Source organism: Dipodomys spectabilis, unplaced genomic scaffold (assembly GCF_019054845.1).
Source record: "Dipodomys spectabilis isolate Male_0828 unplaced genomic scaffold, ASM1905484v1 ptg000018l, whole genome shotgun sequence".
Taxonomy (NCBI): domain Eukaryota; kingdom Metazoa; phylum Chordata; class Mammalia; order Rodentia; family Heteromyidae; genus Dipodomys; species Dipodomys spectabilis.
The window spans coordinates 12,428,514-12,496,552 of NW_024870695.1; the positions used below are offsets into that span (position 1 = coordinate 12,428,514).

Consider the following 68,039-nt stretch of genomic DNA (forward strand, 5'->3'; position numbering starts at 1 on the left):
GACCCAATGGGAAATGTTTTTGGCTTGGCTTAGAAAACTAAGGAGTAGCCAAGCTGAAGTGACATTTGTAGGCCCCTTTCCTGCTTCTTCTCCCAGGACAGGGGTCTTTCTGTCTCCTGGCATTTACAACACCTCCTGCTTTCTGCAAATTCAGACTTTTGTGGAGATGGGAGGAAGAATCCAGCTGGATGCCAACTTGTAGGACAGACCAAAAAGTTACAAACTGATGACACCTACTGGCAATCACTAAGACTGCAGAGATGCAGACCAAGGAGGCTCATGCCTGAAAGAATCCTAGCTATTTGAGAGGCTGAGATTTTTAGGATGAGGAGGCCAACCTAGGCCTCCTCAAGGAAGAACTGGATGCAATGGCACACACCTGTTATCCTAGCTACTGGGGAAGCCTAACATAGGTGGAGCACGGGGACACCTTTGTAGAAAGCCAAACACTATCTCAAAAAATAACTAAGCAAAAATCAAGGTTGGAGGCATAGCACAGAACTGAGTGCCTGCTTAGCAAGTACAAGACTCTGAGTTCAAAATCTCAGTACACCAAAAGGAAAAAGATTGCAGAACAGTAGGGACTTAGGGCCAGGAACAAAGTTCTAGGACTGTCTCCATCCCGTCTTTCAGATGAAGAAGGGATCCTTCTATCCCCATCTACCTTAGAGAAGAGCAAACACAACTAAGTCCCTCCAGTCCCTGGGGAAAAATCCTGCCTATTCCTGATTCAAAGACCCCACCTCATACTCCCTCCTTTTCCTCCCTCCTCACAACCTAGTTCTGCCACCAGCTTGCTAAGTGAATCTGTAGTTTGTCCCTAACTATAAAAGGAAGAGAGATAGATCATCTTTACCCACCTCATTTCTTGAAACTCTTGCAGGAATGAGAATAGTTCTGATGCCAGTGTAAAGATAATGGGACTCAGAGATCAGAGAGCAGGTGAGGCTAGAGAGAGCCCAAGATGAATACTGAAGTTCCAGTGAGGTGAGAAACCCAATCCATCTTCTAATATCCCTCCCACACTTCATTTAAAAATAATGTCTGGGATCATTCCAAGGAGGTAAAAGAATGAACTAGAGGAGGCCTTCCAAGCACCTTCCCCCACCATTCATGCGACACCAACATGTTGCCTAAGTTTACTGAACACCTCTTGCTCCCAAGTGTTGTGTTCCATCTTGGGGATGTAGAGGTGGCCAAGACCACTCCAGGAGTTCACTTTCTAGTGAGAGAAGGCGGAAATGAAAATAAGGATATGGAAAGCCCTTTATGAAAAAATCTGGGGCCAAGTCTTTCACGTAAGAGGGAAAAAAACAGATGTCAGCATCATCAAGCTAGACCAATCCCAGCTTTGTCTCTAGGAACTCACTAGGGACCTGAAGCAAGATACTTAAGCTCTCAGCTTCAAGCTTTGTCTGATAAATGGGACTTTTCAGTGAAAGAGAGGGACCTGTAAAAAGCAGATAGTAAGTGTTTGTTTCTCTACTATTCCTACTCTGTAACTTCCTCAAGTGTGGCAGGATGCTCTTGAAGACTGGATTTCTTGAGAATGGAAACATATGAAGAACATGAGCTCTGGAGAAAGAGCACCTGGGTTCAAGTGGTAGCATAGGCACTGATGGAGGAGACAAATTATACATAATAACAGTCACCCCAGGAATGGACTAAGTAGTTGCATCTTGGTGCAGCTACCTTCCTGTCCGTTTGGGATTCCATACTTTCAGGAGACTCAGGATCTCCACAGGGAACCCACAGTGCAAATGGAAGGCTGGTCTAGCCCAGCTCTAGAACATAGAGCCCAGTCTAGATGTATGACTCCAAAAGTAAATACCAGGAATGAGTAGGGATAGGGAGAATGGAGCCCATCTGCAGTTGAACTGGTCAGGATCTGGTTTCATATCTTTAGACCAGCTAGTTCTCCTACTTGCCCACTTTCTGACCACTTCCCCTTCCTTAGATTCAGTTTTACCGTCTGGGAAGGGAGGTGGAACAGAGGAGAACACACAGAATTGTGAAGCCCTTCCAGCTCTGAGAGTCTAGGAATCTAGGAGTTCTGTGGTCCTTTTGAGTCACCATAGCCGCCCCTCCTCTCCTGCTGGCATAGGTCCCAATCCTTCAGTCTATACTGGCACAGGCCATCAATCTCATTGACTAAAGTCTGCACAGACTTTGTTAGGCCCTGGGAGAGCTTTTTTACCACTCAGAGAAGTGATCAGGTTCATTCAAAAGCACACAGCTAGAGAGTAATAGAGGGGGGCCTTGTGACAAGTGTATGTAATATTTGCTACACAAATAGCCTCTGCACCTTATTGCCTCTGTTGCCTCAAAGTCATCATCAGTGAGCTACAGGTTCAGGGCTCAAGCGAAAAAGGTAGCATGGAGGGAAAAGAAGAAAGGGCAACCCAGGAGAATCTTGCAGAACTTCTGCAAAAGTAGAGACACAGAGAACCTGAGCTGATGGAACAAGATGTTTTAGAATTCCCCGACCTGCCCCTTCTCCACTACATACCTGCTGCTGTTGTGTCCAAGAGGAGGGCACCTATTTGCCAGAGTACCCTATGACCTCACAGAGATTCAGAGCAAATTCCCTATTCTTTTCCCCATGCTCCCTAGAGGAGGTTTAGGCCCTGCCTCCTACTCTCCCAGCTCTGGGGAACATGGTTCCACTCACCCCTTAAGGAGACCCCAAACAGAGTCTACCAAGGGACCTCTAAACCCAGAAAGACCCTCAAAAGGAATCAAGGCTTAAGAGAAATACCATAAAGGGCCTTTCAGACTCAGTAAATTCCAGAGAGGGTTTGACATCCAGATAGATAACCAATACCCATACACCTGTAGCCCTGAGCAGCAGGCCTCCCCTTTCCCTATCAGCCCCAGGAGTTCATGCAAGGCACCAGTCATCATACCAGTCATAACCACTTTCTGCTTATTCTCAGACCTTCATTCAGCCATGTGTCAGTGGCTCATGCCATAAACCTAGCTTCGGGAGGCTGAGATGTAAGGATTATAGTTCAAGGCCAGGTGGGGAAGAAAAGCCTGTGAGACACTTTTTTCCAATAAACTACCCCCAAAAAGTCAAAAGTGGAGCTGTGGCTTAAGTGGTAGAACATTAGCCTTGAGCAGAAGCAGCTCAAGGATAGCACCTAGGCCCTGAGTTCAACCCCAGGACCCGCATGTGTGTGCACACGCGAGCGAGCGTGTGTGCGTGTGCGCGCGCGCGCGCGCACACACACACACACACACACACACACACACACAAAACAATCAAGACCTTCATTCATTTTTCAGACCCTTTCATTCCATACCCAAAACCTTATACCAACCATACTGGCAATTTTTTTTTTTTTTTTTTGGTAGGTTGTGGAACTTGAACACTGGGCTTGGGTATTGTCCTTCAGCTCTTCAGCTTAAGGTGAGCACTCTACCACTTGGGCCACAGCACCACTTCCAGTTTTCTGGTGGTTAATTGGAAATAATAGTCTCATGGACTTTCCTGCCTGGGCTGGCTTTGAACTGCGATCCTCAGATCTCAGCCTCTTGAGTAGCTAGGATTACAGGCATGAGCCACCAGCACCCAGCTAACTTTTTTTTCTTTCTTTTCTTTATTTTGTCAGTCACTAAGGGCTTAAACGCTGAGCCTAGGCACTGTCCCTGAGCTCCCCAACTGCTCTACCACTTGAGCCACAGCCCTACTTCCAAAACTTTTTAAATATTGACAATACCAAGATATGACATATTAGTGGGTGAAAGTAACTGATAATTCTACTCACCCATATATATATATATATGGGGAGGGGGGGAATGGGAAAAGAATAGGGAATTTGCTCCAAATCTGTGAGGTCATAGGGTACTCTGACAAATAGGTGTCCTCTTCTTGGACACAACAGCAGCAGGTGTGTAGTGAAGAAAGGCATTCAGGGAGTTTCCCTTCTAAAACATCTCGTTCCATCTGCTCAGGTTCTCTGTGTCTCTACGTGTGTGTGTGTGTGTATGTGTGTGTGTGTGTGCATTTCAAAGTATATGTTCAAGAGTGTTCATGGGAAGCACTGTATATGTAGAATTTCCAAAAGGGCAATCAATACACTATCACATTTGTACTTTTCTTTCCATACTGGGCAATGAACCCAGTGTTCGATCACTTGAACTACGATGTCAGCCTTCTTGTTTTCATTTGTTTTGAGATAGAACGTTGCTAACTTTGACTGGGCTGGCCTTGAACTTAAGATCTTCTTTCCTCTGCCGCCCAAGTAATTAGGATTACAGGCATGTCCAAAAATGTCCAGCCATAAATCTATATTTGGATAAACTATTGCTATACCCAATACTGTTAATCATAAGGTTACTACTGTATTATTCTCTATAAAATTCAAAAGCAGGCAAATCTATGGCTTGAAAAATCAGGATAGAGATTACCTTGGGAAGAAGGATGAAGAGAGTCGAGTGATGTAAGAGTGACATTTATTACTTAGTTATATGGTATATTCACCATACTTCAATTTTTTTCAGTACTGGGAATTGAACTCATGGCCTTGTGCTTGAGCTACACCACTTTCATATTTATCTATTCTTTGGTGCCAGTACTGGAGCTTGAACTCATGGTCTTGTACTCTTGCTCAGCTTCCCTCCCCACCATCCTATCCCTGTATTTCTGCTATTTGAGTCATGCCTCCAGTTGCTTTGGTTCTCAATTTAATTTTTGTGTCCATCCTGGATTGTGTCCCTGGATTTTCATGCTCAAAACTAGTATTTTATCACTTGAGCCACAGCTCCACTTCCAGGTTCTTACTAATTAATTGGAGGTGAGAATTTCACAGGTTTTCCTGCCTGGACTCACTTCAGAATGTGATCCTTCGATCTTAGCCTCCTAAGTAGCTAGGATTATAGGCATGAGCCACCACCAAACTGAGTCCTCAGTTGTTGTTTTTCCAAATTTTTTTTGGGGGGGGGTCCAGTTGTGGAGCCTGAACTCTGGGCCTGGGCGCTGTCCCTCAGTTCTTCAGCTCAAGGCTAGTGCTCTACCTCTTGAGCCACAGCACCACTTCCGGCTTTTTTCTTTTTGCTTATGTGGTGCTGAGGAATCGAACCCAGGGCCTCAGGCATGTAAGGCAAGTGCTCTACCACTGAGCCATCTTCCCAGCCCCTCCAAATATTTCTTTACTGAGATGAAGTGACTATATATGTCTCACAATACTGTGCCATAGTTATACTTAACTACAGTCACACATTTTAACCTTCACAATGGTAATACTCATCGTCTTAATCTACAAAGTTTATGAATGCTACGAAATTTAACAATAAGACTATTTCTTTCAAATCAGGTGCTATGTGCATTTCTTTCCCTTTACTTAGGATCAACTGTTCGCTCTTTCTCTCTCCTTCCCTCCCTCCCCTTACTGCCCTTGAGTTGCTTAGTTCACTTTCATCAATGTCCAGTGCAGCTGATGGGCCCCTCTGCTGTATTTTTTCACCTGCTTTCCACTGATTCTGTGCCCTCCTCCCAGATTCCCTCAGATGTGCAAGTGTACATACCATGTATGAGTCCTCAATTTTTTTGGGGGGGGGTCTGGTCGTGGGCCCTGAACTCTGGGCCTGGGCGCTGTCCCTCAGCTCTTCACCTCAAGGCTAGCGCTCTACCACTTGAGCCACAGCACCACTTCCGGCTTTTTTCTTTTTGCTTATGTGGTTCTGAGGAATGGAACCCAGAGCCTCAGGCATGCAAGGCAAGCGCTCTACCACTGAGCCACCTTCCCAGCCTGAGTCCTCAATTTTTTAAGAAAAAAATATTTATTTTGTAAATGCATTTATTATTTATTTATTTATCAGCTAGGGATGGAACCCAGGACCTTGTGCATGCTTGGCAAATTGTCAAGTACTCTTCCCCTGAGTTAATCTCTGGCCCTTGAGTGCTGACTTTGAAGTCAGCCTAGGCTAGATTCCTGGCAATAGATTCTAGATGTTAACCTGGGCCCTCATCCTCATCCTTCACAGTAAGAGAATATCATATAGAACCCCTATGATAATTAAATCAAATTGTCTGCATAAAACTCTTAAAGTGGGGGGCTGGGAAGGTGGCTCAGTGGTAGAGGGCTTGCCTTGCATGCCCGAGGCCCTGGGTTCAATTCCTCAACACCACATAAGCAAAAAGAAAAAAAAGCCAGAAGCGGCGCTATGGCTCAAGTGGTAGAGCGCTAGCCTTGAGCTGAAGAGCTGAGGGACAGTGCCCACGCCCAGAGTTCAGGCCCCACAACCGGACCCAAAAAAAAACAAAAAACAAAAACAAAAAACTCTTAAAGTGGTGTCTGCCAAATAGCAAGTGCCCAATGAGTGTCAGTTATTAACCATGACCAATCAAGTGAGCGAAATTAAAAGTCTGGAACCAAAATGCCTGCACCAAATCCTGTATTTGCTATTAACTAGCTCTGTGACTTTGGCAACGTGGCTTCTTTTCTCTATCCTCAAATGCCCTCAGTTGTAATAGAGGGATAATGTCAGCCCAGTCAGACAGCCCAGCCTAACGGGGCTGTGCAAAATCCTGCTGAGACAATGTGCTTAAAGCATTTAATATCATGCCTGGTACAGAATCTTTCTCAATCTATTAGTCATTATGATCACTGATCACCATGGTAACCCAATAAATCTTTGTTATAAATGGAGCTCCAGGTAGTAAAAAGACCAACGTAAGGTCACATGCAACTAAGCACGATTTAACACCATTTGTGAGACAACAGTGTGTGTTCCATTTATACTCAGCCTTTAGCGCACGCGCACGCACATACACACACACACACACACACACGCGCGCGCGCGCCTCTATAGGCACTAGTTTTCTCCAGAGTCTCTGTTTTTGTTTGTTTGTTTTTGCTGGTCGTGGGGCCTGAACTCTGGGCCTGGGTGCTGTCCCTGAGCTCTTCAGCTCAAGGCTAGCACCCTACTACTTGAACCACAGCGCCACTTCCAGCATTTTCTGCTTATGTGGTGCTGAGGAATCGAACCCAGGGCCTCATGCATGCAAGGCAAGCACTCTACCACTGAGCCACTGTCCCAACCCCTCTCCAGAGTCTCTTGAGCTGGGTGCTGGTAGTCACAGCACCTATAATCCTAGCTACTCAAGAAGCTGAGATCTGAGGACCAGTTTGATACCAGCCTGGACAGGAAAATTCCTGAGACTCTTAACTCCAATAAACTGCCAAAAAAGCTGGAAGTAAAGCTGTGGCTCAAGTGGTACAGCACTATTCTTGAGCAAAAGAAGCTCAAGGACAGTGCCCAGGCCCTGAATTCAAACCCACGCGCGCATGCGTGGGCACACACGTGCATGCGTGGGCACACGCGCGTGCACACACACACACACGCACACACACAGGCACTCACACGAAACAAACAAAACTTAAAATAATCCTGTACATCTATCTAATATACCTTTGCCCATCTTTGGGATTGTGTTCATTACTCCTAGAAGTTAAATTGCTAAGTTAAAAAGTGTGCATATTTTTTAAATTATGAAAGATACAGGATTTTGAGACTGCTAAAGGAAACATAAGATTTAAGGACTGATCTCTAGTACTGAGTTCTCCCCTGCAGAGTCTCCACAGCCCTTCTATCATCCTTTGCCACAAGCACACCAGAGAGTGAGCTCAATGGAAGATTTTGAGTTTTTCTGACCTTCTCCAACCCAGGGCTGGTATCCTCAGCTTAAAAAAAAAAAAAAAAAAGACCAGATGCTGCCAGTGGTCAACCACAAAGTCAACAGAGCCTCTCCATCCTGCCTTAACCTCCTAAGCATCCTGGCGCTGGCCCAGTCTCACCCAGAAATTTCCAGTGGGCTCCAGCCTAACCATCTCCAAACACAAATCCAGAGTCACACTTTTAGCTTGCAAGAGGGAAAAGAGACACTGCCCAGCCTAGGGAGACTGATGACATCAGGACCTCCTGTCTCCTGGCTCCTGAGCAGGGAGATGAGAAACAATATCCAGAAGCTCAGGAGCTGGACCTGGGGGTTCATTCCTGCTGTTCCAACATTTAGTTCAAGGTCATTCCTTGAGATTTAGTCTCAAAAGAAGAAGAGAAAAAGGAAGGGAAGGGAGAGAAAAGAAAATGAGGAGGAAGAAGAGGGGGAAGAGAGGGGAAGGAAGAAAGAGAAGGAGGAGAAAGAGGAAAAAGGAGAGAGGGAAGAAAAGCTGCTTTGCTGCTGCTGCTCAGTCACACATGGCAATACACTCCAAAAGACCTGAGTGACCTTCAGTTAAACAAGGGAAAACTGGAGTTGGCATTGGTGCCTCATGTGTGTAATCCTAGGTACTCAGGAGGCTGAGATCCAAGGATAGAAGTTCAAAGCAGGACAGTCTTTGAGACACTCCCCTCCCTCCCATCCCCCCACCCCCCCCCCCCTCCGTTAGTCATGGGACTTGAACTGTGGGCCTGGGCGCTGTCCCTCCATTCTTCACCTCAAGGCTAGCTCTCTACCACTTGAGCCATAACACCACTTCTGATTTTCTGGTGGTTTATTAGAGATAAGAGTCTCACAGACTTTCCTGCCTGGGCTGGCTTTGAACCGTGATCCTCAGATCTCAGCCTCCTGAGTAGCTAGGATTACAGGCGTGAGCCACTGGCGCCCAGCCTCTTTGAGACTCTTATCTTCAAAAATGTACCCAAAGCTGGAAGTAGAGCCGTGGCTCACATGGTAGAGCACTAGCCTTGAACAACAACACAAAAAAAGCTCAAGGACAGTGCCTAGGCCCTGAGTTCAAGCCCCAGTACTGGTACGCACACGCGCGCACGCGCACATGTGCACACACACACATGCCCGTACACATACACACACACAAACACACACCTCTTTAGAAATGGTTTTGGAAGGGCTGGGAAGGTGGCTCAGTGGTACAGTGCTTGCCTTGCATGCATGAGGACCTGGGTTTGATTCCTCAGCACCACATAAACAGAAAAAGCCAGAAGTGGCGCTGTGGCTCAAGTGGTGGAACGCTAGCCTTGAGCTGAAGAGCTAAAAGACAGCGCCCAGGCACAGAGTTCAAGCCCCAAAACTGACAGAAAGCAAGCAAGCAAGCAAGAAATGGTTTTGGAGGAAGGGACTGATGGACTGGTGGGAAACAAAGTCATGGAGAGAAGTTATCGTTGCAAACCTGTCCTGAGCACTTTAACTGTGATTTCCTACCCTATCAGGAAAACATGAAGAAATGAAGTTCGGGACAACAGTGAAAGATTTGCCCAAGTACATAATGCCCAGAAAGTACACAACCAAATTCCTACACCTAAAAGATTAGGAAGCTAGTCCCCTAGTTTGGGCCCCTGCAGAGTGGGAGAAGAGAGACAATGAGAGCTTCTCTCTGCACCTGCACAGCCTCCTCCAGGGGGCTCATTTCCAAATGAGTTCCAATCCTTTCTTGCCTCCCAGGATTGGCATCTGACAGGCACCTGGAATTCCTTCTTTGTGTGCAATGCCTCCCAGGCCCCACCCGGCTCAGAGCCCCACCTCTTCCGGGGGAGGGGGGGGGACCACAGCAACAACAACTTGAGGCGCCAGGAGAATTCTCAGATTAGAATGACTCCAAAGTCACCTTGTCTCCACAGTTTGATTCCTCTCAGCAGGGCAGGAGGCCTGTAGCACTCTCAGCTCCTCGGGAGGCTGAGATCTGAGGATCCCAGATGGAAGCCAGGCCAGGCAGACAAATTCGGGACATTTTAAATATCCATTTAGCCAGCAAAGAACAACAAGCAGAGGCATGGCTCAAGTGGTAGAACATCTACCTGGAGGGGAAAAGCTTAGGGACAGCGCCCAGGCTGAGTTCAAGGCCCAGGACCGGCACACACGCGCGCGCGCACACACACACACGCTCGCGCGCGCATACACACACACGCACGCACACGCTCGCCCGCGCATGCACACACACACGCTCGCGCGCGCGCACACACACTCGCGCGCGCACACACGCACACACACACTCGCGCGCGCGCGCACACACACACGCTCGCGCGCGCATACACACACACACGCACGCACACACACGCTCGCCCGCGCATACACACACACGCACGCACACACGCTCGCGCGCGCACACACGCACGCGCGCGCGTACACACACACGCACGCACACACACACGCTCGCCCGCGCATACACACACGCACGCCCGCGCATACACACACGCACGCCCACACACGCTCGCGCGCGCACACACACACGCTCGCGCGCGCATACACACACGCACGCGCGCGCATACACACACACACGCACGCGCGCGCATACACACACACACGCCACGCGCACACACCCCTCCATTTGCCACAACCTCTCCACCCCCGCCCATCCATTATATGGAAACGAAAAGCCGCCGAGGAAGCACTTTGCAGGGAGACTCAGCCGCCGGGGGCGGGGAGGATGCTCGGGCCGGACGGCGCGTACGGAAAGCCCGGGCGCTCAGTTTCCTCAGAGGAACCAGGGAGTTCCCATTCCTCTCCCTAACAACTACGGGAGACGCGGGGGACATGGGAGGGCGGTGAGGGTTTCGTTTTTCATTTTAGGGAATCTGGAAAAAGGCAGCCGTTCCTGAGGAATAAACACCCTTTCCTTCTTTTCACTACGTTAGCCACCCCAGACCAGCCCTGAGACCCTTTCTAGAAGCTTCCGGTCTCTCCACGAGTTTTTCTCCGCCCCAACAGAGGCCAGGACAAGTTGGGCCCTTCTTATTGGCTAAATTCCCTGTCAGTCATTCCGCGATGCCTCAATGTAGTGCGTTTCTGAACTCCTCGAGTCCGGCCTCCCTGACCCACACGGTTCATTCCAACCGGCGAGCTTCCTCAAGCTTTTCATTGGTGCATGTAAAAGTCCCATTGCGATTGGTTCTTCTAGACTAAGCCCGGTGAGAGCGAGCCAGTGATTGGCTTATCTGATTTGGGCGGGCAGAAGAGATTTCAAATGAAACGAGAGGCGCTCTTTTTAACCGACGCGCGGCGGCTGTGGAGAAGAGCGGTCCGGAGTCGCGTCATCCCTTGGTGGAGCAGTGGGTTTCGTAGTTTGTGTGCTTTTTTTCGGGGTTCTCGAGACTCTTTACGACCGTCACTATGGAGGTGTCGCCGCTGCAGGTACAGCTCGCGGCAGGGGTCGGGCGGTGGCGCCTCGGTGGGTCTCTCCGTGGGTGAGGGGAGAGGCTCGCGGGGACCGCGACGGGCCTCGCGTGTCCCGGGCCGGGCCGTGTGGGAGTCGCCGAGTGGGTGAAGCCCCTTCCGGTACTAGCAGTGAAGTACAATTGCTGAGTGGGGATATTGAGTGCGGTTTTGCTGTGTCTTGTTCCTCCGGGGTGGGGTTCAGTTGGTCCCCTAGCAGGCTGTGAACCTGGGGGTTGACTGTCGCCCATCTTGGAAGTTCGCGAGGCTGTGGCGCAGTGCCCCCGCTGAGCACCCGGCGAACCCCAGGGGTCCGGGAGACGGCCCTCCTGCAAGTTAGTAGCACCACCCCCCCCAACTCCCCCTGCACTCACGTCGGCTACCCAGCAGAGATATTTTTTTTTTCTAATGCCTTTATTTCGCCGGTCGCTGGTGGTTTGCGCCTCTAGTTTTAGCTACTCAGGAGGCCGAGGTCCAGGGGATCATGGTTCGAACCCAGCCTGGACAGGAAGGCCTGTGAGATGCATTTCTATAGCCACCAAAATCCGAAAGTCAATGATAAGAGTACCAGCCTTGAGTGAAAAAGCTCAGGGATAGTACCCAGGCAGGCCCTGTTCAAGTCCCAGTAAGAGCCTGCGCTCACACACACACAGTCTTTATTTCAAACAGACACCTGGGAGCCTGGCTCCAGTGAACCTCAAATTCCTGATTTTTCAAAACTATATGAACTTCACCAATACTGCCAGGTTGCAAATCCTGAGGTAGTGTGTTGAAGGGCATCAGCATAGTAAGAGTCTTGACTATCACTTCTGATTAACTTATGGTTTTTTTTAAAAAAATCTTTCTTTTTAATGGCTAGCCTTTAAGTGAAAATATGCAAATGAACAAAAAGAAAAATGAAGATGCTAAGAAAAGACTGTCTATTGAAAGGATCTATCAAAAGAAAACACAATTGGAACACATTTTGCTCCGCCCAGACACCTACATTGGATCTGTGGAATTAGTGACCCAGGTAAAAAAATCAAGCCAGTTAAATGCAATTTAACTTAATAGCTGAAATACTCTGCCAGGTTAGTTTTCTTTACTTTGTGCATTGATGTCACTGGAACTGGCCTATCCTCACACACACACACACATTGTAGTATTTAGGAAATTTTACAGTAATGACAAAATAATAAATATAGCATAAAAATAATCATTTCTTTGCCTCATTCTAGCATTTGTGGGTTTATGATGAAGAAATTGGCATTAACTATAGAGAAGTCACTTTTGTTCCTGGTTTGTACAAAATCTTTGATGAGATTCTAGGTAAGTTCATGCATATAAAAATCCTTAAGAATATCATTTATACCAAAACTTCTAACAAGAGCTCCTGACTGGGAATATCTAGCATACATGCTAGATGCATGAAGCCCTGGGTACAATTCCTCAGTACCACAGAAACAAAAAGCCAGAAGTGGCACTATGGCTAGCCTTGAGCAAAAAGTTCAGGGACAGTGCCCAGGTGGAGTTCAAGCCCCAGGACTGGCAAAAAAAAAAAAAAATCTGTCATTTTACACAATTAGTTGTTGAATAAAGAAGTCAGCCAGGCATAGATGGCTCATACTTATAACCTTAGCTACTCAGGAGGCTGAGATTTAAGAATCCTGGCTCATAGCCAACCCAGGTAGACAAATCTATCAGACTCTTAACCTCCAATTAACTAGCAAAATCCTGGAACTGGTGATGTGTCTCCAGTGATAGCTGTGACCAAAAAAAACTAAGCCTAAGTTCAAGTCCTAGTACCAGCACTACCACTACTATCCCCTCTACCCCCTGCCCAAAGTGAGCCAGTCTACTGCAGTCCAAGAAGTTAAATTTTTCCATATAAATCATTCTATAAACAAAATTGGTAATTTTTAACATCTTGTTAATGCTACTTTATTATTAGGGAATATTTTCCTTATGCTGTAGAGTTTGTGTGTTTTAAAACATTTTCATTTTTCTTTCAGTTAATGCTGCCGATAATAAGCAAAGGGACCCCAAAATGTCTTGTATTAGAGTCACAATTGACCCGTATGTATTAGTATTTTGTTTATTATAGTTCATTGTTATTGTTGTATTTACTTCGATTTGAGGAAAAATGGCTATTTTTGTAAGATACAAGAATACAGAAAAGGAGAATGCTAAAATGAGTAGTCTGTGGGCACTTGCCACCAAGTTCTAACAGTGGTTAATATTCTCATATTTAATCTCATTTGTTTTCCCGAATTATTTCAAAATAATGTGCAGATATGATGACAAGGCCTAAATAATATGGGCAGCATCTCTAGAAATTGAGCTTGAATAAAAAGCATTCAGGAATCTAGAGTTTAAGCTTTTTTTCATGTTATTCAAATAGTAAGCCAGCAGGTGGTGGTAAAGAATAACGTGATCTAGCATTTCTGGTTTTAAATGCTAGTGTTTATTGGTGAGTGGTCAGATGACTTGTTTCACCTTTTTCACTAGCCTAGTCAGTTAGAATAAACTATGATCAAGACTGAATGTGTCAGTGATGGTTAATATACTGGAATGCTCCTCCTCAGGAGCATATCATCTTTCAAGAAATATTTTGCTGGCTGGGCACTGGTGGCTCAATCCTAGCTACTCAGGAGGCTGAGATCTGAGGATCACCATTCAAAGCCAGCCCAGGCAGGAAAGTCCATGAGACTCTTATCTCCAGTTAACCAACAGAAAAGGGCAAGTGGCACTGTGGCTCAAGTAGTAGAGTACTCACCTTGAGCTAAAGAGCTGAGGGACAGTGCCCAGTCCAGAGTTCAAGCTCCATGAATGACCAAAAGAAAAAAATATTGAGCTAATTTTAATTGTTCTTTTCATAGATAATATTAATCCAACATTGCTATTTGAAATAAGAACTATAGCGTGTGCCCTATCAAAACTAAAATGTATTGTTGTCTAAGACTCTAAAATATCCTAGAGACAAGTCCAAGTAAGATTTCAACATTTTATTAGCAAGTCAGGCAGCTCATAATGGATAATGTTCTTCCGTTTATCTATTTTTGCAAAATGCATATTTGGATAGGAAAGGTAAAGGAACTAGGGATATTGGCAGATGGTACTATTAGACATGTTCTAGTATTTTTCCAACTTTTGTCCTTTCCGCTGAGCATAATTTCCTTTGTTTATCCCAACATTTAAAATTTTGTATTTTTTCAACATTATCAGTGTCTACCCAGGTGTTGGAAAAGGTTTCTCCCCACACCCTCTCCTGGTTCCTATTTCAGTAGTGTCAGGAACTAAACATGGTGGAAAAGACTGTAAGCAAAAATACATATGAAAAGAGTCATAATAAAATTGAGGCTTGTGAATTTAGGTATGCTAGAAATAATAGCATTTAAATATTTTAAAATATTAAACAGTTTAGCAGTTTCTATATAATAAATTTTCAATCTTTTTTTAGGGAAAACAATTTAATTAGTATATGGAATAATGGAAAAGGAATTCCTGTTGTTGAACATAAAGTTGAAAAGATGTATGTTCCTGCTCTCATATTTGGACATCTCTTAACTTCCAGTAACTATGACGATGATGAAAAGAAAGTAACAGGTACAGTCTATTGAAAGAAACTAAGAGCTTATTTGCTGCTGTAAAAGAAAAATCTGTTTAATGTCTATCTATGGCACAAGGGTTAATATACAGGGGAAAAGCCAGGCGCTGGTGGCTCACACCTGTAATCCTGGCTACTCACGAGGCTGAGATCTGAGGATCACAGTTCAAAGCCAGCCCTAGCAGGAGAGTCCGTGAGACTTTTATCTCCAATAAACCACTCCAAACAGGAAGTGGTGCTGTGGCTTAAGTGGTAGAGTGCTAGCCTTCAGCTGAAGAGCTGAGGGATAGCTCCCAGACCCAGAGTTCAAGCCCCATGACCGACAAAAAAAAAAAAAAATACAGGGGGAAAAGAAACCTAAATAAAGTATGGAACTCAGCCTGTATAATTGAATAGCCTTGCGAGTATTAAGAAATAAAGCCAGTGCTCATGCATATAATCCTAACAACTCAGGAAACTGAGATGTAGAGGATCCAAAGTTTAAAGGCAGTATAGGGAAGAAAGTCCATAATACTCCCATCTCCAAAATAACCAAGCATTTGGGGTTGGAGGCGTGGCTCAGGTGGTAGGGTGCATGCCAATGAGTAGAAAGCAAGTTCCAATTCAAGTCCTGTCTAGGACTAAAGAGAAAAAAACAAAATAACCAAGCATTGCTCAAATCAGAGAATACTAGATGAGCAAACAAGCTGAGCAGGCACAAGGCCCTGGCTTCAAACCCCAGTAGCAGAAATTTTTAAAAAGAGAGAAAAAGAAGAAAAGAAAGCTGTTAATGAGATAACAAATATATACCTGTATCTCTCTCTATATATATGGTAACAAAAATATTTACTTGTTCAGGTGGTCGAAATGGCTATGGAGCCAAATTGTGTAACATATTCAGTACCAAATTTACTGTGGAAACAGCCAGTAGAGAGTACAAGAAAATGTTCAAACAGGCAAGTAAATAGATATTTTGTACCTTGATTATAAACTAATGTAGCTACTTATGTCATTAATGGTTGTTTAACATTTATAAGCTATTAAATGAGAAATAGCTCATGGCGTATACTAGGTTGTATTTAAATTTTTCACATTTGTATTTTATGTTTTCTATTCTTCTATAGACATGGATGAATAACATGGGGAAAGCTGGTGAGATGGAGCTCAAGCCCTTTAGTGGAGAAGATTATACATGCGTCACCTTCCAGCCTGATTTATCCAAGTTCAAAATGCAAAACCTAGACAAAGATATTGTTGCACTAATGGTTAGAAGAGCATATGATATTGCCGGATCAACTAAAGATGTCAAAGTCTTTCTTAATGGAAATAAGCTTCCAGTGAGTATTATCTGGTGCTAGGGCTTAAATTCAGGGTCTGAGCACTGTCCCTTAGCTTTTTTGCTCAAGGATCGCACTCTACCACTTGAGCCACACCTCTACTTCTGACTGTTAGATCTATTCTGCATAGGCTGGGCTCAAACCTTAATCCTCAGATATCAGCCTCCTGAGTAATTAGGATTATGGTGTGATACACCAGCATTTGATCATATATGTATATATATGTATACGATCAAGTCTTACAGTCTAGCTTTAGTCAAAACTTTCTTCCTGATCACTTAAACCTTTAGTAGCCTTTTAGTTTCTTTTCTTTTTTGCCAGTCCTGAGGCTTGAACTCATGGCCTGGACACTGTTACTGAGCTGCTTTTGCTCAAGGTTAATACTATACCACTTGAGTTACAGCACAACTTCCAGCTTTTTTCTGTTTATATGGTACTGAGGAATTGAACCCAGGGCTTCATGCATGCTAGGCAAACACTCTACCACATTCCTAGCCCTGGTCATTTTTCTTATCATTTCTCAGATAAGTTTCTGAAAAGAAATTAATACCAGATTTCTTTTTTTTTGGGGGGGGTTGCAGTCGTGGGGCCTGAACTCTGGGCCTGGGCGCTGTCCCTCAGCTCTTTAGCTCAAGGCTAGCGCTCTACCACTTGAGCCACAGCGCCACTTCCGGCTTTTTTTTTTCTTTTTGCTTATGTGGTGCTGAGGAATCAAACCCAGGGCCTCAGGCATGCAAGGCAAGCACTCTACCACTGAGCCACCTTCCCAGCCCCGAAATTTCTTATTTTTAAATCAGTTCATTTTAACATACTAAAATTTTCCTCAGAGAAACACTTTTGTGCACTTTAAATGAACATTAGCCCGTCAGTGAGCATCATTTCATTAGTTTCAAAAATTCTTCATCTATTTTTTTGCTCTATTTTTATGAGTGGTTTTTTTTTTAATATCATTATGTTGAACTCCTCTACAGGTGAAAGGATTCCGTAGCTATGTGGATATGTATCTGAAGGATAAGTTAGATGAAACTGGCAACCCATTGAAAGTAATACATGAACAAGTAAACCACAGATGGGAAGTGTGCTTAACAATGAGTGAAAAAGGATTTCAGCAAATTAGCTTTGTCAATAGCATTGCTACTTCCAAGGTAATTTTATAATGTATTCTTACTGTTTTAATAAATAATAATGTTAAATGGAGTTGGGTAACGGAAGCTTCATTTTTTAAGTTTTGATTATTGTAATTTTGAGAACAGTTTTACAGTGTGATAACTTTTCTTCATTAGGGTGGCAGACATGTTGACTATGTAGCTGATCAGATTGTGAGTAAACTTGTTGATGTCGTGAAGAAGAAGAACAAGGGTGGTGTTGCAGTAAAAGCACATCAGGTATGGTATTTTAGCATTTCTTTCTTGTTCTAAAGTTAAGGAAGAGTAAAGCCTATAAGTAAAGCATAGTACATTTTAATGAGTATGTCAACTTTTATTGCAGGTGAAAAATCACATGTGGATTTTTGTGAATGCCTTAATTGAAAACCCAACTTTTGACTCTCAGACAAAAGAAAACATGACTTTACAAGCCAAGAGCTTTGGGTCAACATGTCAATTAAGTGAAAAATTCATCAAAGCGGTGAGTACTGAGAGGGAAATAACAGAAGTATCTCACTTTATTTTTCATTATTTTTCTCAGCTTTGCAGAAATAAGGATTCCTCCCAAACTTCTCCAAATCTTCCTAATCTGTTTTTTTTTTTTTTTGCTTTATTTTGTTTTGTTTGTTTTTTGTAACAGGGTGTCCCTATGAAGACCACATTGGTCTTAAACTTACTATGTAAGTTGGTGGCGGGCCTCCAACTTGTTATTCTCTTGCTTTAGCCACCCAAGTGCAAAACTGAAGGTATATACAGCCACACCAAGTCAAGCCCTAATTTGAAAAGGAAGGGCTTTTTGTTTTGTTTTTGTTTCTTAAAAGCCTTTTATTTCACTAGTCTTCCTTAACTTTATAGAGTCCTTAACAATCAGCATGCCTGTAATTCCCCGGTACATACAAACTGAACTAGTTATCTCCATATTCATTGACCCTCTTTACAAGGAACCTCTTTCTCTCCAACCACAAAACTATTTCCTATCTTAGTTAAAAAGCCACTGGGGTCTAGCTTCTCTTGAAATCTTTCCTTTTTTTTTTTTTTTTTTTTTTTTGTGCCAGTTCTAGGGCTTAAACTCAGGGACTGAGCATTGTACCTGAGCTGCTTTTTTTGCTCAAGGCTAGTACTCTACTACTTGAGCCACAGCACCGCTTCCAGCTTTTTCTGTGTATGTGGTACTGAGGAATTGAACCCAGAGCTTCATGCATGCTAGGCAATCACTCTACCTCTAAGCCACATTACCAGCCCTTTCTTGAAATATTTTAATGACTTCTACTCAAGAAAGTCCAAAATAGGGGCTGGGAAGGTGGCTCAGTAGTAGGGTGCTTGCCTTGCATGCTCGAGGCCCTGGGTTCAATTCCTCAGCACCATATAAGCAAAAAGAAAAAAGCCGGAAGTGGTTCTGTGGCTCAAGTGGTAGAGCGCTAGCCTTGAGCTGAAGAGCTGAGGGTCAGCGCCCAGCCCCAGAGTTCAGGCCCCACGACCGGACCCAAAAAAAAAAAAAAAAAAAAAAAAAAAAGTCCAAAATCCATTTTCCTCAGTAAAGCCTTTACTTTCTACCCTTACCTCCAGCTAATAAAATATTGCACCCATACTATTATTATTACTGTTATGCACCAAACATCTTACTTAATCATAATTTGGCATTATGCTTGTAATTTCTTATTATCTGTCTTCCATATTATAACTTCTAACTCCATGTGGACAAAGTTTAATGACTACTTTGCTATAATCATTGTATTTAACTAAAGTCTTCAACAACTAGCTTAGTGTCGACACAATAAAAGAACATAGAAAATACTTATTAAATGGATGAACCAAAAGGAATCACCTTCCTCATGTTAAGGGAAAACCCAACATGGGAATATCGAAAGATATTATTCTACCTCTTTTTTCAGTCTTTGGATTGTTTATTTTCCTGGGAGCTTGCTTGTATTCTAGATTTGGTAGAACTCTTCTTTCCCAATATGAATCTTTTTGTTCTCAGGCAACTGGCTGTGGTATTGTAGAAAGCATACTAAATTGGGTGAAGTTTAAGGCCCAAGTCCAGTTAAACAAGAAGTGTTCAGCTGTAAAACATAATAGAATCAAAGGAATTCCCAAACTTGATGATGCCAATGATGCAGGTACACTTTCAATGCTTTCCATACTTTGCATGGGTATTTTTTCCAATTTCCTGTTATTGACCACTTCAGTCATTTTCAATTTGGAGCTGTTATAAATAATATTGAGATGATTTGGGTAGGGATATAAAAGCAAGAATATTTATACATGGGCTGGGAAGGTGGCTCAGTGGTAGAGCGCTTGCCTTGCATGCCTGAGGCCCTGGGTTCGATTCCTCAGCACCACATAAGCAAAAAGAAAAAAGCCGGAAGTGGCGCTGTGGCTCAAGTGGTAGCCTTGAGCTGAAGAGCTGAGAGACAGCGCCCAGACCCAGAGTTCAGGCCCCACGACCGGACCCCCCAAAAAAAAAATATACAATGACTTCTTACCTAACAAATATTTTTGATACAATACGATTATATGACTGCTTATTAGGAATAAAAATATTGTGAGAAATTAAGAAACTAGCCAGGTGCTGGTAGCTCACTTCTGTAATCCTAGCTACTCAGGAGGCTGAGATCAGAGGATCACAGTTCAAAGCCAGCCCAGGCAGGAAAGTCCGTGAGATAAGTGAGATTGTGTGAGGTTTCATCATAAAACTCCAGCTGGGAAGGTGGCTCAGTGGTAGAGCACTTGCCTTGCATGTCTGAGGCTCTGGGTTTGATTCCTAAGCACCACATAAGCAAAAAGAAAAAAACCAGAAGTGGCGATGTGGCTCAAGTGGTAGAGCGCTAGCCTTGAGCTCAAGAGCTGAGGGACAGCACCCAGGCCCAGAGTTCAGGCCCCACGACTGGACCCAAAAAAAAAAAAAAAAAACAGTGCCAAATTCAAAACTTAATAGATTGTTTGTTTTTTACATTTTCCATCTAAATTTTTGAACCAGTTGATCATGATAACTAAGACTGCAAAAAAATGAAGCTCAGTATTGTATTTTATACTTTCTGTATATCTAATTATTACTGATTCCATTTTACTCCTAAACCAACACCAAATTATAAATTATCTGTGTTTTGGGCTCTTGCCAGGATGTCTGAGTTAGTATATTTGAGATTGAGCTAAAAGTGCTAAAATTAATTTGTGTATTTTTCTTTTAGGGAGCCGAAACTCTACGGAGTGTACACTTATCCTGACTGAAGGAGACTCAGCCAAAACTTTGGCTGTATCAGGCCTTGGTGTAGTTGGGAGAGACAAATATGGGGTTTTCCCTCTCAGAGGAAAAATACTCAATGTCCGAGAAGCTTCTCATAAACAGGTAGAATATAAACTATCTTTAGAATCTGAATCCCTGGCTATTGATATAACTCAATTGGTAGGATGCTTTCCTAATATATACAAAGCAGAGGTTTAATCCCCTGAACTGCAAAAAAAAAAAAAAGTGGAGGAATCTAAATCTAGTTTATGATGCAGTGCTCTATGCTTGTATTCCATGCCCTCATTGAACATTTTGAAATATATCTTAGATTTCTGCCTTTTAAGAAATTGTGTGTACTTTAGCATACAGAAAGCTTTAGGTTTGGTTCGCAGCACATTGGGCAACATATAGAGCTGGTCTTCTTCTGCTTGAGCCACACTTCCAGTTTTAGCTTTTTGCTGGTTAAAGAGATACTTTCAGGATTTGTCTCCCTGGGCCATCCCTGAACTTCAGTCCTCAGACTCTTCTGAGTACTTAGGATTATAGATGTGAGCCACCAGTACCTGTCTATCTTTATAGACCTTTCTGGCTTGTTAAAGTATATTCAAAATACTAGAGTTCAAAAGAAAACTCAAGAAACATATAGTGTCTTATTTCTTTGGTGTTTTCAATTTTATAAGCAAAACTATTTATTTTTTGATACCTAATATATCCACTTCAGATCATGGAAAATGCAGAAATTAACAATATCATCAAGATTGTTGGTCTTCAGTATAAAAAAAACTATGAAGATGAAGATTCATTGAAGACTCTTCGTTATGGAAAGATAATGATTATGACAGATCAGGTCAGATTTATTTTAGATTGTTAAATTAAATGTGTTATAGTTTTGAGATGATCACACTATTTTGCCCCACTATTTAGTCTGAATCTCATGTGTAAATACAATCCTCAGTTTCTTGACTGTGTACAAACCTATGCAACTACCTAGGCATCTTTTATTGACTACTTTTCTGCAATAAAAGAAATATTAGTAGGAGATTGATTTATCCCCAATCAATGCCTAATTAGATACTCATATTACATTTACAGGTTAGATTTAAGTTTTTGGTATGTGTTCCAGTCCTGGTGCTTAAACTCAGGGCCTAAGAGCTGTCCATGAGCTCTTTTTCTCAAGGCTAACATTCTAGCTCCACTTCCAGCTTTTTTGTTAGCTAATTGGAGGTAAGATTCTCACAGACTTTCCTGCCTGGACTGGCATTTAACCTTTATCCTCAGATCTTAGCCTCTTGAGTAGCTAAGATTACAGGCAAGAGCCATAGACACTTGGCTTGGACTTACTTTTAAATAGCCTTTTGTTGGTTGACTCAGGGTTTTAATATTTAACCTAGACAGGCATCAGACTTGTTACTCTCCTGACTTCTAAAATTGCAGGCCTGTGTTACCACACTTGTGAAATAGCCTCTCTGTCCAACCCCTGTAGAACAATTTTTTAGAAATTACTAGTAAATCAATCCTAATTCATTTAATTTCTAAATAATTCTTTTGTACTTTGACTTTTCAAATATTTCTAGGACCAAGATGGTTCCCATATCAAAGGTTTGCTAATTAATTTTATTCATCACAACTGGCCCTCCCTTCTGCGACATCGTTTTCTGGAGGAATTTATCACTCCCATTGTGAAGGTATACTAATTTCTAGGATACAAAAATAGATATTCTGAGGCACAGCTGCTCAGTCCTGGTAATACAGATAACTCTTGGGTAGTGTAATAGTGGACAGGGGAGCCCATATTGTACAGAGTTAAAACAAAGTCTTCTTTATCATAGGTGTCTAAAAACAAGCAAGAAATGGCATTCTACAGCCTTCCTGAATTTGAAGAATGGAAAAGTTCTACTCCAAATCATAAAAAATGGAAAGTCAAATATTACAAAGGTTTGTAATAAAACATAAAAATTCTTATTTTGAGCGCTGGGAATGTGGCTTAATGGTAGAGTGCTTACCTAGCATGCATGAAGCCCTGGGTTTGATTCCTCAGTACCACATAAACAAAATAATCTGGAAGTAGAGCTTTGGCTCAAGTGGTAAAATGGTATCTTTGAGCAAAAGAAGCTCAGAGACAGTGCCCGGGCCCTGAGTTCAAGTCCCAGGACTGGCAAAAAGAAAAAATTTCTATTTTGATAGGTCCTATTATACAAGATTAAATGGCTGAATGATATTTTGATTTTGTAGGTTTGGGCACCAGCACATCAAAAGAAGCTAAGGAATACTTTGCAGATATGAAAAGACATCGAATCCAATTCAAATATTCTGGACCTGAAGATGATGCTGCAATCAGCCTGGTAAAATTGAGTTATATAATGAAAAATCACTACGTCAGCCAATGTTTCCAGTAAACATGTCCTAGAGAAGGAATTGGATATTTTAAAAAGCAGGATTTTTGTTGTTTCTTTTAAAAGATATTTTGGCTGGGTGTTGGTGGCTCACACCTGTAATCCTAGCTACTGAGGAGGCCGAGATCTGAGGATCTGGGTTAGAAGCCACCCTTTGCAGAAAAGTACATAAGATTCTTATCTCCAATAAAGTACTCAGAAAATGCCAGAAGTGATGCTGTAGTTCAAGTGGTAGCCTTGAACACAGAGGCTCAGAGACAGTACCCAAGTCCTGAGTTTATGCCCCAGGATTGGCAAAAACAGAGAGAGATTCTGGAACCTTTTGGGTAATGGTGACATCTTTTTCATCTTCTAATTTGTAGGCTTTTAGCAAGAAACAGATAGATGATCGAAAGGAATGGCTAACTAATTTTATGGAGGATAGAAGACAACGGAAGTTACTTGGCCTTCCTGAGGTAAACATTTTAAATGTATCCCATAAAGTGTGCTATTCAATTTATCTTTTAGGATTGACATTATAGCAAATTAAAACTTACATGAAGTTATTTAAGTAAAAAAAATCAATATAATAACCATAGCCACGTACCATATAAGTGTTTCAAACAATGATGGACTACACATATAAGTGATCCTGTGAAGTTTTTTAAAAGCCAAAAAAAAATCTTAAAGTCATGAGTAATACTTTGTAATAATAAACTTGATTTATCTTTAAAACAAAATGGGCTGGGCATCAGTGTCTCATACCTGTAATCCTATCTACTCAGGAGGTTGAGATTTGTGGATCATGGTTCAGAGCCAGCCTGGGCAAGAAAGTCTATGAGATTTCTCTCCAATTAACCACCCAAAAAATGCTGCAAGTGGAACTGTAGCTCAAGTAGTAGAGCATAATTCCTGAGAAAAGAATCTCGGGCAGAGCCCAGACCCTGAGTTCAAATCCCAAGACTAGCGTGCACGCACACACCCATGCACACAAGAAAAAGATTCTGCATAATTAAATTTTTGAGGGTCTTAAGTATAGTGGCTGAACACTGGTGCCTCATGCCTGTAATCTTCTCTACTCAGGAGGCTGAGATCTTAGGGTCACAATTCAAAGCCAGCCCAGGCAGGAAAGTCCGTGAGACTCATCTCCAATTGACCACCAGAAAACCAGAAGTGTTACTATGGCTCAAAGTGGTAGAGCACTCTCCTTGAGCTCAAGAGCTCAGGGACAGCACCCAGGCCCAGAGTTCAAGCTCCAGAACTGATTTTTTTTTTTAAAAAAAAGGCATATAGTGATTTCCTAAGCTTTTTTGTTAAATATTGTTAAGACCCATGTTTTATTTTAAGCTAGATCATGTGATACTATCTTGGTCCCCTAGGATTATTTATATGGACAAACTACCACTTATCTGACGTACAATGACTTCATAAACAAGGAACTTATCCTGTTCTCAAATTCTGATAATGAGAGATCTATCCCATCTATGGTAGATGGTGAGTTATGATTTGTTAATCTGTTTTTAAAATATAAATTAATACTCAAAAATTGTTAAATTGAGGATACTAATGATTGTTCTTTCATTTTAAAGGTTTGAAACCAGGTCAGAGAAAAGTTTTGTTTACTTGTTTCAAACGGAATGACAAACGAGAGGTAAAGGTTGCCCAGTTAGCTGGGTCAGTGGCAGAGATGTCCTCTTATCATCATGGTGAGGTAAATACATGATCTGTTATGTTTTCAGAAAGCATTATAGCATAAAGTATTGCACAGTCCTTCCCTAAACATATTTGATGCAAGTCTAAGCTGCTATATATAGTTAAAAAAACAATTTGGTAAAACTTACCAAACTGTAAAATGTAATTACCCTTTGACCTAACAATTATATTTCTAAAACAACATCCCTATAAGAATCTATATTTATGGTTGGGAAGGTGGCTTGTGGTAGAGTGCTTGCCCAGCATGCATGAGGCCTTGGGTTCAATTCCTTAGTACCATATACACAATAAAGGCTGGAAGTGTCATTGTGGCTCAAGTGGTAGAGTGCTAGCCTTGAACAAAAGAAGTTCAAGGACAGTGTCCAGACCCTGAGTTCAAGCCCTAGAACTGGCAAAAAAAAAGAATATGTTTATTGATAGTTAATATAATTTCATTATGTCAAAATGTAGGCATCCAAAATGAATATTTACTGTTACAAAATTGTGATGTGTATGTGTATGGAATCAAAGACAAAACTTAAAATTGTGTACACTAATTTTGGTTTATAGGCATTATCCATTGGCAGGTGTAAAATAAAAGAGGTGGGAAATACTTAAAATATGAAGAAGGGCATACCCCAAATTGTTGACTTTTTAGATGTAACTGAATTGTTTGGCTTTACATGAATGTATATTGGTTATTTTATGATTGAACTGTTCTTAGTGTTTTTGATTTTGTTTTGTTTTATGTTGGTCCTGGGCCTTGAACTCAGGACCTAGACACTGTTCCTGAACCTTTTTTTCCCCCACTTTTGGCCAGTCATGAGGCTTGAACTCAGGGCCTGGACACTGTCCCTGAGCTTTTTCACCCAAGGCTAGTGCTCTATGACTGTGAGCTACAGCACCATTTGTGGTTTTCTAGTGGCTAGTTGGAGATAAGGGTCTCATGGGGACTTTTCTTGGGCTGGCTTCAAGCCAGGATTCTCAGATCTCATCCTCCTGGGTAGCTAGGATTACAGGTGTGAGCCACCAGCACCCGGCTTCTTTTTTTGTGTGTGTTTTTTGTTTTTTGTTTTTGGTCCAGTTGTGGGGCCTGAACTCTGGGCCTGGACGCTGTCCCTCAGCTCTTGAGCTCAAGGCTAGCGCTCTACCACTTGAGCCACAGCGCCACTTCCGGCTTTTTTCTTTTTGCTTATGTGGTGCTGAGGAATTGAACCCAGGGCCTCATGCATGCAAGGCAAGCGCTCTACCACTGAGCCACCTTCTCAGCCCAGCACCTGGCTTCTGTGTGACACTTTTTTTTTTGTTTTGGAGGGGGTTTTTGATGATAAAGCTTGAACTCAGGACCTGCCCACTCTCCCTGCGCTTTTTCACTGAAGGCTAGCACTCAACCACTTTAAGACACAGTTCCACTTCCATTTTTCCTGTGTAATTAGAGATAAGAGTTTCACAGACTTTCCTGCCTAAGCTGGCTTCTGACCTCAATCATCAGATCTTAGCCTCCTGAGTAGCTAGGATTACAGTATGAGGCACTGGTACCCAGCATTTATGACACTTTTAAAAAACTAGATTGCCTATGAGTTTCTACAAACTTAAATGCAAATGTTGTCTTACTACTTTAAAACAAAATATAAGGTGCCAGTGGCTCATGCCTACAATACTAGTTATCCTGGAAGCAGACCTGGAGATTGCAGTTCAGAACCAGCCAATGCAGAAAAACTCTTAACAGGATTCCATCTCCGAAACTAGCATAAATCTAGGCTGGTGGCATAGAGCACTAGCCAAGCAAGCAAGCAAGCTGATCAGGTGTCCTTGATTTCAAACTCTGGGACTAGCCAAAAGTAAATTAGAGCTAATATTCATACAACATTTTTGGAATGCTTTCCTTATACACAATATATAGGGATAAATTTAAAATATGTTCCCTAGCTTTGCAGTAGTCTAGTTTAGCTAGAGAGCCAGCGTACCCTACAAAATAAGATGCCACATGTTAGAATAGAAATTTAAAATGTGACAGAGGTGGAAACACTTCATTTTGCTGAGCATAAAGAGAGGTAAACATTTCTTCAAATTTGAGTGGGACTTAATAGGTAGAAATCATTAGAAACCAAGAACTCTAAACCTGGAACCAGAAATACTGGGTATTACTTCTGTCTGTTATCTAGGGGAAAAAAATTAGTAGATGTTTCTAAACCTCATAAGACTATAAGATTATAGTATGAGTTAGTCTTAAAAGTATATGTATTATAAAAAACCTTCAGGTCAGATTAATGAATCTTTTGTTGTTTCTCCACCCTCTCCCCCACCCAGATGTCATTAATGATGACCATTATCAATTTGGCTCAGAATTTTTTGGGTAGCAATAATTTGAACCTATTGCAGCCCATTGGTCAGTTCGGTACCAGGCTGCATGGTGGCAAAGACTCTGCTAGCCCTCGATACATCTTTACAATGCTCAGGTGAGTATTAATTCAATTTCTAGTTTCTTGCCATTCCAGTCTTGGTACAGTATAAGCCCAAAATGGAAAAATTCAGTTATTTAGGAAGGAAACACTGGCATTTACAAATAGCCCAAATCAAATCCTTACAACAAAGAATTTTCTGGCCCAAAATGGTCAATATCAGCAAGGTTAGAAAACAGTGGTTCACACTTGTAATCTTAGCTACCTACAAAGCTGAGATTGGAAGATCACAGTTTTGAGCTAGCAAAAAAGTCCATGACACTCCAATTAACCACCAAAAAGCCAGACGTGAAATTGTAGTTCAGGTGGTAGAACAGCACAAGGCTTGAGCAGAAAAGATAAATGACAGTGTCTAGGCCCTGAGTTCAACTCAGGCCCCAGTACAGGCAAAAAAATGAGGCAACCTGGGCACCAGTGGCTCACACCTATAATCCAACTGCTCAGGAGCCTAAAATCAAGAAGATTGTAGTCCTAACTCTACCCAGGCACAAAAGTCCACTAGGTTTCTCCTCCAGCAAAAAAAGCAGGACTGGATGTATGATTTAAATGGTAGGTGGCTAAGCAATCAGCATGAGGATCAGAGTTCAAGCCTTGTGGGAAAAGCAGAAAGAACCTGGTATGGGCTTGGCACTGGAGGCTGAGAACTGAGGATCACAGTTCAAAGCCAGCCCCAGCAAGAAAGTCCATGAGATTCTCACCTTCAATTAACTACCAAAAAGGTCCAGAGTAGAGCTGTGGCTCAAGAGGTAGAGTGCTAGCCTTGAGCACAGAAGTTCAGAGTCCCTGAGTTTAAGCCTCAGAACTGGCACCAGAAAACATGATAGTAATATCAATAGTTTTATATATACATGTATATATACACATACATGCACACATACACACAGTGTGCATGTCTGTTATCCCAACACTCCTGATAGGAAAACTGAAAATTTGAGGTTAGCCTGTCTATATAGAAAAATTGAGCCTAGCACAGGCTACATAGTGATACCCTCTCTCAATTTGTTTTTGTTTTTTTTGTTGGTCATGGGGCCTGAACTCTGGGCCTGAGTGCTTGCTGTCCTTCAACTCTTTAGCTCAAGGTTAGCACTCTACCACTTGAGCCACAGGGCCACTTCCAATTTTCTGAGTGTTTTGTTGGGGATAAGTCTCACGGACTTTTCTGCCCAGGTTGGCTTTGAACTATGATCCTCAGATCTCAGCATCCTGAGTAACTAGGATTACAGAAGTGAGCCACCAGCACCTGCTTCCTCTCAATTTTGAAAAAGATAACAAGAAAACTTTGGCTTTTCCTAATTATCAGATCTGAAATGTCAGCTGTAATAAGTATTATGAAAGGTTAATTTTCAGCTCTCCTCTTCAGTTTTTGAGCAGTATTCAAGATGGTTATTAATCAGTCTTTGAAATGCTTCTTTATCCGTACTACATGACAACAGACTGAAGGTTCTCCACTTACTAACATTCTTTGGTGGGTCCTTCTCTTCTTTCCCACCTTTAAATGCTCGCATGGCTCAGTGCTTATCATTTTGTTTTGTTTTCATCAGTATTGGCACTTGAACTCAGAGTCTTGAGCTTTTTTGTTCAGGGCCTGGTGTTCTTTTTTTGGGGGGGGGGGGGGTCTGGTTGTGGGGCCTGAACTCTGGGTCTGGGCGCTGTCCCTCAGCTCTTCAGCTCAAGGCTAGCGCTCTACCACTTGAGCCACAGCACCACTTCCGGCTTTTTTCTTTTTGCTTATGTGGTGCTGAGGAATCGAACCCAGGGCCTCATACATGCAAGGCAAGCGCTCTACCATTGAGCCACCTTCCCCGCCCCAGGGCCTGGTGTTCTACAACTTAAGCCACACTTCCAGTTCTAACTTTTTTTTTTTTCTTTTGTGCCAGTCCTGGGGCATGAACTCAAGCCCTGGGTGCTGTCCCTGAGCTTTTGTGCTCAGTTCTAAAGCTCTACCACTTGAGCCATCATTCCATTACTGGTTTTTTTGGTGTTTAATTGGCAATAATTCCATGTACTTTGCCATCTGGGCTAGCTTCAATCTGCTCTCCTCAGATCTCACCCTCCTGGACAGCTAGGATTACAGGTGTGAGCCACCTGAGACTGTCTAGGAAACAGTCTTTGTAAGTAAGATGCCATCATTCTAATTATTTAAGCTAAAAGGCTTATATTCATTCCTTTTCTTGACATTTCCATCAAATTTCTCAACAAATCCCATGAGTTCTGCATTGGAAAAACACTAAGCTACCCTTTTCATTGTGTCTTCTCATAGTAGCCAATTATTCAAAAGTAGGTCAGCCTGGCTCAAAACCTTCCAGCTGCTCATTCAGAGTAAATTTAGCTACCTCCCATAACTTTTGATTCCTCTCATACCTTCCCTGCTTCAGCTGCAGTACCCTACGCTGTAGATATCTACATGATTTACTCTCTCAAGGTTTTTTCTCAGCTCAAATGTAATCTTATCTGGGCTGTCAAGTTGGCTCAGTGGTAGTGCCTCGCATGAATGAGGCCCTGGATTTGATTCCTCAGCACCACATAAGCAGAAAAAAGCTGGAAATGGTGCTGTGGCTCAAGTGGTAGGGCACTAGCCTTGAGCTAAAGAGCTGAGGAACAGCATCCAGGCCCAAAGTTCAGCCCCCACGACCAACCAAAAAAAAAATGTAATCTTTAACATAAAGAACTTCATTTTTCTTAAAACTCTTGTTTTTATTTATTAGGTTTTTTTTTAGATACAGGGTCTTTCTATGTTACCCAGGCTGGACTGAAACTCCCAAGTTCAAATAATTCTCCTTTCCAACTTACTGGCACTATGGGCATAGGCCTCTATGCCAGACTTCACTTTTTTTTTTTTTTTTTTTTAGGTTTTGAGACAGGATCTCACTATGCAGCCTAGTATATCCTTGAACTCAAGTCTTCCTGCTTCTTCCTCTCCAAGTGTTAGGATTATAAATATGTGCCACTCTACCCAGGTCTTAACATCCTTTCAGTCCCTTTTTGTTGGTTTGGTGCTAGTCCAGAGGGTTAAACTCAGAGCCTGGGCCCTGTCCCTGAGCTTTTTTGCTCACAGCTAGGGCTCTTCCACAAGCCACAGTTCCATTTGTGGCTTTTCAATGGTTATTTGAAGATATGAGTATCATGAAGTTTCCTTTCCTGTCTGAGCTGGCCTTAAACTGTAATCCTTAGACTTCAGCTTTCTGAGTCCCTAAGTTTATTACCAGCATGAGCCCCCAGCTTCGTCACTTTTTCCTCCTTTGGCAGACCACTATAAAATGTATTGTCACTGCCTCACACTACTAGAACATGCACTTGAGCGTTTAGACTATGTCCCTAGTATCTAGTGTCTAGAAAATGCATAATAAACAATGTTAAATGAGTATTGATTATCAGGATGGTTTTTATGTGGTAAATATAAAGTAACCCATGTACTTTCTGTAGAAGTATCAAAGCTAATTTTTTTGTTGTTGTTGTTTTTCAAAATGATATTCTTTGTTTTCTTTAGCCCTTTGGCTCGGTTGTTATTTCCACCAAAAGATGACCACACACTAAAGTTCTTATATGATGACAATCAACGTGTTGAACCTGAATGGTACATACCTATTATACCTATGGTGCTAATAAATGGTGCTGAAGGCATCGGAACTGGGTGGTCCTGCAAAATTCCCAACTTTGATGTTCGTGAAGTTGTAAATAACATCCGGCGTTTGATGGATGGAGAAGAACCTTTGCCAATGGTAACTATTCTGTTGGGAACTTCAGTTTTCCTCGTGTTTCACTTAAGTAAACTATAGAATTTTAGAGGATGCTAATATAGATTTATTGTTGAACATCTTTGATTTGTCTCTAGTATTATACTAAGAAAGTTTTTTTTATTAAAATCTCAATTTAGCTGCCAAGTTACAAGAACTTCAAGGGTACTATTGAAGAGCTGGCTTCAAATCAATATGTAATTAGTGGTGAAGTAGCTATTCTTAATTCCACCACCATTGAAATCTCAGAGCTTCCTATCAGAACATGGACCCAAGTAAGGAATTAGAGATTTCATTTTTTTTTTTCATTTCATGGTCAAGACTGTAATATTGCTGTTGTCTACTCAGGAATACTTATAAAAAGCTTATTTCTTTCCTTAGACATACAAAGAACAGGTTCTAGAACCCATGTTGAATGGCACTGAGAAGACACCCCCTCTCATCACAGACTATAGGGAATATCATACAGATACTACAGTGAAGTTTGTTGTAAAGATGACTGAAGAAAAACTGGCAGAAGCAGAGAGAGTTGGATTACACAAAGTCTTTAAACTCCAAACTAGTCTCACCTGCAATTCTATGGTATGTTTTGTTTTGTGTGTTTCTACTTGTATTAAAGAATGATACCAATTTTAAAAGGTATCTTAAGCCACTTGTATTAAATTTACCCAATTTATTGATTCTTGGCACTACTTTTTCCTTTTCCAGGTACTTTTTGACCATGTAGGGTGTTTAAAGAAATATGACACGGTGTTGGATATTCTAAGAGACTTCTTTGAACTCAGGCTCAAATATTATGGATTAAGAAAAGAATGGCTTCTAGGAATGCTTGGTGCCGAATCTGCTAAACTGAACAATCAGGCTCGCTTTATCTTAGAAAAAATAGATGGAAAAATTGTTATTGGTATGTAAACATTTGATGATCAACTAGTTTGACAGAGTTAGCTTTTCCTCGATTGTGAGGTTATGTTTGTTTTTGTTTTTTGGCCAAACTCAAGGCTCTGTAGTGCTCATCATGCCCTCTATCCCTGAATTATACTCCTAACCCCACAGATTGAAATCTTAAAAAATTAAGAGGTAGAGTGCTTGCCTTACATGCATGAGCCCCTAGGTTTGATTCCTCAGCAGAAAATGCCTGAAGTAGTGTTGTGGATCATGTGGTAGAGTGCTAGCCTTGAGCTGAAAAGCTGAGGGACAGCACCCAGGCCCAGAGTTCAGCCCCCACAACCAACAAAAAAAAAAGAAATTAAGATTTAATTGACATTTGGACAAGAAGAAAATTGAGAACTCAAAAACACCTTCTTTTTATAAACTGATTGATCATAAGAAGAGACAATAAATGTGATGGAAAAGGCAAGAAGAATAATTATAAGTTGTTTATAAATAAAATGTATGCCCATGAGTGAAAAAATCAGGCCAGGTAAACAATCGTTAATCATAAGGAATTTTTTTTTTTAATTCCATACTAGTTTGAACTCAGAGCCTCAACCTTGCTGAGCCATTACCCCCATCCCCACCCACCCGCTATCCTGGGACTTTTCTTAGAAATTGCTACTTAGAAAAAGGCTACTAAAAGTTTAAGTGACCAGGAAGGGAAGTCTTTACTAAAGCTAGACTGTAAGGAAAATTAAAGAAATAGGTTGGAAGAAGTAGAGGTTTGGCTCGAATGGTAGAGCACCAGCCTTGAGTTTTCAAAAAGGCTAGACTAGAACTTGAAGCTCTGAATCCACCAAGCTTCAGAAACAGGAAGAGATAAAAAAAAGGTTTACCTTTTGACAGAGCTAACTAGAAAAGCCACCTAATTTCATTGAGTTAAACTAGCAAATTCCAAAACATAATAACACAAGATATTAGTAAATCACTGGCTGATTTTTCTCATGATACAAAGAAATGCTTGACATGATCAGTTACATGGTCTTGGAGTTTTTTGTTTTGTTTATTCATATTTTTTGGTAGTACTGGGGCTTTTTGTGCTCAAGCTTGCTCTACCACTGAGCCTCACTTGCTGCCCAGTTGTATTTTCCACAAAGCTAGGATGACAGGCCATGCTACCATATCCAGCTATTTGGCAAAGGGATCATATGAAAATTTTTTTGTCCACGCTGGCCTCTAGCCATGAGCCTCCCTATTTTAGCCTCCCAGTTTGTTAGGATTGCAAGCAGACCCACAAGTGCCTGCTAAAATATCAGAACTTGATATTATTGTTTTGTGATGTTGGGGATTGAACTCGTGGCCTAACTTTCTAGGCAAGTGTTTAACACTTGAGCCACACCTATAGTCAAGTTTGTTTTGATATACACTAAAATTACTTGGACTAGCATATCAACCCCCTTATACCACAAATACTGCTTGAAGGAAAGGTAAAATAAATGATTATAGACATGATTTGAGGGGAAAAGGGGGCTTAGCTGACTGGAATTAAGCATAGACATTATCCAGTCTTGAGGAATAAAAATAGATAATCTAAATTTGTAATCTGTGTCAAGTTAATTGGAAGATGGTGGATTCTCAAAAGTAATATAGCTAATGACTCATTGTACCTCAAAGTGCAATAAATTGACTGCAGCAAACATAGTAGTATTATAGGGAAAAGGGAAGGAATGCATCATGGAGCACACAAGAAAAATCACTCTTTAGGTGGGTGGCACTAAACCATGTACTATCAAGTGTTGAAATAAGCCAGAGAGCATAGTTGAGGTAGGTTTTATTTCTTTTTTCTTTTTTTTTTTTTTGGGTCCGGTCGTGGGGCCTGAACTCTGGGCCTGGGCGCTGTCCCTCAGCTCTTCAGCTCAAGGCTAGCGCTCTACCACTTGAGCCACAGCGCCACATCCGGCTTTTTTCTTTTTGCTTATGTGGTGCTGAGGAATCGAACCCAGGGCCTCGAACATGCAAGGCAAGTGCTCTACCACTGAGCCACCTTCCCAGCCCATTATTTCTGAAACATACCAAAAATAAAGATTTTCATTCCTTTAAGAATTATGATTGGGGCTGGGAAGGTGGCTTAATGGTAGAGTGCTTGCCTTGCATGCATGAGGCCCTGGGTTCAATTCCTCAGTACCACATAAGCAGAAATTGCACTGTGGCTCAAGTGGTAGAGCACTAGCTGAAGAGCTGAGGGACAGCGCCAGGCCCAGAGTTAAGGTCCCATGACCAACAAAAAATAAGATTGGATCCAGGTGCCGGTGGCTCATGCCTGTAATGCTAGCTACTGTAATCTGAGGATCACAGTTCAAAAGGCCATGAAACTTATCTCCAATAAACCACCAGGAAACCGGAAGTGGTGCTGTAGCTCAAGTGGTAGAGCCCTAGCATTGAGCTGAAGAGCTAAGGGACAGCTCCCAGCCCCAGAGTTCAAGCCCCATGACCAAAAAAAAAAAAATTATGATTGGATCACACTTCAAATTATTTGACTGCCCCCAGTAATTGACACTTGCCCTTAGTTTATGGAGATTTGTCTATTTACCAGGATGTACATATATATGTGCAAAACAAAGAGTTTTATTTACAGCTTTAATCTTTTGACTTATTGTGGTAAAACCTTGTCCCTTTCCTAAAATCTTAACTTAAAAGTATTTTCTCTCTACTCTACATTCTTTATTAGAAAACAAGCCTAAGAAAGAACTTATTAAAGTTCTGATCCAGAGGGGATATGATTCAGATCCTGTGAAAGCCTGGAAAGAAGCCCAACAAAAGGTAATTCCTTGGTTAACAATTTTGTTAAGCACCACTGTGTTCACATTTCATTTTAATTCTACATCTTAATTAACCCTTTAGGTTCCAGATGAGGAAGAAAATGAAGAAAGTGACAATGAAAAGAGTGAATCTGTACCAGATTCAGGGCCATCCTTCAACTACCTTCTTGATATGCCCCTTTGGTATCTAACCAAGGAAAAAAAGGATGAACTATGTAAACAAAGAAATGAAAAGGTAACTTGTTAATGGGATTGCATGTGTTACTTAGTATCATTCTAAAACTCAGTTGTGTGCTACATAAAAATGTTATTTGTACACATATTAACTCAGTTTTCTGGTAATGTTATAAAGGAGCAAGAACTGGATACATTAAAGAAAAAGAGTCCATCAGATTTATGGAAAGAAGACTTAGCTGCATTTATTGAAGAATTAGAGGTATGTAGTATATAATGCACATGTTAAAATTTTTATTAATGAAATATTATATTCCAGCAATTTGCCTTTTTATCAAGAAATTTAACAATTGACCATAGAAAGAATATAGGAAGCATAAAGGTACATTCCAAAATAATGTTAAGCAGCCAGATGTGGTGGCATGTACCTATAATCCCATCTCTTAAGGAGACTGATATATCTAGAGAGTTGAGGCCAGCCAGGGAAGGCAAGTTCCCTAGACTCCATCTCCAAAATAACCAGCAAAATTCCAAGCTGGAGGCATAGCTTAACTGGTACAACAACAATTGCCAAAGCCCTGAATTCAAACCTCTAGTACCACCCACCCACCTCGCCTTTCCCCAAAGAAAACTGCTGTGCACGCACACGCGCGCGTGTGCACACACACACATACACATATAATACTGGTTAGACTGAAGTAAATAGTTTGAGGTAAATGTTTGTGAGATAAATGCTTTGTTTTGGGTTCTTGTTGCCAGTACCAGGTCCTTAACTCAGGACCTCTCACTCTCAATCAGGATCAGCAGTTTTCTACACTCAGCTGGTATTCTACCACTTGAGCTACCCCTCCAATCCAGCTTTTTCAATGGTTGGTTGCAGATACCATCTCTTGAACTTGTCTGCCTACTGTCCAGAAACTGAGACCTTCAGGTCTCAACCTTCTGAGTAGTTAGAATTCTATATGTGAGCCACAGGCATACAGCTATTAGATTACTTTTTATAAAAATCAATAGGAAAGACCTTTAATTAAAACTGAGAAGATACAAAGATCTTAAATGAGGAATGCAGTCCCCTAAGTCAACTTTAAAAGATAAAACAGTTTACTTTTTCAAGGCTTGCTAGTCAAACTGGGGATGGGGGTGGGTTGGTTGGTGTGTTGGTTGGTGATTAGTTGATTCTAGAGATTGAACTAAGCCTAGGCACTGCCTCTGCTTTTTTGGTAAAGACTAGCACTTTACCACTTGAGACACAGCTCCACTTCTGGCTTTTTGTCGGTCTTGGGACTTGAACTCTGGGCCTAGCCACTGTTGCTGAGCTCTTCAGCTCAAGGTAAGCGCTTTACCATTTTAGCCACAGCGTCACTTCAGTTTTCAGGTGGTTCATTAGAGAAAAGAGTCTCACAGTTTATCTCAAATTGATCTTACAATTTAACCAATTGTAATCAGCTCAACTGTTGCCATTTTCTATTTATTTGGGTTTTTTGTCACTTGTAGGGCTTGAACTCAGGGCCTAGGCATTGTCCATGAGTTTTTTCATTCAAGGTTCGTGCTCTACCACTTTGAGCCATAGCTCTACTTCTAGTTTTCTGGTGGTTAATTGGAGATAAGAGTCTTGCTGGGCACCAGTGGCTCACGCCTGTAATCTTAGCTGAGGAGGCTGAGATCTGAGGATTGGGGTTCAAAGCCAGCCCGGGCATGAAACGTGAAATTCTTATCTACAATAAACCACCAGAAAACCAAAAGTGGCGCTGTAGCTCAAGTGGTAGAGTGTTAGCCTTGAGCTGCAGAGCTGAGGGATAGCGCTCTGGCTCAGAGTTCAAGCCCCACAACTGACAAAAAAAAGTCTCACAAACTATTCTGCCCCTTCTGTCTTCAAATGAACCCCAATCCTCAGATCTCAGCCTCCTAAGTAGCTAGGATTATAGGCGTGAGCCACTAGGACCCAGCTGTTGCCATTGTCTGACTGTTATATTTATAGTTCTTAATATTCTCCATTATATCTATTTTGTAGGTTGTTGAAGCCAAGGAAAAACAAGATGAACAAATAGGGTTTCCTGGAAAAGGAGGGAAAGCCAAGGGGAAGAAAACACAAATGATGGAAGTTTTGCCTTCTCCACAAGGAAAAAGAGTCATTCCCCAAGTGACCATAGAAATGAAAGCAGAAGCAGAAAAGAAAATTAAAAGGAAAATTAAGGTAATACTCTATAACGTAACACAAAATATTTTAAAGCAAAATTCTGTTTAAAATTAAACTATTGGGGCTGGAAAGGTGGCTCAGTGGTAGAGTACCTGCCTTGCATGCATGGCCCTGGGTTCGATTCCTCAGCACCACATAAGCAAAAAGAAAAAAGCTGGAAGTGGCGCTGTGGCTCAAGTGGTAGAGGGCTAGCCTTGAGCTGAAGAGCTGAGGGACAGCGCCCAGGCCCAGAGTTCAGGCCCCATGACCGGACCCAAAAAAATTAAATTAAACTATTAAATTCCTTACACAGTAGTTTGGGATTTATACTATAGCTTTCTTCTTTTGAGACCAGGACTTGAACTCAATATCTGATACTGTTGCTCATTGGCTAGTGTGTATCACCTGAGCCACGCCTCTAACTGTTAGCTTTTCTTTCTTAAGCACTTTTTTTTTTTTTTTTTTTTTTGTCGGTCGTGGGGCTTGAACTCTGGGCCTGCGCGCCGTCCCTCAGCTCTTCAGCTCAAGGCGAGCGCTCTACCACTTGAGCTACAGCGCCACTTCCGGTTTTGTGGTGGTTTATTGGAGATAGGAGTCTCACGGTCTCTCCTGCCCGGGCTGGCTTTGAACCGCGATCCTCAGATCTCAGCCTCCTGAGTAGCTAGGATTACAGGCGTGAGCCACCAGCGCCCGGCCTTAAGCACTTTTTAATGCTTAAATCTTTTAAAAAGGGACTGGGAATGTGGCTTAGTGGGAGAGTGCCTGCCTAACATGCATGAAGGCCTGGGTTCCATTCCTCAGCACCACATAAACAGAAAAGGCTGGAAGTGGTGCTGTGGCTCAGTGGTAGAGTGCTAGCCTTGAGCAAAAGAAGCTCAGAACAGTGCCAGGACCCTGAGTTCAAGCCCCAGGACTAGAAAAAATAAAAAAATAGAAATTAATAAGTATCTTTTAAAAAAAATGCCACTCCTTTCTGACCTCTTTTTTTTTTTTTTTTTTTGTCCAGTCATGGGACCTGAACTCTGGGCCTGGGCGCTGTCCCTCAGCTCTTCAGCTTAAGGCTAGCCCTCTACCACTTGAGCCACAGCGCCACTTCTGGCTTTTTTTGCTTATGTGGTGCTGAGGAATCGAACCCAGGGCCTCATGCATGCAAGGCAAGCACTCTACCACTGAGCCACCTTCTCAGCCCCTTTCTGACCTCTTAAAAATCAAAAAAACATACTCTTTGACCATATTGTATTTTGGTATATTCTCTTAATAAAATTTCAGGGAATGTGGCTTAGTGGTAGAGTGTTTGCCTCACATGCATGAGGCCCTGAGCTCAATTCCTTGGTACCATATACACATGAAATTAATAAACTAAAAGGAAAAATAACCATTAAAAATTTTTTTAAAAGAAAGAATTGTGAAAAAATTTTTTAAATAAGCATTTTTTTCTTGCTATGCTTTTTGTTTGTTTGTTTTTTTAATCTGTCTTTTAGAGTGAAAACACTGAGACTAAGGAGGATGGGATGGAAATAGAAGGCCTAAAAGAAAGATTGGAGAAGAAACAGAAAAGAGAACCAGGTATTACAATATTTTATAAATGGCATTTATTTCCTAATATAAAAACTTAGTTAGGGGCTAGGAATATGGCTTAGAAGTAGAGTGCTTGCCTAGCATTCATGAAGCTCTGGGTTTAGTTCCTCAGTACCATATAAACAGAAAAGCTAGAAGTGGCAATGTGGCTCAAGTGGTAAAACACCAGCCTTGAGCCAAAAAAAGCTCAAGGAAGCTGGGGAAGTGATGAGTCTTGCCTATAATCCTAGCTACTTGGGAGGTTAAGATCCAGGTTGCAGTTTTTTGTTTTGTTTTTGTCGGTTGTGGGGCTTGAACTCTGGGCCTGCGCGCTGTCCCTCAGCTCTTCAGCTCAAGACCAGTGCTCTACCACTTGAGCTACAGCGCCACTTCCGGTTTTGTGGTGGTTTATTGGAGATAGGAGTCTCACGGTCTCTCCTGCCCGGGCTGGCTTTGAACCGCGATCCTCAGATCTCAGCCTCCTGAGTAGCTAGGATTACAGGCATGAGCCACCAGCGCCCAGCCAGATTGCAGTTTTAACCACCAGAAAAACAAGTGACACTGAGGCTCCAAGTGGTAGAGCACTATTCTTGAGCAACAAAGCCCAGAAACAGCACCCAGGCTTTGAATTAAGCCCCACGACTAATCAAAATAAAGAACAGGAACTATGTGTTTCTGCTCACATTATATTGTAAGTACCATTGCCGTAATCAATAAACATTGGAGCTGGGCACCAGTGGCTCACACCTGTAAGCCTGAAATCTGAGGATCAGGGTTCAAAGCCCTAAGAGTTTCCACTAAACTACCAAAAAAGCCCGAAGTAGAGGTATCACTCAAGTGATAGAGCATTAGTCCTAAACAAATAAAGCCCAGGGAAAGCAGGCACTGGTTGCTCACACCTATAATCTTAGCTGCTCAGGAGGCTGAGAGCTGAAGATTCCAGTTCAAAGCCAGCCTGGGCAGGAAAGTCTTTGAGACTCTTATCTCCAGTCAACCACCAGAAAACCGGAAGTGGCACTGTGACTCAAGTGGTAGAGTCCCTGCCTTGAGCTGAAGAGCTCAAGGACAGCACTCAGGCCTAGAGTTCAAGCCCCATGGCAGACGTACATATGTACATAAAAGCAAGCTCAGGGACAGTGTCTAGGCCCTGAGTTTAAACCCCAGGACAGGTACCTAAACAAACATTGGAAGGAGTCTAAGGGTATATATATAAGGTTTTTAATTTTATCTTGCCTCTAGGTGCCAAGGTAAAGAAACAAACTACATTGCCATTTAAACCTGTCAAAAAAGGAAAGAAGAAAAACCCCTGGTCAGATTCAGACTCAGATATGAGTAGTACTGAAAGTAATTTTGATGTTCCTCCACGAGAAATAGAGCCACGGAGAGCTGCAAGTAAGACAAACTTTAGAATGTACTATACATGCTGTAAGATTTGAATGGCCAATGGCTTCCCTGCTTAATTCCAGAAATTAGCCTTTAGAGCAGTACGTTTCACTAAATATTTTGAAGAATTGAAGCATGTTTAGGTGATTAAATTGAAGCCTACATATATCCTTGAAATGTTACATCAGTCTTTGAATTAAATGTGTCTCGTGCCCTCTCTAATTCCTTGCATATATGTTTAACAGCAAAATCCAAATTCACAGTGGATTTGGATTCAGATGAAGATTTTTCAGATTTTGATGAAAAAATTGAAGATGAAGATTTTGTCCCATCGGATGCTAGTCCACCTAAGACCAAAGCTCCCCCAAAGTAAGAATCTTATCTAACATGGAGTTTTTGTGGTTGGTTGGTTGGTTAGTTGTAGCATACCTGGGTTTGGACTCAGGCACTCTACCATTTAAGCCATGTTTCTAACCCTCTTAATACATATTTTACCATGCTTTTAACAGATAATGCATTCTTTGTTGCTTTTTGTTTGTTGATACTTAGAATTGATTGTCAAGACATTATCTTTTTATTCTAGACATACTGAAAAAGAACTGAAGCCACAGAAAAGTGCCACGTCAGGTATGTGTTTAAGTAAAAGCAGTAAGGTATCTCTTCTGCTGGGACACTCAGGTCCAACTGGGTTCTAAATCTGGCTACATTATCCAAATACTTTACTTATAAATAAACATAAGGGGGCTGGGAAGGAAGCTCCGTTGTAGAATGCTTGCCTTGCATGCATGAGGCCCTTGGTTTGATTCTTCAGCACCACAAAAGCAGAAAAGGCCGAAAGTGGCGCTGTGGCTCAAGTGGTAGCACTCTACCACTAGCCGTGAGCTGAATAGCTGAGGGCAGTGCCCAGGCCCAGAGTTCAGGCTCCACAACCAACCAAAAAAAAAAAATCAGCATAAGGTATTTTTCTTGTTAGCATTCTATTGCTATTATTGTTATTTTTACACATCAGACAAGTAATCAGTATTTTCCAGGTACTTGATTAGGTGCTTTTTTGCTCAAGGCTAACTCTCTACCACTTTCTGGGGGTTAATTGGAGTTAAGAGTTTCATATACTTTCCTGCCAATCTGGCTTTGAATTGCCAACTGTGTAACTAGGATTGTAAGTATGAGCCTCTAGTGCTTAGTTAAAAATTTCTTGTATGGCCGGGCGCTGGTGGCTCACGCCTGTAATCCTAGCTACTCAGGAGGCTGAGATCTGAGGATCGCGGTTCAAAGCCAGCCCGGGCAGGAGAGACCGTGAGACTCCTATCTCCAATAAACCACCACAAAACCAGAAGTGGCGCTGTAGCTCAAGTGGTAGAGCGCTCGCCTTGAGCTGAAGAGCTGAGGGACAGCGCGCAGGCCCAGAGTTCAAGCCCCACGACCGACAAAAAAAAAAATTCTTGTATGGGGCTGGGAAGGTGGCTCAGTGGTAGAGCGCTTGCCTTGCATGCATGAGGCCCTGGGTTCAGTTCCTCAGCACCACATAAAAATAAAAAGCCGGAAATGGCGCTTTGGCTCAAGCGGTAGAATGCTAACCTTGAGCTGAAGAGCTGAGGGTCAGCGCCCAGGCCCAGAGTTCAGGCCTCATGACCAGACCCCCAAAAAAAAATTTTTTTAATTTCTTGTATGCACATTTATAATCTTAATGTTTGGAAGGCTGATGGAAGATTGTAAATTTGAGGCCAGCTTGGGCTCAGTCTCAGCCTGGCTCAGTGGTAGAGCGCTTGCCTTGCATGCTCGAGGCCCTGGGTTCGATTCCTCAGCACCACATAAAAAAAAAGCTGGAAGTGGCGCTGTGGCTCAAGCCGTAGAACGCTAACCTTGAGCTGAAGAGCTGAGGGACAGTGCCCAGGCCCAGAGTTCAGGCCCCACGACCGGACCCAAAAAAAAAAAAAAAACCCAGCCCCAGCAGGAAATCCCATGAAACTCTTTTGCCAGTCCTGGGACTTGAACTCAGGGCCTAGGTACTGTCACTAAGCTTTTGTGCTGAAGGCCAGCACTCTACTACTGAAACCACAGCCCACTTAACAGTTTTTTGATGGGAGGAGGAAATAATAAGAGTTTCACAGGGATTCCTATCTAGAATGGCTTCAAACCAAGATCCTCAGATCTCAGCCTCCTGAGTAGCTAAGATTATAGGTGTGATCTACCATCGCCCTGCCCATGAGTCTCTTGTCTCCAATACACTACCAAAAAACCAGAAGTGGAGCTGTGGCTCAAGTGGTAGCCTTGAACAAAAAGAAGCTCAGGGATACCCAAAACAAGGGCCACAGAGTTCAGGCCCCAGGACAGGCATCGAGGAAAAAAATTGAGCTAGAGGCATGACTCAAGTGCTAGATCACCAAGATATAATGTGTAGCCCTGAATGAGTTCAAGCCCTAGTACTGGCACACACACACACACACACACACACACACACACACACAAAAACCTGGGGCTGGGAATGTGGCTTAGTGGTAGAGTGCTTGCCTAGCATGCATGAAGCCCTGGGTTCCATTCCTCAGTACTACATAAACAAAGAAAGCCAGAAGTGGCACTGTGGCTCAAGTGGCAGAGTCCTAGTCTTGAGCAAAAAGAAGCTCAGGGACAGTGTCCAGGCCCTGAGTTCAAGCCCCCAGACTGGCAAAAAAAAGAAGAAAGGAAGGAAGAAACTTAAAATTAGAACAAATGTTTAATATAGTCCAGAAAAGTGTTTAAAAAGAAGCTCATAAGGACAAGATGGTCTCATGGATTTCCTATGTTATCTATATGAATTGTTTTTCTTTCCACTTGAAGTAGTTAACTTGGATGATGCTGAAGAAAATGTAGCCCCTTCTTCAAGCCTTCCATCTGCTGACTTACCAGCTAAAATTGAAATTCTAGCTCAACCTTCTAAAAAGAATGTGACAGTGAAGAAGACAGCAACAAAAAGTAAGCTTAAATCTTTAAAATTAGTTGACCTTGGGGCTAGGAAGGTGGCTCAGTGGTAGAGCGCTTGCCCTGCATGCATGAGACCCTGGGTTCAATTCCTCAGCACTACATAAGCAGGAAAAAAAAAAGCCGGAGGTGGCGCTGTGGCTCAAGTGGTAGAGCGCTAGCCTTGAGTTGAAGAGCTGAGGGACAGTATCCAGGCACAGAGTTCAGGCCCCACGACCGGACCCAAAGAAAAAAAAGATTAGTTGACCTTAGGATTAACTGACTGGCTGCCACAAGTCAATTTTAACCTTCACTTGTGCTAGCCCCAGTGCTAGTGATTCATATGTATAATCCTCCTTACTCGGGATGCTGAGATTTGAGATCTCAGGTCAGAGCTAGCATAGACAGACAAATTTGAGGGACTTCTTTTGGTGTGTTATGATACATATACACACACAATTATTATTAAAGAGTTGTACAAGGCTGGGAATGTGGCTTAATTGGTAAAATGCTCGCTTAGCATGCATGAAGCCCTGGGTTTAATTCCTCAGTATCACATAAAAAGAAAAGGCTGGAAATTGCACTATGGCTCAAGTGGTAGAGTGGTAGCCTTGAGCACAGAGAGGCTCAAGGGTAGCCCAGGCCTTGAGATCAAGTCTCAGGAACAGCAAAAAAGAAAAACAAACCAAAAAAAGAAGAGTTGTACAAAGGGGTTACAATTCCATATAAAGCAGGTAATAACAATTTTTCTTGGACACCCCTTCTTTTACTTTCCCTCAGTTTCCCTCTTCCATTCTTCCCCACAACTTGCATTTAACTACGTTGTGTTCACCTTTCCTCCATTTCAGAAGGACCCTTTTTTTGGTGGGGGGGTTACTTGTGGGACTTGAATTCTGGGCCTAAGTGCTGTCCCTCAGCTCTTCAGCTCAAGGCAAGCACTCTACTACTTGAGCCACAGAATCATTTCCAGTTTTCTGGTGGTTTATAGGAGATAAGAGTCTCACAGACCTTCCTGCCTGGGCTGACTTTGAACCGTGATGCTCAGATCTCAGCTCCTGAGTAGTTTAGGATTACAGGCGTGAGCCATCGTGCCCAGCATCTGAGGGAAGCATGGCTCAAGAGGTAGAGTGTCAGCCATGTGTGAAAAAGCCAAGGAAGAGCTCATTGCCTAAAGTTCAAGCCCTAGTAATAGCACCAAGAAAAGAGTGATGGTAATGATTTCTTGTGCTGACTTGCAGGTCAGTCTTCCACCTCTGTTGCTGGTACCAAAAAAAGGGCAGCTCCCAAAAAAACCAAAACAGATCCAGCCTTAAATTCTGATAACTCTCAAAAGCCTGATCCTGCCAAGAACAAGACTCGCCGCAAAAGGAAGCCATCCACTTCTGATGATTCTGACTCTAATTTTGAGAAAATCATTTCTAAAGCAGCCACAAGCAAGGTATTTATCCCTAGGCCTTTGCTATAGACGTTTTAAAACACCTAACTAAGCTTTTGCTCTTTTATATACTTTTAAGAAAATAAATTTAAATCAGTCAACTGTTAAACAGTAATTTTGGACTATACTACTTAGAAGATAGAAAACTCCTTGTGATTTGGAAATTATACTATTGAATTTATATTATGCAAATGGTTTGCATTTTCTTTTCAGAAACCCAAAGGGGAGACCGATGAGTTCCTTCTGGACTTTGACTCAGCTGTGGCTCCTCGGGCAAAGTCTGTACGAGCCAAGAAACCTATCAAGTACCTCGAAGAGTCAGATGAAGATGACCTGTTTTAAAATGTGAATGGTCTCATTGCACCTAAGACTGGTTTTTAAGTTACTCGAAGTTCTTAATTTCCTCTCCTGAATACTGTACACAAGACTAACAAAGTAAAGTGAATAGAGTCCATAAACCCTTAGCTTCTTATACAGTGTACTGTCTAAATAATGATCACCTTGTGAGCATTATTTTCTTCTCTACTTTGTCTGTGCTTTCTCTGTTTTCTTTGATTAAAATCAGATTTCATATTCTTCTAGACTCAAATTATATGGTCACTTCAGCAAAAAAAAAAAAAAAATCAAAATATTAAGCTAAAACTGGAGCCATTTTACTTAAGTATTACTCTGCCTCCTTCCCTGTTTTCACTAAATAGGAAGTAGCATAATTGTTTCATCTTTATTTTATAGATAATATTCTACCAAGTAGAACTTGATAGCTTTAGTACAAATATTATTTGGCCTTTTAAATGATTTTTGTTTAAACAATGAGAAATTGCTCCTATCCTGAACATCATGTGCTGAAGAAAACCACCCTATGTCTGAAGGAACTTATAGTCAGCAGTATCAAGAAAATTAGACCAGTTGTTTGACTGTCAACTCTTGACTTGTCCCCTCTGTTGCCTGAGTCCCTGTCTCCCAGAACAGATTTCTAGAGAATGTTGAACTCTGATTTTAGGACCTTTCTAGATTGGTATATGTGTTTCTTGAGTGATATTATCAATGTTTTTATAAATATTTACTATGTTTTTTTACTTAGCTTCATCCTTTTGTATTTTAATAAAAATGTTCTAAGCATTGCCCGTTGATTGCCTCCTTTTTTTTTTTTTAATCCCAGACTTACTCTGAAATATAGCCCTCTTCACTGTTGTAATCGTTTTTACAAGACTGACGGCTTCTATCCATGGTGACAGCCAATTTAGGCCAGTAAGATTTTTTTTCCCTAAGATTTTATGTGTAGGTACTAAGTTCTTCATCTTCTCTACACTTTGACTAAATAACTTATTAAATGTATGTCTCTTAAATAATTTGCTATTTTCGCAACTATTTTGATAACCTACTCAAGTGCTTAATGGAATCAGTAAGTTATGGGACTTCTGGCTATAATCCATATAGGAAAAAAACAATGTTATATAAATCCAATTTCTGCTCACATATACCAAAATTAAGTTCAAGTAGACTAATTTATTTATGTTGAGTATTAAACCCAGGGTCTGAGGCATTCTGAAGAAGCACATCACTGAGCTACAACTGCAGCCCCAGACTAATTAAATATTAACATATCAAATCTGGCCATGTGATTCAAGTGGTAGAGTGCCTGTCTTCAAACAAAAAGTTTTTACTTCAAACCTTAATACTGCCCCTTCCCCCCCCCCCCCCCCCAAAAAAAAAGGAAGCCTGGAAAAAGGGTCTTCAAAAAAAAGTAGCCAAGAAGTGGCACTGTGGCTCAAGTGGAAGAGCACTAGCCTTGATCTGAAGAGCTCAGAGACAGCACCCAGGTCCAGAGTTCAAGCCCCACAACTGACCAAAAAAAAAGTAGCCAGGCCCCAGTGTCTCATGCCTATAATCCTAGCTATTAAGGAGACTGAGATCTGAGGATCACAGTTCAAAGCCAGTCCGGGCAGGAAAGTCTGGGAGACTCTTATCTCCAATAAACCCACCAAAGAACCAGAAGTGGTACTGTGGCTCAAGTGGTAGAGTGCTAGCCTGAGGGTCAGCACCCAGGCCCAGAGTTCAAGCCTCATGACTGACCAAAATAAAAAGTAATCCTGGCCTAGTAATGTGGCTTAGTGGTAGAGTGCTTGCCTAGCTTGCCTGAAGCCCTGAGTTCAATTCCTCAGTACCACATAAACAGAAAAGGCCAGAAATGGTGCTGTGGTTCAAGAGGTAGAGTGCTAATCTTGAGCAAAAGAAGCTCAGGTTCGAAGCACAAGCACTGGTGGTTCATGCCTGCCTGTGATCCTAGCTGCTCAGGAAGCTGAGATGTGAGGACTACAGTTTGAAGCCAGCCCTGGCAGGAAAGTCCTTGAGATTCTTATCTCCAATTAATCAGAGGAAAAGCTGGAAATGGTGCTGTGGTTCAAGTGGTAGCAAAAGCTGAGAGACCACCTAAGGATTACAAGAGTATTCCTAGCCAGGCTCTGGTGGTTCATACCTGTAATCCTAGCTAGGTGGGAGGCTGAGATTTGAGGACCGCAGTTCACACCAGCCCAGGCAAGAAATTCTGTGGGGGTTTTTTGTTGTTTTTTTGTCGGTTGTGGGGCTTGAACTCTGGGCCTGGGCCTGGGCACTGTCCCTCAGCTCTTCAGCTCAAGTCCAGCGCTCTACCAGTACCAGTAGCCAGTACCACTTCCAGTTTTCTGGTGGTTTATTGGAGATTTACTGGCCAAGCTGGCTTTTAACTGTGGTCCTCAGATCTCAGCCTCCTGAGTAGCTAGGATTACAGGCATGAGCCACCAAGTCCAGCTTCCATGAGATTCTTAGGTCCAATTAAACACCAAAAACGAAGTGGAGCTAGGATCCAAGTAGTAGAATACTAGTCTTTGGGGCAGTGCCCAGACCCTAAGTTAAATTTTTTTTTTTTTTTTGGTCAGTCATGGGCCTAAACTCTGGGCCTGGGTGCTGTCCCGGAGCGCTTCAGCTCAAAGCTAGTGCCCTACCACTTGAGCCACAGTGCCACTTCCGGCTTTTTCTGTTTTATGTGGTGCTGAAGAATCAAACCCAGGGCCTCATCCATTCAAGGCAAGCGCTCTACCACTGAGCAACCTTCCCAGCCCCCCAGGCCCTAAGTTTAAACCCCAAGACATACTAATTGGAGCAAATAAAAGCAGCTTAGGAGCAAAGACAAAAGTTTGCTCCTGATCATTATTTTCTAAGAACTATGTAATTATTTTTTCAGTTGTGGAGCTTGAAATCAAAGCTGGGCACTAGGTTAATTGAAGATAAGAGTCTCTCAGACTTTCCTACCTGGGCTGACTTTGAACTACAATCCTCAGATCTCAATCTCCTGAGTAACTAGGATTACAGGCGTAAGCCACAGGCACCTGACTTATTTCATATATTTCTTAAGCTACTGACATTGAAGGAGGTTAAAAAAAATCCCACTAAGCCGGGCGCTGGTGGCTCACGCCTGTAATCCTAGCTACTCAGGAGGCTGAGATCTGAGGATCGCGGTTCAAAGCCAGCCCGGGCAGGAGAGACCGTGAGACACCTGTCTCCAATAAACCACCACAAAACCGGAAGTGGCGCTGTAGCTCAAGTGGTAGAGCGCTCACCTTGAGCTGAAGAGCTGAGGGACAGCGCCCAGGCCCAGAGTTCAAGCCCCACGACCGACCAAAAAAAAAAAAAAAAAAATCCCATTAGACCCTTTATAGAACTTATTGTGGGCTGGGAAGGTGGCTCGGTGGTAGAAGGCTTTCTTCCCAGGCATGAGGCCCTGGGTTCAATTCCTCAGCACCACATAAAAAGCCAGAAGTGATGCTGTGGCTAAAGTGGTAGAGCACTAACCTTGAGCTGAAGAGCTCAGGGAGAGTACCCAGGCCCAGAGTTCAAGCCCCATGACTGACCCAAAAAAAAAAAAAAAAAACGTATTTTCTTTTTCTATGCATATGAAATATTGCTTGGGTAAATGCATATTACATAAATGTAAATTTCAAGACTGGTTGAGAAAAGACATTCAGAATTGTATAGGGCCAGGCACTGGGCTCATGCCTATTATCCTAGCTGCTGAGGAGGCTGAAATCTAAGGATCACGGTTCAAAGCTCAGGCAGGAAAGTTTGTGGGAGTCATCTCTGTAAGGTCCAATCCTGGATGGCAAGCAGACTCCACCCTCCTCTCAGCAAAGTCTCCACCCAGTACCTGCGTTACCTAGGCAACTGGCACACCTGGAAGAGGTCACATCTGCATCCACTGAGGTCACACCTGAATTTGATGTGGCCACACCTTTCTCCACCCATACCCTAGATAAGGCCTAGCCCAGGCCCAGACGCTCTCTTTCCTAGCTCTTTCCCAGCTCTCTTTTTCCCAGCTCTCTCTTTCCCAGCCCCTTCCCAGCTCTCTTTCCCAGCTCTTTCCCGGGTCTTTGCCAGCCACATTGAGTGCCAACCTGGACTGTTCCCAGCAGGTCTACTGAATAAACCTACCCCTTACCTGAATACCATGTGTGTGGTGCTGTTCTTACTCGGCAACCTCTTTTTAAAAACCTAACAATCTCCAGTTAGCCTCTAAAAAAACAGAAGTGACTCAAAATGGCAGAGTGCTAGCCTTGAGCAAAAGAGCTCAGGGATAGCACCCAGGCCCTGAGTTCAAGCCCCACAACCAACAACAACAAAAAAGTCTCAGACTTTCCTACTTTCCTACCTGGTCTGGCTTCAACAAAAATGTCTCAGACTTTCCTACCTGGTCCTACCTGGTCTGGCTTCAAACCTCAATCCTCTGATCTCAGACACCTGAGTATCCCGTGAGACTTATCTCCAATTAACCAGAAAACCAGAAGTAAGCCTGGCGCCAGTGGCTCATGCCTATATCCTAGCTACACAGGAGGCTGAGATCTGAGGATCAAAATCAGCCTGGGCAGGAAAGTCCGTGAGACTTTTTTTTTTTTTTTTGGTCGGTCATGGGGCTTGAACTCTAAGCCTGGGCTCTGTCCCTGAGCAATTCAGCTCAAGGCTAGCACTCTACCACTTGAGTCAGAGAGCCACTTCTGGCTTTTTCTGTTTGCGTGGTGCTGAAGAATCGAACCCAGGGCCTCATGCATGCAGGCAAGCACTCTACCACTGAGCCACCTTCCCAGCCCCAACTTTTTTTTTTTTTTTTTTTGGTCAGTCATGGGGCTTAAACTGTGGGCCTTGGCGCTGTCCCTGAGTTCTTCAGCTCAAGGCTAGTGCTCTACCACTTGAGCCATAACGTCACTTCTGGTTTTCTGGTGGTTAACTGGAGATAAGAGTCTCAGGGACTTTCCTGCCCAGGCTGGCTTTGAACTGCAATCCTCAGGCCTCAGCCTCCTGAGTAGCTAGGATTATACGGGTGTGAGCCACCGGCTCCTGGCCTCCATGAGACTCATCTCCACAAAGTCACCAGAAAACCAGAAGTGGTGATGTGGCTCAAATGGTAGAGCACTTGCTTGGAGCTGAAGAGCTAAGAGTCAGCACCCAGGCCCACAGTTCAAGCCCCCATGGCTGACAAAAAAAAGAGAAAGAAAAAGGAAGAAAGGAAGGAAGGAAGGAAGGAAGGAAGGAAGGAAGGAAGGAAGGAAGGAAGGAAGGAAGGAAGGAAGGAAGGAAGGAAGGAAGGAAGGCCAGAAGTAGAGCTATGATTCAAAGTGGTAGAGGGCTGGGGAGGTGGCTCAGTGGTAGAGCGTTTGCCTTGCATGCATGAGGCCCTGGGTTCGATTCCTCAGCACCACATAAGCAAAAAGAAAAAAGCCGGAAGTGGCGCTGTGACTCAAGTGGTAGAGCGCTAGCCTTGAGCTGAAGAGCTGAGGGACAGCGCCCAGGCCCAGAGTTCAGGCCCCATGACTGGACCGAAAAACAAACAATCAAAGTGGTAGAGTGTTAGCCTTGAGAAAAAAGCTTAGCAATAGGGGCTGGGAAGGTGGCTCAGTAGAGTGGTGGTAGAGTGCTTGCCTTGCATGCATGAGGCCCTGGGTTTGATTCCTCAGCACTACATAAGCAGAAAAAGCCAGAAGTGACACTATGGCTCAAGTGGTAGAGTGCTAGCCTTGAGCTGAAGAGCTGAGGGACAGCTACAACGCCCAGGCCCAGAATTCAGGTGCCACGACCAGCACAAAAAAAAAAAGCTTAGGGATAGCTCCCAGGCCCTGAGTTCAAGCCCCATGACTAACAACAGCAACCCAAACAAGCAATTCAGCTAGGTTCAGGTGGCTCTGCAGCTAGCTACTTGGGAAGCTAATTGATCCTTTCTTGTTTATGACTAGTGCTGTACCACTTCAGTCAGCCTCCAGTTCAGCACTTTGCTTTTCTGTCCAGGCTGGCTTGGACAAGTGTGAAGCAACAGCACCAACTTTGTGTGTGTGTAAGTGTATTGAGGCTTGAATTTAGGACCTCATACTGAAGTCTTGCTCAGCTTTTTCATTCAAGGCCACCACTTGGACTATGCCTCCAATCACTTTTCTGACTAATTAGATTCTCTTGGGCTTTAAGTCCTAGGCTTACTTTGAACGTTGTCAGCCTCTTGAGTAGCTATGATTACACATACACACACACACACACACTCACTCACCAATGCCTGGTATTTTTTTTTCTTGGCTGTAGGACTTGAACTCAGGACTTGGGTGCTATCCCTAAGCCTCTTTGTGCTCAAGGCTAGTGTTCTATTATTTGAGCCACAGTGTCACTTTTGGTTTTTGAGTGACTAATTAGAGATAAGGGTCTCACAGGGACTTTTCTGCCCAGGCTGGCTTTGTGCTTTTTTTTTTTTTTTTTTTTTGCCAGTCCCGTGGCTTGAACTCGGGGCCTGGGCACTGTCCCTGAGCTTCTTTTGTTCAAGGCTTGCACTCTACCACTGGAGCCACAGCACCACTTCTGGCTTTTCCTGTGTATGCGGTATTGAGGAATGGAACCCAGGGCTTCACGCATGCTAGGCAAGCACTCCACCACTAAGTCACATTCCCAGCCTCTTCAGGCTGACTTTGAAGGGCAGTCCTCAGATCACAGCCTTCTGAGTAGCTAGGATTACAAGCATGAGCCACCTGCACCCAGCTGTGAGACTCATCTCCAATTTGCCAGAAGCAGAGCTATAGCTCAAATGGTAGAGTGTTACCCTTGAGCACAAAAGCTCAAAGACTGTGTCCTGAATTCAAGTTTGCAGACTGACACAAAGAGGCAAAAAAGGAAGTTGAACTATTTTTTTCAGGCCGAGGGCCAGTGGCTCACACCTATAATCCTAGTTACTCAGATCTGAGGATCTCAGTTCAAAGCCAGCTTGGGCAGGCTCTAAGTCCGAAAGACTCTGTATCCCCAAGTAATCACAGAAAATTCTGGAAGAAGAGCTGTGGCTCAAGTGGTAGAGCACTATCCTTGAACACAGAGAAGCTCAAGGACAGCCAGGTGCTTGTGGCTCATGCCTGTAATCCTAGCTACTCAGGAGGCCAAAATCTGAGGATCACAGTTCAAAGCCAGCTCAAGCAGCAAAGTCCATGAGACTTTATCTCCAATTAACCAGCAGAAAACCAGAAGTGGTGCTGAGGTCCAAGTGGTAGAGTTCCAGCCTTGAGCTGAAGAGCTCAGGGACAGTGCCCAAGCCGAGTTCAAGCCCTACGACCAATAAAAAAAAAAAAAAATGAAGAGGAGGAGGAGGAGGAGGAGGAAAGCAGTAGCAACAGCAGCTCAAGGACAATCAGAAAAAATAAAATAAAATTATTTTTCAAAGCAGAGGTATCATATCTCTCTTTTCTTTTTCCTTGATTCTTTTAAGAGTCTGATTTGTGTTTCTTTAGGGATAAGACAGTATATTCTATGGCCTCAGGTATTCCAAATGTATCCTGGCTGAGTGTCAAAAGTTGTTGTTAGTCATGTTGCTTGAACTCAGGGCCTGGGCACTGTCCTGGAGCTTTTTTGCTCAAGGCTAGCGCTCTACCACTGAGCCACGGTGCCACTTCCAATTTTCTGGGTTAATTAGAAATAAAAGAGTCTCACGGACTTTCCTGCCTGGGCTGGCTTTGAACCACGATTCTCAGATCTCAGTCTCTTGAGTAGCTAAGATTACAGGTTTGAGCCACCAGCACTTGGCTGAGTGTCAGAAGTCTTTCTAGTAAATGCTCTTTTAGCTGAAAGAAAAGCAACCCAGCCTAAAGGTGACCTTGTCTTCTGGCCCCAGTGACCTTCAGTTTCCAGGATCTGTCCTAAGTGCACAGGAGAATCACTTTCAGAGATTTGATGCTCTCTCTGCCAACTGATTGGTCTTTATCTGCCCTCAGTTGATTGGTCTTTATCTGCCCTCAGTTCTGTCTTGTGGTGTTCTTGAGAACACTGCAAAGGACTAGACTAGAATCTTGAGGTTAAAAATGATGGCTGGAGGGTGAGGAGCCCAGGCAGTGATTGTGTGGTGACTGTGACTGCCTTCACGACCTTGGCACTTACAAACCACGGTCATGCAGGGCTGTGGAGGGGGAGAGGGACTTCGGCAGATGCTTGAAGATTCCTTTCCCTACCCTAATCTCAGACAGTTTGTTCTACCTGTCACTTCACTCTGCACTTTCAAGAAAAGAAAGGGAGGGACTTCCAAGGTCTCTCAAATGAAGTCACAGTAGGAAGGACCCAACATATACACAACTTAAAAATGGGTGAAATGGAGGAAACAGACAAGGGCTTTGATTTTGAGATAATGACCCCTTTGTCCAAGGGGATGAGAAGGGGGGGATGCAGTGATTTGGGAAGACCTGAACTCCTCACTTCTACAGCATAGCTGCACAGGAGTGTCTGGTGGGATGAAGATTGAGGGGAAACTGAGTGCCCGCAGGACACATTACAGTAGATCTGTTGTGGTGAGGGCTGGTGTCTCATCCTGAGCCGAAAGTCTACATTTCCCAGCCTCCCTTGCACATAGACAAGGTCATGGGAACACTTCTGTGCCAATGAAATGAGAGCAGATTTGTCATGTGTCATCTTCAGGTCTGTGGGGTGGGCAAAGGACTGTTGGGGCACTTGCCCCAATGCAGTGCTGCTGGGCCTTGTCCTTACATGTGCATGCATAGGAGTGTGTGGCACACATACACGCTAGTCCTGGAGCTTACACTCAAGGCCTGGACACTGACACTGAGCTGCTTTTACTCAAGGCTAGCATTCTATTACTTGAGCTGCAGCTCCACTTCTGGCTTTTTGCTGATTAGTTGCTAATTACTGAGTCTCTGGGATTTATCTGGCCTAGATGTCTTTGAGTATGATCCTCAGATCTCAGCCTCCTGAGTAGCTAGATTAAGGGCATGACCCACTGGTGCCTAGAAGAAGCACCCCAAGTTCTGCTCTGGTGGAAATGATGTGCTAAAATGTTTATCCTGCTCACGATAAAATTTTTAAATACGTACATAAAGTCTACAATGATGTAGAGATAGTGGAAAGGATGTAGAGCTGAGAAGGGACTGGAAATGGGGATGGAGTTCAGGTAGGGCTGCTGGGGAAGGTTTAAATGTTAGAGGGGCACAGGAGACAGAAAAACTGTCCTGTCTTGACAATGGCCCTGGTATTCTTTGGCTACCAACATGTCGGCGCCTGCCTGTGTGTGTCCCTGTGGGACTGGCCCGGCAGGGCAGGGTGAGGTGTCTGGAATGGAGTCTGGAGCAGAGCAGGAGCCTCGCAGCCCGGCCTGTCTCAAGCTGAGCCAAGCAGACCCAGGGCCACCAGATCTGGGCAGTATCAGCAACACCTTCTCCCAGGCTGGATGCAGCTATCTCAGAAGCAGGGCGGGCCCTGGAGATTATACAGTCTCCTTTGTCTGGCCCTTTGTGGCATCAAGAGTTGGGTGGGGGGACACTGTGGGGCGAGCATGGCTTTCCACCTCCTGCCCCACCCTCGCTACTACCTTGGCTCCTTTCCCACTTCCCACAGGCTGACGCGCCAGTGGGTTTTTTCCAGCCAGGACAGTGGCCTGACCCAGCGGGGGTCACAGGGATGAGGCAGGGACCATCTCTGGACAGTCAACAGATGCGACCCTGAGCCCCAATGGCCAACAGCAGAGGAAAGACAGGAGCAGGTAGAGGACAGGGAGGGGAGGCGCTCCACCCCACATCCTGTTTTCAGAATGTGGGGCCCGAGCATGTGCTATTTATTCCTTTTGGACTGGATCCAAGGCACCCCCCACCACACACACACACACAGGCCCACTCCCAATGGATCCTGCAGGAGAGGGGGGAGGTTCCCCACATACCCCAGCAGAGATTAACCTAGGGTTTTTCCAGGTTGGGCTGCACCCCTGAGCCAGGTGGGGGTGGGGCACACTTCCTACCCCTTCCTGAAAGGCTGGCCAGGGAGCCCTGTCAGCTGATGGAAGACCAGGCAGGTCCCTGTGTCTGACTGAGAGAGGAAATGGTGCCTAGGAGGTGAGGCCCAATGTCCTTGCCCCTCACAGCGACAGTCGTGGCCCACCTCTAGCCTTCCCTCTTCACTCACACAAAGCCCTGGGGACCAGGGGGGGCCCTAGGACATCACCTGGGACCATTTCTCCACAGGCTTCATGCCAGGCACTGCTATTATCAGGCCTGTAATCCGAGTTATTCAGGAGGTTGCGATCTGAGGATCATGATCCAGTCTGTGAGACACTTATCTACAATTAACCAGCAAAAAGCTGAGAGTGGAGGTGTGGTTCAAGTAGTAGAGCACCAGTTTTAAGTGGAAAAAGCTAAGGGATAGCATCCAAGCCCTTAGTTTAGTACTGGCACACAGATGCACAAAGAACACAGGGGGTCAGGGGCTGGTGGCTCATACCTGTAATTCTAGCTACTCAAGAGGGTGAGATCTGAGGATCACAGGTAGAAGCCAGCCCGGCAGGAAAGACTAAAAGACTCTTATCTCCAATTAACCACCAGAAAACCAGAGGTGGATCTGTGGCTCCAAGTGGTAGAGTGCTAGCCTTGAATGAAAAGGCTCAGAGACAGCACTTGGGCCCTGAGTTCAAGCCCCATGACTAACCAACCAACAAACAAAAAAAGAACAAGAGCTCAAGCTGAGCTCAAGCCTGTACTCTGCTACTTGGTAGGCAGAGACTGGAAGATCTCAACCAGTCCCAGCGAAAGATTCCCAAGACTCTATCTCAACCAATGAAATGGCTGGGTTCAATGGCTGCACTAGTTAGCTATAGGGGAAGCAGAAGTGCACACATGCCATCTGCAGCCCCATGGGGAAGCCACAGCCCAGGCCAGCCAATAAATTGAGACCCTACCTTGAAAATAAGCAATTCAAAAAAGGGTTTAGTCATAGATCAAGTGCTACTTACAGTGCCAGCCTTGACAGCATGAGGCCTTGATTCAATCCCAGTACAGGCAAAAAGAAAAGAAACCATTGTACCAAGTGTGAGGCCAGGATCTGCTATTTCCTGGCAGAATGACTGGGCCTCAGTTTCCCTGCCAGGGATATTGACTAACTGAATGAGCAAATGGATATGACAGGCTGCATTTAGGTCCCGGTTTGGCAGGTGCTGGTGTTTGGGCTTGGCAGGCTCCTAGAAGGTAAAGGGGACAAACAAAACATCTCAACCAGGCCAGGCACTGGTGGCTCACACCTGTAATCCTCACTACTCAGGAGGCTGAGATCTGAGGATCACAGCTCAAAGCCAGCTCAGGCAGGAAAATCCATGAGACTTTGACCTCCAATTAACCACAGAAAACTATGGTTCAAAGTGGTAGAGCACTAGCCTTGAACAAAAGAGCTCAGGCAGTGACCAGGCCCTGAGTTCAATCCCCACAACTGACCAAACTAAAAAAAAAAATCTCAATCAGGTGCTGGCGACTCACACCTGTAATTTTAGCCATTCAGGAGACTGAGGTCTGAAGATCACAGTTTGAAGTCAGCCTGGGTAAGAAAGCCCATTAGAGTCTCATCTCCAATTACCCAGCAAAAAGCCAGAAGTGGAGCTATAACTTAACTGGTAGAACAACAGCCTTGAGCAAAAAAAGAAAACAACAACAAGACTAGCCAGGCACTGGTGGCTCACAACTGTAATCCTAACTACACTGGAGGCTGAGATCTAAGGATCACAGTTCAAAGCCAACCCGGGGAGGAAAGTCTGTGAGACTCTTATCTCCAATTAACCACCAGAAAACCAGAAGTGGTGCTGTGGCTCAAGTGATAGAGTGCTCACCTTGAGCTGAAGAGCTGAGGGACATCAACTTGGGAGTCTCTCCCCCTGGCTTACTAAGTCCCTCAGCCGAACATCCTGATTCCCCTGCCTCATGGGACATCTTCTGCTCTCTAGAGTAGGAGGAGGAGAAGTTCAATTCATAGCCTCCAGGGTGGGGGTGGGGGAGGGGGAACCTTCTCTACCTTATACAACACTGTGTGCATCATAGTAAATGTGAGTATTTCAGAGAAGAGGGAAGCAAGCCAGCCAATCTTCTGTTGGTGGGGCGGGGTAGTGGTGGTGGTAGTGGTCGTGGGGTCTGAACTCTGGGCCTGGGCGCTGTCCCTCAGCTTTTCAGCTCAAGGCTAGTGCTCTACCACTTGAGCTACAGCACCACTTCCGGCTTTTTCTGCTTATGTGGTGCTGAGGAATCAAACCCAGGGCTTCATGCATGCAAGGCAAGTGCTCTACCACTGAGCCACCTTCCCAGCCCCATAAGCCAGCCATTTTTGATAGTCATGTTTTTCCACATGGGATTTTTCCATCCCTGGGGTTTGTAAAATGGTTGAGACCTAAACTTGCTGGGATTGGGTGGTCCACATCTGTAATCCTAGACACTTGGGAGGGGGAAACTGGGAAGATGGAAGTTCAAGACTCCATCTCAGGACTGGGAATGTGACTCAGTGGTAGAGTGCTTGCCTAACATGCTTGAAGCCCTGGGTTCGATTCCTCAGTACCACATAAACAGAAAAAGCCGGAAGTAGCACTGTGGCTCAAGTGCTAGAGTGTTAGCCTTGAGCACAGAGAGGCTCAAGGACAGTGCCTAGGCCCTGAGTACAAGCCCTAGAACTGGCACACACGCACGCACACACACACACACACACACACACACACACACACACACGAGACTCCTCCATCTCCAAGAATGACTAGATGACGTAGCACATAACTGTCATCCTAGCAACACAGAAGTGGGAAAGTGCCAAATAGGTGGATTGTGGTCCAGCCATCCTGGGCATACACTTGAGGACCTATTCAAAAAAAGGTGGGGGTGAGGGTGTGGCCCAAAGAGATCAGAGTGGCTGCCGAGCAAGGCCAAGGCCCTGAGTTCAACTTCCAATACCACCAAACAAGAGAAGGGAACGGGAGAAGACAGTGATCACAAACAAGAGCACTAGATGAAACTTGGGGGTCGGCAGGCCCAGCCCCTTTGGGAAATGCTGAGTAATTTGTCCAGGTCCAGTCATGGCAGAGCTGGAGCCAGAAGTCTTTAGATGTTTGCTGCCTCCTAATCACCAGCACAAACCTGTCGCCCAGTGCCAATGTGAACCTCCGCCAGGTGCCAACGATCACTCTCCTGAAAGTGACAGTCAGCTACAGTCAATCTAGGCTGCTCATTCTAGGATGTCTGAACCCGCTGGTTCCCTCAATAAAGTTTTAGCTCTGGTTAACTCCCACCCAACTCCAGATGGAGTCAGAGCTATGGGATGGGCATGGGGGTTGGGGGGCAGGGAGGAAAGGGAGGGCTGGCAGAGCCCAGCTAGGGGCGTGGCCCTGGGTCTGTTCCCAAGGTGGGGCCAGCCAGCAGGGTCACCCTGTCCCTTTAAGAGAAGGGGGAGAGCTAGCCCCTCTCAGCCATCCTGTCCTGTCAACCATCCCAGCCAAATCCGAAAGGGAAAATGAAAGAGGGACCAGAAGGGACAGGTCCCAGCTGTCTCCCAGGGTCCTGTCCTCAGCGCTAACCCTCCAGCTTCAGGGTAAGTGGGGCTGGGAGCAGGGCTGGGGGCACCAGCGGTCTGAGGGCACCTGCAGGGGTGTGTGTGTCCAGACAGGGGAGGCGTTCGGGAGCTGTGAGAAGAGGTGAAGGAGGTGGGAGCAGGCTGCTCCAAATTCCCACCCTGCTTGAGGGAGGAGTGGGAGGGAGCACCGCCAACGAGGATCCTGAAGTAAGTAGGAAAGCCGAAGCCACTTTTGTGCCAGTCCCCGATCCAGAGAGAAGTTCACCACAGTGGAAAGAGCAAGAGAAAAGGCGCAGAGTGGGGCATGAGGGATCTCCAGTCTGCCTCTGTCTCCTGCTCCCAGGGCTCTCAAATGAGGCTCAGAGGCCTGGCCTCCGGAACCATGCTTGCCCTGGGGAAGCACCCCCGGCCTCTGCATCTGTACTGCCAGTTGAGGCTGGTCCCGGGGACCTAGAAGCTCCTTTCTTACAGGCCTGTGGTCTAGAGGACCGAAAGGTCTAGCAAGTGGGTCCATGGATGGCTAGCTAAAAACCAGGATGGTCTCCCCTCTCCAGCACCCTCTGTCTCCAAAGAGAAGAAAACCTGTGGCTGAGAACCACCTACTACACTCAGCAGGTCCTGTCCAGGGTTTGGAGGTGTTTTTGTTATGGTGCTGGTCCTAGGACTTGAATTTAGGGCCTCGGTGCTGTCCCTGAGCTGCTTGTTGTTGTTATGAAGGTGATGGACAGAAGGGTTACATACATAAGTGGGGTAAAGAGTTGTTTGTTTTTTTCTTTTTGGTGGGAGGAAGGGGACAAAGTCACCCTTTTCCTTGCTCTCTCCCAGTTTTTCCCTTTTGATCCCAGGTCCCTGAGCTTTTTGGGGGGGAGGAGGGGGGTCCGGTCGTGGGGCCTGAACTCGGGCCTGGGTGCTGTCCCTCAGCTCTTCAGCTCAAGGCTAGCGCTCTACCACTTGAGCCACAGCGCCACTTCCGGCTTTTTATTTCTGATAATGTGGTGCTGAGGAATAGAACCCAGGGCCTCGAGCATGCAAGGCAAGTGCTCTACCACTGAGCCACCTTCCTCAGCCTGTCCCTGAGCTTTTGTACTCAAAGCTAGTGCTCTACCACTTGAGCCACAGCCCCACATCTAATTTTTTGCTGGTTAATTAATAGGAGTCTTGTGGCTGGCTGGCTTCAAACCACTATCCTCACATCTCAGCCTCCTAAACAGCTGGGATTACAGGGGTGAGTTGCTAGGGATTCCAGGATTTTTTTGTTGCTGTTTTTTATTGTTGTTGTTTGTCAGTCCTGGGGCTTGAACTCAGGGCATGGGCTCTGTCCCTGAAGGCTAGCACTTTACCACTTGAGCCACCGTGCCAGTTCTGGCTTTTTCTGTGTATGTAGTACTGAGGAATCGAACCCAGGGCTCCACACATGATAGGCCAACAGTCTACCACTAAAGCCACCTTCCCAGCCGGGCTTCCAGGTTTAACTCATTAGTTCCCACAGGCTGACCCCTGTCTCAAGCTCAAGTTAGAGACCATAAGACGGGTCCCACCGGATGGGCGTGGAAGGGGCAGGTCCCCCCTCTCGGTCCCAGCCTCTGACGGCCCCCCCCCCCCGTGTCCCCCGCTGCGCGCCCAGGCGCCATGGGGGAGTGGGCGTTCCTAGGCTCGCTGCTGGACGCCGTGCAGCTGCAGTCGCCGCTGGTGGGACGCTTGTGGCTGGTGATCATGCTGATCTTCCGCATCCTGGTGCTGGCCACGGTGGGCGGCGCGGTGTTCGAGGACGAGCAGGAGGAGTTCGTGTGCAACACGTTACAGCCGGGCTGTCGCCAGGTCTGCTACGACCGCGCCTTCCCGGTGTCCCACTACCGCTTCTGGCTCTTCCACATCCTGCTGCTGTCGGCGCCGCCCGTGCTGTTCGTCATCTACTCCATGCACCAGGCCAGCAAGGAGGGCGGCGGCGGCGGCGCGGAGGCGGCGGGGCCCCCGCGCGCGCCCCGCGCCCTGCGCGCCCGCCGCGCGCGCCGCTGCTACCTGCTGAGCGTGGCGCTGCGCCTGCTGGCCGAGCTGGCCTTCCTCGCGGGCCAGGCGCTGCTCTACGGCTTCCGCGTGGCCCCGCACGTCGCCTGCAGCGGCCCGCCCTGCCCGCACACCGTCGACTGCTTCGTCAGCCGGCCCACCGAGAAGACGGTCTTCGTGGTCTTCTACTTCGCCGTGGGGCTGCTCTCGGCGCTGCTCAGCGTGGCCGAGCTGGGCCACCTGCTGTGGAAGGGCCGCGCGCGCGCCCAGGGCCGCGGACCCCGCAGCGGCGACCGCGCGCTCGGCCCCGCGCGGAAGCCGCTCCCCCCGCCGCCGCCGCCGCCGCCGCCGCCGCCGGCCCCGGCTCCGCCCTCGCCGCGCGCCCCGGCCCCCGCCCCGCCCTCGCCGCGCGCAGACCCCGACCCCGACGCCGACGCCCCGCCCGCCTACGCGCACCCGGCGCCCGGCCGCAGCCCGGCGTCGCTCGCTGCCCCCCGCCCGGACCTGACCGTCTAGCGGCCGGCCCTGCCCCGTGCGGACGGCGAGGCCCCCGGCCGAGCCCCCACCCTCCAGCCAGGTCCTGGCGGCCAAAAGCCAGAAGTGGCCTCCGGCGGGGACGGTCGCCGCCTGCGCAGCGGATGGATGCGCGCTGGCGACGGGCCGGCCCGGAGTGTCACCGCCGCGGCCCCCACTGCGCCGAGCTGCCCGCTGCCTGCCGAGCGAGGTCCGAGTCCTCGGGGATGCCCGGATCCCGGCGGGGTGCGGAGAAGTCGGGGGTGGGGGGGTGGGGACCAGAGGAAGGGGACAAGGAGGCCGGCAGCTGGCGACCTGGTTAGGGTACCGGGAACCTAACCAGCATTCTCGGGTGTCTGTGGCCCCACAGGAGTAACTCTCTGGCGTTGTCCATGAGTGTGCACCCAGAACCCTGGGGGCTGTGTGCATGCACGCGGAAACCCCGCTGAGCTCTGCGCACGCGTACCGTGCATACACACACCCTGTGCAAGCTGCACCCACGCACGTGTACGGAAGTGCGCACACATACACGAACCTGCCCCATCCCCCAAGGAAGTTGTGTGCTTACACGCCTGGGTGAGTTGTGAACGTGTGTGTAACAGACGGGTATGGCGGCTGTGAATTCTATGCGCATTTGGGATGCTGTTCTTGGGAGCCGAGTGCGCGCATTGTGGACCCCAGTACATTCGGTCCCCGCTCACTGCACGCCCACGTATACGCTGCACATGCGCACTGCGCATGCCGAGGCCTGGGGCGCTCTGGGCGCAGGTGTGCGGTCGCTGCTCTCAGTGTCTGGATGACCAGGATCCAAGGCCACGCTGGGCCCCGGGTTGCCCCTCCCTGCGCACAGCGACCTGTGATGATGTTCCTTCTGAAGGAGCTCACATCAACTTCCCCAACCCTGTAGATCTGTACACACATCCCCACTCGGAGCACGTGGCTGGGCCCCAGGTAGTGATGGGGTGGAGGTGAGAGACCATGGGAGGAAGGACTAGTGTTATTCTTGTCTTTTCCATCTGTACACACACACACACACACACACACACACACACACACACACACACACACGCTGCTGTTCTCCTAGTCTGTAAACGTGGTCAAGGCCCTGGCATCCTCAGGAAAAAGCTGCTCCTGCCCCGCCCCCTCCCAGCTAACCCTTCTTCCCACCTAGGCCTTGCAAGAGCTCAGAGGGGGCCCACTCTTCCCTGCCTCTTCTTGCTCCCACCTGTCTTCTTCTACCACCCCAGAGGGCCCACTCTCTACAAGCTCACGCGGGACCAAGTGACCAATGCAGGAGCTGCTATCACAGCTGCTGACCAGGCTCTGCCTTTGACCGCCACACCACCACTCTGCCCATTTCTGCCTCTCTGTCTCTTTCTGAAATTTCATGCACTCTCTTTCTTCCTTGGGTTTGCTTTTTTGTGTGTGCCAGTACTGGGACTTGAACTCAGAGCCTCATGCTTTCCACAGAAGGGTTTTGGTTTTTGTTTTGTTGTGTGGGTGCTGTTGTTGTTGTTGTTTTTTTTATTTTGGGTCCGGTTGTGGGGCCTGAACTCTGGGCCTGGGCGCTGTCCCGCAGCTCTTCAGCTCAAGGCGAGTGCTCTACCACTTGAGCCACAGCGCCACTTCCGGCTTTTTTTCCTTTTGCTTATGTGGTGCTGAGGAATTGAACCCAGGCAGGACCTCATGCATGCAAGGCAAGCGCTCTAACACTGAACCACCTTCCCAGCCCCATGTGTGGGTTTTTGTGTGTGTGTGTGTTGTTTTGTTTTTATTTTGTCAGCCTTGGGGCTTGAAATCTGGCCTGAACACTGCCTGGAGCTTTTTTGCTCAAGCCACAGCTCCATTTCCAATTTTCTGGTGGTGGTTAATTGGAAATAAGAGTATCATGTAGCCGGGCGCCAGTGGCTCATGTCTATAATCCTAGCTACTCAGGAGGCTGAGATCTGAGGATCACGGTTCAAAGCCAGCCCAGGCAGGAAAGTCAGTGAGACTCTTATCTTCAATAAACCACTAGAAAATCGGAAGTGACACTGTGGCTCAAGTGGTAGAGCGCTTGCCTTGAGCTGAAGAGCTGAGGGACAGCGCCCAAGCCCAGAGTGCAAGCCCCACGACTGACAAAAAAAAAATGTATCATGGAGGGGCTGGGAATGTGGCTTAATGGTAGACTGCTTGCTTTGCATGCATGAGGCCCTGAGTTCGATTCCTTGGTACCACATAAACAGAAAAGGCAGGAAGTGGTGCTGTGGCCCAAGTGGTAGAGTGCTAGCCTTGAACAAAGGAAGCTCAGGGACAGTGCCCAGGCCCTGAGTTCAAACCCCAGCACCCCCCCAAAGCACCATGGACTTTCCTGCCTAGGCTGGCTTTGAACTGTGATCCTCAGATCCCAGCTCCTGAGTAACTAGATTATAGGAATAAGCCACCAGCACCCGGCTTCTCCCTTGTTGTTGTTGTTTGTTTGTTTTGTCCAACCCCATGTCCTCACTTCCAATCCATGCTAAAATTTCTTTTCTTTTCTTTTGGTCCCAGAGCAGGACTGGAACTTGGAACCTGGTACTTTTGCTCATTGGCCAGGGCTCTCCCGGCTGAGCCATGCCTCCAACCCCTGATGCCAAGGTTTCTATTCCTAGCAAGTGCCATGTTGGCTTCTGTTCCTCACTCATGCAGCCTCCCTGCCTCCCTAGCTATTGCCTGCCTGGTTTTGGTCTTGCTTAGAAGCAAACAACTTGGGGAGAGGCCATCACTGGGAGCCCCCCGTAAGTCAGCACGCATGTCCCCGGCTTTCCCAGGATGACCTTCCTGCCCCCTGCACGTGTAGGGGTGTTTGGTGAGAAATTTGAGGGGTCTCAGCCCATCCCATCACATGATCCAACACATACTCATGCTCCCTAATGACCGGGGATAGGCTCTTCCTGCTCTCTAAAGACAGTCTGCTCTGTGTGCACCACTTGGGCCTCTCTGTGCAAATGCGAGTACGGCTATCCAGCTCTTTTCCAGACAAGTTCATTCAACAAATACTTGTTGAGCACCTGTGATGTGTCAGGCAGCGTCTGGGATCAGCATTACTTGATTAAAAGGCATGTGAACCATATTTCAAGTTTTCCACAAACCACATTATTAAAGAGAGAGAAAAAAGGAACCAGATGTGAATCCTGTTCATAATATCTTATATCTGCAGCCCATCATTGATATGAAAAAGTATTAAGGAGACATTTTCGTCTTTGGGTGGTACTGTGATTTGAACTCAGGGTTTCAGCCTTGCTCAGCAAGTACCTCTGCTACTTGATCACACGCGCCAGCCTTCACATTGTTCTTCTACGAAGTCTCCAAAGCTGGCGTGGACTTTACCCTCAGCACATCTCAGCTTCCACCAGCCATAGCCCCATGGCAGGGCCAGCATGCGCCGCACATCACAGACCTTGATGTGGGGCTGCAGCCGAAAGGTCCCGACCCCCAGGGACCAGCTGCCCATCTACTGACCACATCTGCAGTTCATCACTTTGCCACCCAACCATCACCTTCCCCGTTAACCCCCTCTCATCACCACCCCTTTCGATGCTGCCCAGGGCAACTCCACTGCCCCTGCTCTGGAGATAGCCCACAGCTTGGCTTTAGCCCCTCCCAGACCAAGCTGATAGGCCCAGCACTCAGGAGGTAGAAAGGCAGGAGGATAGTGAGTTCAAGGCCAGCCTAGATTATACTTAGATCCTGGTTTACAAAAACGTAGCAAAATATGCCGGGCACCAGTGGTTCATGCCTGTAATCCTAGCTACTCAAAAGGCTGAGATCTGAGGATCACCGTTCAAAGCTAGCCCAGGCAGGAAAGTCTGGGAGACTCTGATCTCCAATTATTCACCAGAAAACTAGAAGTGGTGTTGTGGCTCAAGCAGTAGAGCACTCACCTTGAGCTGAAGAGCGCAGGGACAGCACCCAAACCCAGAGTTCAAGCCCCACGACCACCACCACCACCACCAACAACAACAAAAAATTAGTAAAAGGCTAGGAAGGTGGCTCAGGGGTAGGGTGCTTGCCTTGCATGCATGAGGCCCTGGGTTTGATGGCTCAGCACCACATAAGCAGAAAAAGCTGGAAGTGGCACTGTGGCTCAAGTGGTAGAGCGCTAGCTGAGGGACAGTGCCCAGGCTCACAGTTCAGGCCCCATGCCTGACCAGGAAAAAAAAAAAAGGCAAAAATAATGGAACCAACTAAAACACAGAACTGCTGGCAATTTCTACTTATGCAAAACTACGAAAACCCTCTGGGCCCCACCTAGGTCTTTTCTTTACAGGGTGAGTGGCTGAAAGGGACTCTGTGTGTGTGTGTGTGTGTGTGTGTGTGTGTGTGTGTGTGTGTGTGTGTGAGTGCACCCATGCATACACGTGTGCACATGTGTACAAGCATCAGCACTGGGGCTTAAATTTAAGGCCTGCCACTTACCCTTAGCTTTTTCTACTCAAGGTTCTACCACTTGAGCCACACCTCCCCTTCTGGCCTTTTGTTGGCTAATTGGGGTAAGAGTCTCATAAATATGTCTGCCTGGGCTGACTCTGACTCTTCGTCCTCCAGATTTCAGCCTCCTGAGCCACCAGCACCAGCTGCTTTGATTGTCACAGCTCAGGAGGAAACACCATTGGCACCTTCAAGGTAGAGGCCAGGGAGGCTGCATGCGGCAAGTTGTCACCTAGCCCTGTGTGCCTGGTGCCATGCCTGAGACTCTGCTTTACACTGATGAACTGAGGACCGGAAAGGACCACCTGGAGCCAGGCACCGGTGGCTCATACCTGTAATCGTAGCTATTCAGGAGGCTGAGATCTGAGGATCGTAATTCAAAGCCAGCTTGGGCAGGAAAAGTCTATGAGACTCTGATCTCCAATCAACCACCAGAAAACTGGAAGTAAAGCTGTGGCTAAAGTGGAAGCCTTGAACAAAAAAGCTCAGGGATAGAGCTCAGACCCTAAGTTCAACCCTAATAATAGCATGTGCCTGCGTGTGGGTGCATTTGTGTGTGTGTGTGTGTGTGTGTGTGTGTGTGTGTGTGTGTGTGTGTGAAAGATGACCTGGAACCCAGTAATCCCCAACTGTGAGCCAATCAGCACAGGAGAACACTTCCCCAAGGGAAGTTCATCAGTGTGGGGACCACTGCCTGGTTGTCACAGTGATCAGGGACACAGATGGCTTTGATAAAGGAATACGGATGCCAAGATACCCTCTCAAAATAAAGCATTGTTACATCCAAGTTTAAAAGAGACATTTACAGGGCTGGGAAGGTGGTTCAGTGGTAGAGTGCTTGCCTTGCATGCATGAGGCCCTGGGTTCGATTCCTCAGCACCACATAAGCAAAAAGACAAAAAAGCCAGAAGTGGTGCTGTGGCTCAAGTGGTAGAGCGCTAGCCTTGAGCTGAAGAGCTGAGGGACAGTGCCCAGGCCCAGAGTTCAGGCCCCACAACTGGCCCCCCCCCCCAAAAAAAAGAAAGACGTTTACAGGGCTGAGATGTAGCTCGGCAGCAAAGCACATGCCTAAGCAAGTGCAACGTTCTGGGTTCCATCCCAGGACCAAAAAAGAAAAGACAAAAAAAAAAAAATAGAATTTGGAGCTGGGAAGGTGGCTTAGTGGTAGAGTGCTTGCTCTGCATGTATAAGGCCCTGGGTTCGATTCCTCAGAACCACATAAGCAGGAAAAGCCAGAAGTGGTGTTGTGGCTCAAGTGGCAGAGCACTAGCCTTGCGCTGAAGAACCAGAGTTCAGGCTCCATGACCAACAAAATAAATAAATAAAAACAGAATTTTAAAAAGATATATTTATATAGAGAACAATCGAACAATCTCTTTAAATTACCTTAGCCCAGTACCTGGCCCTGGTTTATGTGGAGAATTTGTTTCTGGATTTGGTTTCTGTTTTGTTCTGATGTATTCATGGTGGTGGTGGTGTTGCCTTTGGAATATTACAGTTTTTGCTGGCTCTGGTGGCTCATGCCTAGAATCCTAACTACTCAGGAGACTGAGATCTGAGGATCACAGTTCAAAGCCAGCCTGAGCAGGAAAGTTCATGAAATTCTTACCTCCAGTTAACCAACAGAAAACCAGAAGTGAAGCTCAAAGTGGTAGAGCACTAACCTTAAGCAGGAAAAATCTCAAGAACCGCATCCTGAATTCAAACTCTACAACCAAAAATAAAAAAACTCCAGTTTTTGTCTGTTTCAGCGTGCTGTCGTAGCCTGCTAGATTAAAAAGTCCTCATTTACAATAGAAGCACGAACAAATGTATTGCAATACCCAATGCATCCCCATTCCTCCTGTGTAATATGTGATATCACAGATATTTGAAAGTATGCATAGAAGAATTTTATACTTTGATTTGTTTCCTAAAGATGTTAGAAAATATTTCCCAGAGGAAATCACCTCTTCCCAAGGTGCCCTCTGGAGAGGGCCTTACAGAAGGAGCTACTGCCCCCTTGTGGCTGGTGTAGAAATGCTGGAGGCCTCCCAGGGAACCTCTTGTTCTTTGCCTAGGGCACTGAGCTTCTCCTACCATCACACCCACTGTGATTCCTCTTTTGGGGTTCCAGATATCCAATAAAAAGCTCTAGGCTGAGGTTAAAAACCGGGAGAGCCCTGGACGCCCATGGCTCACTCCTGTAATCCTAGCTACTCAAGAGGCTGAGATCTGAAGATCGTGGTTCAAAGCCAGCCCAGGCAGGAACAGCCCAGAGACTCTTATCTCCAATAAACCACCAGAAAAATGGAAGTGGGGCTGTGGCTCAAGTGGTGGTAGAGCACTAGCCTTTTTTTTTTTTTTTGGTCGGTTGTGGGGCTTGAACTCAGCTTGGGCGCTGTCCCTCAGCTCTTCAGCTCAAGGCGACCGCTCTACCACTTGAGCTACAGCGCCACTTCCGGTTTTCTGGTGGTTTATTGGAGATAGGAGTCTCACGGTCTCTCTTGCCCGGGCTGGCTTTGAACCGCGATCCTCAGATCCTCCTGAGTAGCTAGGATTACAGGCGTGAGCCACCAGCGCCCAGCTAGAGCACTAGCCTTGAGCTGAAGAGCTGAGGGACAGCGCCCAAGCCCGGAATTCAAACCCCATGACTGACAAAAAATTAAAAAATTAAAAATTAAATTAAAAAAACAACAGGGCTGTGACTGAAGGGGTGACATTGTCCAAAAAGAATTTTTTTTTTTGCCAGTCCCGAGGCTTCCAAGCTTTTTCTGTTTATGTGGTACTGAGGAATCAAACCCAGGGCTTTATGCATGCTAGACAAACACTACCACTAAACCACATTCCCAGCCCAAGAAATGTACTCTGTACCTGACTTATGTAATTGTAACCCCTCTGTACATCACTTTTTGTTTTTTTGGTTGGTTGTGGGGCTTGATCTCAGGGCCTGGGAGCTGTCCCTGAGCCTCTCTGTCAAGGTTAGTACTCTACCATTTAAGCCACAGCACCACTTCTGGGTTTTGGGTGGTTACTTGGAGATAAGAGTCTCATAGTCGGGCTGGGAAGGTGGCTCAGTGGTAGAGTGCTTGCCTTGCATGCATGAGGCCCTGGGTTCGATTCCTCAGCACCACATAAGCAAAAAGAGAAAAGCCAGAAGTGGCCCTGTGGTTCAAGTGGTAGAGCGCTAGCCTTGAGCTGAAGAGCTGAGGGACAGCGCCCAGGCCCAAAGTTGAGGCC

The 68,039-nt window shown here is 45.2% G+C and overlaps 2 protein-coding genes across 4 annotated transcripts; both read left to right on the plus strand.

Annotated features, from left to right (window-relative positions):
* The first annotated feature begins 10,964 nt into the window (after positions 1-10,964).
* On the plus strand, positions 10,965-45,124 carry Top2a (DNA topoisomerase II alpha). 3 transcript variants are annotated; one of them, XM_042673614.1, is made up of 36 exons: positions 10,965-11,092; positions 11,973-12,125; positions 12,331-12,421; positions 13,105-13,168; positions 14,553-14,698; positions 15,537-15,634; positions 15,803-16,015; positions 16,987-17,160; positions 17,299-17,400; positions 17,504-17,641; positions 19,142-19,280; positions 20,352-20,509; positions 21,111-21,236; positions 21,964-22,074; positions 22,219-22,324; positions 22,622-22,731; positions 23,145-23,237; positions 24,141-24,255; positions 24,351-24,472; positions 26,764-26,912; positions 30,403-30,634; positions 30,790-30,924; positions 31,031-31,231; positions 31,358-31,553; positions 34,251-34,342; positions 34,424-34,576; positions 34,694-34,777; positions 36,527-36,709; positions 38,173-38,257; positions 39,488-39,640; positions 39,877-40,000; positions 40,215-40,258; positions 42,449-42,583; positions 43,807-44,006; positions 44,217-44,346; positions 44,395-45,124. In XM_042673614.1, the coding sequence occupies exons 1-35, from the start codon at positions 11,072-11,074 to the stop codon at positions 44,343-44,345; spliced, it is 4,575 nt and encodes a 1,524-aa protein (XP_042529548.1). In that variant the 5' UTR covers positions 10,965-11,071; the 3' UTR covers position 44,346; positions 44,395-45,124. The 3 variants fall into 3 exon arrangements, with proteins under 3 accessions (XP_042529548.1, XP_042529549.1, XP_042529550.1); XM_042673615.1 differs by having other exon boundaries at positions 42,452-42,583; positions 44,217-45,124; XM_042673616.1 differs by lacking the exon at positions 42,449-42,583 and having other exon boundaries at positions 44,217-45,124.
* A 14,359-nt stretch (positions 45,125-59,483) lies between these two features.
* Positions 59,484-60,374, plus strand: Gjd3 (gap junction protein delta 3). The gene has a single exon (XM_042670591.1). It carries the CDS (start codon positions 59,484-59,486, stop codon positions 60,372-60,374), a length of 891 nt encoding a protein of 296 aa, XP_042526525.1.
* Positions 60,375-68,039: the final 7,665 nt, after the last annotated feature.

Excerpts from the sequence above, each read along its gene's own strand:
- Top2a (XM_042673614.1), top strand. The coding sequence starts at position 11,072 with ATGGAGGTGTCGCCGCTGCAG. Across the intron at positions 19,281-20,351 it reads TGATGATGCCAATGATGCAG|GGAGCCGAAACTCTACGGAG; the intron begins GTACACTTTCAA and ends TTTTTCTTTTAG. Across the intron at positions 34,577-34,693 it reads GTAAACAAAGAAATGAAAAG|GAGCAAGAACTGGATACATT; the intron begins GTAACTTGTTAA and ends AATGTTATAAAG.
- Gjd3 (XM_042670591.1), top strand. The coding sequence starts at position 59,484 with ATGGGGGAGTGGGCGTTCCTAGGCTCGCTGCTGGACGCCGTGCAGCTG.